This window comes from Hemitrygon akajei, unplaced genomic scaffold, assembly GCF_048418815.1.
Source record: "Hemitrygon akajei unplaced genomic scaffold, sHemAka1.3 Scf000087, whole genome shotgun sequence".
Lineage (NCBI taxonomy): Eukaryota > Metazoa > Chordata > Chondrichthyes > Myliobatiformes > Dasyatidae > Hemitrygon > Hemitrygon akajei.
Genome location: NW_027331973.1, coordinates 1,439,442 through 1,511,530, shown reverse-complemented (window position 1 = coordinate 1,511,530; position 72,089 = coordinate 1,439,442). Strand labels below are relative to the sequence as shown.

General features: G+C 45.6%; 2 protein-coding genes across 3 annotated transcripts; one reads left to right on the top strand and one right to left on the bottom strand.

The window, feature by feature from the left end:
- Positions 1-18,052: 18,052 nt before the first annotated feature.
- Positions 18,053-26,055, bottom strand: LOC140722740 (uncharacterized). Its single transcript, XM_073037438.1, has 3 exons — positions 25,923-26,055; positions 24,872-25,041; positions 18,053-19,069 (listed from the first exon to the last, which is right to left on the bottom strand). Exon 3 carries the CDS (start codon positions 18,744-18,746, stop codon positions 18,060-18,062), a length of 687 nt encoding a protein of 228 aa, XP_072893539.1. The 5' UTR covers positions 18,747-19,069; positions 24,872-25,041; positions 25,923-26,055; the 3' UTR covers positions 18,053-18,059.
- Positions 26,056-45,715: 19,660 nt separating this feature from the next.
- Positions 45,716-64,123, top strand: LOC140722738 (uncharacterized). Of its 2 annotated transcripts, XM_073037436.1 has the most exons (4): positions 45,718-45,750; positions 46,677-46,761; positions 50,922-51,089; positions 62,064-64,123. In XM_073037436.1, the coding sequence occupies exon 4, from the start codon at positions 62,470-62,472 to the stop codon at positions 63,691-63,693; it is 1,224 nt and encodes a 407-aa protein (XP_072893537.1). In that variant the 5' UTR covers positions 45,718-45,750; positions 46,677-46,761; positions 50,922-51,089; positions 62,064-62,469; the 3' UTR covers positions 63,694-64,123. The 2 variants fall into 2 exon arrangements, with proteins under 2 accessions (XP_072893538.1, XP_072893537.1); XM_073037437.1 differs by lacking the exon at positions 46,677-46,761 and having other exon boundaries at positions 45,716-45,750.
- The last annotated feature ends 7,966 nt before the right edge of the window (positions 64,124-72,089 follow it).

The window sequence follows — 72,089 nt, the reverse complement described above, 5'->3', positions numbered from 1 at the left end:
TCAGTTTAATGTCCTGGTGGATGAAGCTGTACCGGAGCCTATTGGTCCTGGCTGTTATGCTCCGGTACCGTTTCCTGGATGATTGTCAATTCTCTGTGATAATTTGGAATTTATTCATTTCATGATCACCAGGCATATGATTGTTTGAAATTATGATATATTTGCCAAACCAAGGTGACTTGTTAAAAACTGTTTTATGCTAAAATTCCACTGAACTGCATTTGGAGAAGGCGTTATCTACACAGATGCCCATACACACATACTTCATTCCATCCTTCAGCTCTTGTCTGAATTTCCTCTGTGTCAGTGTATAGATAAAAGTATTGGTGCACACACTGAGAGTTTGCAACATGAACCCAATCTGCTGTAGTATATATAGCGGGGAATTCAAATATCTGTCCTGGTAAAAGTAATTTACCGTTTGCCATTTCAGAGAATGAACTACATAAGGCATCCAAAGTAAAATGAAATTAGCAGAAATTGCAAACAATAAAATCATCGATTTTCTACGGTTTTCCACCTCGGTGTCTTTCTGTTTATCACTGTTCTTCCGAAGCCCTCTGCGGACTCTATTTGCCGCAATGATATGTCTTACTGTTAACCCATTGAAGACAAGAATTAGGCCGATTGGTAGCAACGGTGCTAAAATGCTATCGAGTAATTCGAATCCTTTCCACACAGATAAAGTAGCGTATTCATGTGAGAAGGCGCAACGCCACGGAACGTTGTCAATAATAGCGTAAGGTTCAATGGCAAAGTAAAACGGAACACATCTCCCACAGCTCACAATAGCCACGGTTACCATAACCGCTGTTGCTGTTCTTGCAGTGCTGTATCGTTCTGCGAGTTTTCGATAACATATGGCGATGAAGCGATCAAAGGTAAAACTGACCGTAAACCAAACAGATCAGTCCCTCGTCACAGCAAAAAAATGCAAGTGTTAGACCGCATGCAGGAGTGTTGTGCAGAGAGCTGGAATACATGTAGATATAGTTGGTCTTTTCCACTAAAGCATCAACGATAACCACCATCAGATCCGCTGTTGCCATTCCTACCAGGTAACGGGTGATGCATTTGGAGAGTCCGCATTTTCCACGAAATAGGATCACAATCGCCGTTAAATTTACTACAGGAAATTTAGAGAAAGAAAAAAAAACACAACACAGAATTATCGTTAAATGAATATGTCTGAAGTTCCTCCTTGTGTATGTTTATTTTGAAAGTGAAAAACAGATATTCAATCTGTGCGGACTCTGTCTGTGCCCACCGGCTGGACAATAATGGACAGAATTAACAGTAGACTGGCGACTTTCTGACAGGCTAAAGCCGGATATCTGTTTTCCACGACTCACGTGAAGGTTGACCGCTCCATAAGCCACACCATTTCCCTTATTTGGGGTGAAGTATTTGACTGTCTGGTCAGTTGAAACTGCTTCCGATCTGGAAAAGCAACCACTGTCGGTTCAGAAAGCCGAGCATGGTGAAACTATAGAACTATGGCAATATCGGCACCGACGCAATTGACAAAAGAAATAATTTTAAAAATCATCACATAGAAAAGATATGGATTCTGAATGAAAAATCTATAATCTTTTTGAATCAATTCTGGAAACAGATTTCAGACGAAGATAGCATCTGTGCTCAGTGGATGTCTGAACAGTGCAGCGGAGAAAAAGCAAGATGACGACAGCACCGTACATTCAGTGACCAGCTCCAGTATCTTACCAGGGATACCGATCGCTACAATTGCAGGATAGAAAACGGCCGCAATGTAATAAATCGCTGCATATCCCATAATCCGTTAGAGGCAGCGTTCAGTTGCATGGAATAATCCAACTGCTCTTCTGGACTGGTGACTGGTTTTACAGAGTTATATACAAGTGTGAGTAATTCCGCTGAGGCAATTAGTGTGGTTATCACATCAGACGCATTAGGGACAACCAGCTACACAAACACTTACATTAAAGTGTTTTTCTCACTCTATCACCGTGCCATGAAATAGCATCCCTAAGAGATATTACAAAATATTAACTTTTAAACAAAAGGTACTATGAACTGAACCAAAGTACTTTTCAAGACTTCTGACGTCAGTTGCTGAAATGGGACATTTTCTGATCAGTGTTGTTTCTAACATAGACAATTATCCTGAACAATTAATAGGGACAATGAACTTCAAACAGATTTATTTTGTCCCATTCAGCGGAGCACATTCGCTTCTGACATTGAGGGCGGGATATCAGCTCGGCAGGTGAAATAGAGTACACTTTATTGAGGGGGAAAATAGGTTCATTTTTTTTCTGTCGCTTGTCCTAGTCATTTCGAGTCATTTGGATGACGAATGTAACAGTATCACCTGAAGACATGTATCACAATAAAACACGTTATACGTATGTTCTGAGCATATAAAAGAGATCGAGAGCAGTATTCCAGGGAACTTTGATAATATAGAGTTCCGCACCCACACGAATTTAGATGTGGCTTGTCGACGGATTGGTGAACGTTCTTTTCTCTATTAGCAGAGAGCGGATGGTTGATTCTTTAACTCTAACAAGTTTACTGCAGAGATTGCTGTCAGGCCCATTGTTACTTATCACGTATGTTAATGACATAGATGTCGATGTAGAAAACTGAATCAGAAGAATTGCGTACAAATCCTAGGTTGGGAGCGCTGTTCCAGCCAGGAACTCTATCCAAGCTTGTAGCTTAATGTTGACTGGCTGGGAAATGGGTTGATAAGTGGCAGATGGAACAATGCAGACAAGCATGCGTTGTGAGGAATGATACAACAGGTGAAGTCGCACATATTGAATATGTGGACATTAGTGTGCAGTATTTAAAAAGAGACCTGGCGATACAAGTCGATAATTTCAGGAAATCGGCGTCACGGGCACAGTGGTCTTCTCAATCAGATCACGGAGTACACGAGTTGGGACGTTATGTTGAAACTGGTGAGCTCATAGACAGAAAATAGACATATTTACAGTTTTGAAATATCAATACCCTTCAAAGAGTGCAGCGATAATTTGAGAGAGAGAGTGCAGAGCAGTTTTACAAGGATGTTTACTGGATTGGAAACATACCTGCAGAGAACAGGTTGAGAGTATTGGCCTTTTTTCCCTGCAGTGATGGAGGATGAGAGATAATCTGATAGAGGTGTATAAGCTGATGAGAGCCATTGATCGCGTGGATAGTCAAAGGTTCTTTTATTCCCCCAGGGCTGAACTGGCTAACACAAACAGGTATAGTTTTAAGGTGTTTGGAACTAGGTACAGAGAGCATGCCAGCCCTAAGTTTTTTCACACACACAGTGGTGTGTGCAAGGAATGCACTGCCGGCTGCGGTGTTGAATGCGGACACAATAGAGTGTTTTAAGAGCCTTTTGAGCAGGTACATGGAGCTCAGAAAAATAGAGAGCTGTGCGCTCAGGAAAGACCCGGGAGTGTCTAGAGTAGGTTACATATTTGGAACGGCATTGTGGACCGAAAGGCGTTAATAAGCTGCAGATTTCTATGTTATATGTGCTAGGCTTTGAATGAATTTACCACTGGAGCTCATAGGCTTGGGGAGAAAGTTGAAAGATGCAAGAAGGGTATGCAGCATAATTTATTCACTTAGAAGGCCGAGCGAGTGTGAAAGGAACTGCAAGCGTAACTGGTAGATACGGATTCAATTCTATCATTTCAGTGGAGTTTGTGTAGGTACGTGGATGACAGAGGGACGGAGGGTGTAGATAATGGGGCGAGGCGGAACATCACAGAGCGATGACCTGTATGGACGGAAGAGCTTATTTCTCTGTAGTAATATTCTATGATTTCACGATTATCTCTGTCCCATTTCCCTATTCAGTGTCATCTCATTTTCCACTTCGTCACCAATCTAAGTGTAGGACTCTCAGTACAATTAACAGTGGTGTTAACTGTTCAGTCTGACAACATGGATTCTCTGTAATGTTACTTAATGTTGTAATGTGTTTCTGTCGCTGGAATGTTTGGATTATAACTGTAGATAAGTTGGGGGGGGGGAACTAACCAATATATAATTGTTATGCTATCTTCTATGTGTGAGCTGATCGGGAGTTCGCCGGTTTTTTTTGGAAGGCGAGCGATGAGGTCGGAAGTGTGAGGAGCGATCAGCGGTTCCAGGGCGGCGGATACTATACGTTGTCTGTACGGACGGTGGCCGAGGTCCCGGAAGGTCGTTGTGGATGGAACCGGAGGCGTGAGCTCCAACGTATTAAAATATTTTGTGCACAAACTGATGAACTTACTGATTTGGCGCCTATAGGTTATCTGTTTCTACTAATGCATCAGTAAGAAATAACTATAAAGTTGTAATTATTTACTCGCCTTTGTCTGATGTTTGTGTTGCGAGCGTGTACTGGGGGGTGGGCATTACACCCTATTTACACCAAAGTATAGCACTGTTGGCGGGGCGACGGCTGTGTAAACTAGGCGAACGGGGGTAGATCGGGAGCACAGACGCTACATAAGTATGTGCAGAACAGAGAGTGTGTTCAAACTCACTTTTCAATCTAACTTCCTTCTGCTTTTGTAGTACAAAGCACTCTGTGCCTATTGTGGAACTCGTACAGATGAGCGGCCTTCGGCTTATAGAGAAAACAATCTCTCACTGAAGGTGAATGAGCAAGTGCAGCAGGCAGTGAAGAAGGCTAATGGAATGTTGGCCTTTATTACAAAGGGAATTGAGTACAAGAGCAAGGAAATCCTCTTGCATTTGTGCAGAGCCTGGTGAGACCACACCTGGAGTATTGTGTACAGTTTTGCTCTCCAGGGTTAAGGAAGGACATCCTGGCTGTAGAGGAAGTGCAGCGTAGATTCACGAGGTTAATTCCTGGGATGTCTGGACTGTCTTACGCTGAGAGGTTAGAGAGACTGGGCTTGTACACGCTGGAATTAGGGATATTGAGAAGGGATCTGATTGTAACATATAAGATTATTAAGGGATTGGACAAGATAGAGGCAGAAAATATGTTCCAGATGCTGGGAGAGTCCAATACCAGAGGGCATGGTTTGAGAATAAGAGGTAGGTCATTTAGGACAGAGTTAAGGAAAAACTTCTTCTCCCAGAGAGTTGTGGGGGTCTGGAATGCACTGCCTCGGAAGGTAGTGGAGGCCAATTCTCTGGATGCTTTCAAGAAGGAGCTAGATAGGTATCTTATGGATAGGGGAATCAAGGGATATGGGGACAAGGCAGGAACCGGGTATTGATAGTAGATGATCAGCCATGATCTCAAAATGGCGGTGCAGGCTCGATGGGCCGAATGGTCTACTTCTGCACCTATTGTCTATTGTCTATATACTATTCGGCATCCAGTTTGGAATTTGTACCAATATGCAGCCAGGGGAGGAGGTACATGAATAGGGATGACCGGAAGAACTGGATCAGCCCATGATTGAATGGCGGGCAGACTCGCTGGGCCAAATGGTCTTATGCTCATACGTAATCAGCACAAGATTAAATTCCTCACGAGGTCGTTACGAGGAGCATAAAATCTTAGTGGTTACACATCCGGAAACGTGTTCCTTTAATTTCATGAGCCACAATGTACAAGAACAGAGATATGTTATTACAAATGTACTTGGCTCATTTCAGCTCTGACTGAAGAGCTAGTCACAGCTTTTGACAACGCACTATCGGGAGGAAGATCCCCTGCACAAATGTGCTGAAGACTCTCACCAGTATGTTCCTGGGATGGAAAGTTTCACAACAGGGACACACAGATACCCGGGATAAGAGCTGTTACGAACCCCGTAACTGGGTCACTTACCAGCAAAGATAGAGACGTCCGTTGAAGTCTGATGGTACTATTTTTAACAGTATTTATTAGTAAAAATACACAAAAATAATATCAATGCAAATATACAGATAATATACGTCGTCAATACTAAATCTAAAAATGCGGGTATAATAATAATCAATAAGAAATAAGCTCTATCGTTGACTAGGGGATAATGTATTGTCCGATGGAAATATAAAGTTCACTCAGTTCATGCAGGCTACAGCCATTGGGGACCGCTGTGCTGCAACTGTTGGAGAGAGAGAGAGAGATTTGGAGAAAAACTTGCCGGCTTTCCTTTATGATTTCGATCCGTCGGAGTCTCATTGGTGTGGCCGTTCACTTGTGGCCTCTCTTTTCGCTAAACCGTTCTTCCGTGATGAGCCCGCCACCCCGGCAAGGGAGGACGCACACGAGCTCTCACCGGCCTTCGCTATTAAACGCTGTCGCGGGATTTCCAGCGTTTCTCCTAGTGCGTTTCAAGGGGTTGTTCCCAGACCCCTCTTTTATCCTTACTCACGGGGTCTCAGATGTCAATCAGGTTGGGATGATGCAATCCCTCAACCATCCCACTCTGGTTGTCCCCTGAGGGGTTTCAATGAATAGTACAGTACTCAATACACAATTCCGTCTCCAAGAGACAATGGCCGTTATCAGTGGCTCCGGTTCCACTGAGGTCAGGACACATTCCAAACCTTGTGTATTCTGAGTGTCTCTCTCTCATTTCCTGGGTCCCAGACCCGAATTAATAGCGATCTTGCGATTCTCAAAAAGGAGGGGGGTACTTTGTACCCTTCGGCCTCTCAGAATTGCTTCACATTCATAACAGAGCTTATTCCTGGTTTTCATCAGTAGTGAATAACTCAGATAAAGATCACTGATGATTAGGCAATTTCATAAATGGTGAGGGAAAGGTGGTCAATGGGGCATCAAATACAAACACCACAGTACTTAAATTCCATTCAATATCAGCATTAGAATCCGGTTTATTAACACTGGCATCTGTCGTGAAATTTGTTAACTTAGCAGCAACAGTTCAATGCAAAGCATAATATAGAAAAAGTAAAAAAACAATAAATGAGTAATTCAATAATGGTATATCGGTATTGAACAGATAAAAAGTGCAGAAACAGAAATAATATACATTTAAAAAGTGAACACAAGTGAATCTGTAGATCCTGAAAATAAATAAAAACGCAAAATGCTGGCAGAACTCAGCAGGCCAGACAGCATCTATGGGAGGAGATAGTGACGACGTTTCGGGCCGAAACCCTTCATCAGGAGTGAAGTAACACGTCGTCACTACCTCCTCCCATAGATACTGTCTGGCCTGCTGAGTTCTGCCAGAATTTTGTGTTTTTATTAAAAAAGTGAGGTGGTTTCATGGGTTTAATGCCCATTTAGGAATTGGATGGTGGAGGGTAGACGTGTTCGTAATAGTGACCCATTGAAACTGGTGGGAGGAAAGGATTTTGGGAATGCCTAGGGTGGAGCACCGGGGGAGGAGTGTGAGACGGATGTCATAGAAGGAGAAACAGGGGCGGAGCATGAAGCGGTTACAGATACACCCAGACATGATTTTTGTTTTTGAGGAATAGAGAGCATGGCGGTAAGGGTAGTATTTCTCTCTGCGTGTCGGATGGGGGAATACTGGGAATCTTCCAGTCTCACAGATGGCCACATCTACGCCAGGTGCACCGAGAGTCTGTTAGGGATCTGGAGCTGCGGCTCCATGAACTACAGCTTATTAGGGAGAGTGAACAGGAGATAGAGAGGAGCTATTTGTCACCCTGAGGCTCCAGGAGTTAGATAATTGGGTGACCGTTAGGGGAGCGAGGGAAAGTGCTCAGATAGTAGAGAGCACCCCTGTGGCCACCCCCCTCAGTAATCGTTATCTTGTTTTGCATGCGGCTGGAGGAAGTGACCTGACAGAGGACGATCACAGCGATCTGGCACTGAGCGTGGTCCCGTGGTGCAGAAGGGAAAGAGGAATATGAGGAATGCGGCATTCACAGGGGATTCCATCGTGAGGGAACAGACAGGGGATTCTGTCAACCTGACAGAGACACCCGCATACTGTGTTGCCATCCAGGTCCCAGGGTACGGGTTGTCTTGGATCGGATGCAGGGTATTCTGAATGGAGAGGGTGAACAGCTAGAAGTCTTGGTACACGTTGGTACCAATGGCGTGGGTAGAAATAGGGAGGAGGTTCTGACGAAAGAATACATGGAGTTGGGTAGGAAGTTGGAAAGCAGGATCTGCAGCGTAGTATCCTCGAGATTGCTGCCTGTACCTCGTGCTAACGATTCGAGATAACACAATCAGGCATGTTAATGAGTAGCTGAGACTGGTGTACGGGGCAGGTTTTCCGGTTCCTGGATCATTGGGACATGTTCTGCGGGAGGTACAACCTGTACGAAAAGGACGGATTACACCCGAACCCAAACAGGTCCAATACCATCGCGGGAACACTTAATTGAGCTGTAAGTGGTGGGGGTGGGGGGGGGGGGGAGGGCGGGTGGATGGGAACCGGAGTGATAGGCGTCAGGAAGGGGAAAACAGAAATAAGTCACGGATAGCGTGCAACAGAGATGATAGAAAAGAAAGGCTGGAGATGAGGCATAATCACAGCCAGTGGGATGAGCTACAGGGCAATAGAGGCGTGGTGCAGTTAAATCAGAAAGCAACAAATACTGGAATGAAAGTGTTGCAGTAGAATGCACGCAACATAAGAAATAAAACGGACGATCTTTAAATTCAGCTACTGATTGGCAAGTATGAGGATGTGGCCATCTCTGAAACTTGGCTAAAAGATGGCTGCCATTGAGAGCTGAACGCCCAAGGATATATGGTGCATCGGAAAGATGCAAGGGGTGGGAGAGTGCTGGTGTAGCCCTATATATAAAAAATGATATTAAATCATTGGAAAGAGATGACATAGGGATTGGAATGTGTAGGATCTCTACGGGTTGAGATAAGAAATGGCAAAGGTAAATGAACCCTAATGGCAATTGTATACGGGCCTCTAAACAACACCCGGGATTTGGATTACAAATTACACCAGGAGATAGAAAAGGTGTGTCAAGAGGGCAATGTCATGATAATCGTTGGGGATTTTAGCATGAAATTCGATTGGGAAAGCCAGGCCAGTACTGGACCTCAAGTGAGAAAAACTGAAGAATATCCAAGCGAACAGCTTGTTGTTGAACCCAATACCGGGTTGGCTGTGCTGGATTGGATTTTGTGTAACGATCGGGGGTGATAAAAGAGATTAAGGTTAAGGAGCCCTTAGGGAAGTGTGATCACAATGTGATCGAGTTCACCTTGAAAATTGAGAAGGAGAAACTAAATGTCAATGTGTCGGTATTTCAGTGGAAAAAAAAGGAAATTTTAATGGCATGAGAGGTAAACGGGCTAAAGTTGACTGGAAAGAGACACTGGCAGGAAGGCCAGCAGAGCAGCAATGGCTGGAGTTTCTGCGAAAAATTAGGGAATTGTGAGACAAATATATTTCAAATAAGAAGACATTTTCGAATGGAAGATGGGCACTACCGTTACTGACAAGTAAATTCAGAGATAAAATAAAAGTAAAAAGGAGAGCATACAAGGAAGCCAGATCTAGTGGAAGGTAGATGATTGCGAAACTTTTAAAAACTTACAGAAGGAAACTAAGAAGGTCATTAGGAAGGAAAAGATTAATTATGAAAGGTAGCTGGCGACTAAAGAGAACAAGAGAATTGAGGGTAGATAGAGGACTAATAGAAAAAGACGCTGGAGATAATGTAATGAGAGATGCAGAGATGGCAGAAGAACCGAATGTGAATTTTGCATCAGTCTTCACAGTGGAAGACATCTGCAGTATACCGGACATTCAAGAGTGTCAGGGAAGTATGTGCAGTGAAAATTACGACTGTGAAGGTGCTCAGGGCGCATAATGGTCTGACAATTATGGACAAGATCAACAATAAGAATTTTCAGGATGGAGTAAAACGGGGGAAGATGCCAAAATAAGAAAATTGGGAGGAGCTGGTAGGAGCGCAAGCTGGAAGGTAGTAGATGAAACTGGATGCGTGGGATAGTGGGCGAAATGTAGCTTGGGTGATAATGGGAAAAGGCAAAGAGCTGGAGAAGAAGGAATCTGATAGGAGAGAGTGGATCATTGGAAAAAGGGAAGCAGAAGGGGACCGAAGTGAGGTGATCGGCAGGTGAAGAGAAGAGTAGAAGGCCAGAGTGGTGAAATGAAGAAGAGGGAAAAGGGAGGGAGAAAATACTGGAAAGCCGAGATATCTGTGTTCATGTCATAAAATTGGAGGTTCCATTGACAGAATTTAATTGCAGTTTACTCCTCCAACCTGAGGCTGCTCATGTGGCAGCAAAGGAGACGATGTGCGACATTTCTGACCAGGAATGGGGATTGGAATTGAAATGTTTGGCCACTGGGAAATTCTGCTTTTTGTTGTTGGAGCTGAGATGCTGGACTAAACGTTAATTAATCTGAAGAAGGCACGTCTGTATGAAACGTCGACAGTTTATTCATCTCCATAGAAGTTGCCTTATACGTTGAGTTCTTTCAGCATTTTGTATGTGTTCTAATTATTGTTGTTAACGGTTTTCATGTGTCCATTATCTTCGTAAGTCTGGTTGCGATATCAGGTTAAGGTTCTTCAATATATTACAGGAGCATACAAACAACATATATTTTTTTATATTTCTATTGAAAGATCGATAACTGAGACAATTTCCCAGAGCGGATCTATAATCGAGACAAAGACTATGGAGTCTGGGAATGGACAAGATCAACAATAAGAATCATGAAACCGAGAGGTGAGACTGAGAGACTTTCACGGCAGCATTCACTGAATTCTCGATTCACCATTTCTTCGTCTTTGGGAATTTGCAATTTCGTGTGAAGCTCTCCATACCTCATCATATTTGAGATTTTACCTGAATGAAATCATGCTTATTTTTACCCCAGCTGTTGGAAAACACGTCAGCCTTGTGCACGATTGAACACTCAGCGTGCTAGAGTGAGTATAAATGAATGACCATGGAGATTCATCAGCTCAGAGTTTCTTCAGCGAGACCGCGGGCAGCTCGAATACAGAGTGAATCACACACGGAATGCCTGAAACTATCTACAGTATGAGAAAGATATATTACCTGATCATTACCGTTATTGGTGTCCCTGGTAGGAACAGACGCGAACTAATCTTTGCAGTTCAATGTGCGCGGTTTTTGGACCCGTTCAGTCACCGACAGCCGTTGTGATGCCGGTGTATTAGTGAGTGTAGTGCAGTCATTGTGACAGAACTCTTGTGTTCCGTCAGAAGGTTCCTTGCAGTTTAATCAGTAGACAAGGCTGAAAAGAAGAAACAAAAAAACAAATATTAACTGAAACAGATGTAGAGTGGAAGATTGCGGGGAGATGGATATATTTTGTGGACATGACTGGCAGCTTTGATTTATCAAGGTAAAACCGCTATCAAAGTAAACTCCAATTCTCCAGCGTGCTCGGCAGCATCCAGGGCCACGGCGTTTTTTTTTCCCGCCCCAATAGTTCAAGATGCTTTAATTTCAAATTGAAAGCAATTGCGCTGTGTTTCAAAAAATGATACAAGGTTGAAGAGAACGCGGAAAGTGAAACCCTGGTGAGATTCACTTGTGTGTTCAATCTCGGACCATCTGGAGTTTTGAAAATTCAAATCGTGTCGCTGTGCGTTTTCGTTTACAAGAGTTTGAATCCACGCCTTATTATCGGTGAAGAGGGGTTTCGCCAACCAGAGGTGTCTGTTAGATGCCTGACTGGGTAATGTACATGCAATACTCTGGTCTGGAAATATAAACATCGAACCATTTGGAATAATGCTTCTGTAATTTGGAGCAGGTCAGGAAGAATGTGCTAAAAAAAATGAAAATGGGAACTTCCTGATCTGATCCGTTGTCATAGTTTGAAGGAACCGCATCCAAGTGTATTTGCAGAATTTAAAAGCAGCGAACCCAGCTGGGCCGGCGAGGGCAGGTGACAAACGGGAGTCGAAAAGGAGATGGACGCCTGCGAACAGAGGAAGTAAATGTGCTACGAACTTTGAACGTTGTAAATGGACAACCTCAGAGGCAGCGGGGCGTAGCGACATTCGATGAGCGCCAGGATATGAAGGAAGTGCCGAGGTATCCAAACTTTACACATCGGTCTTAAAGCTCCCTTGGCGATCAGTTGACAGTGCCTCATTCCCAAATCTTGCTCCTCTTGCAGTACCGAGTATGTAACCTTCCTCCCTGCTTGCGCACCATTGCGGAGTCTGCCAAGCACAATTTACGCCTTTTAAACCTCCAGTATTGAGCGCCCGCCAGGTTTGACTGTTCTCTCTTTACAGCTTATATCTGCACAGAGTCTCACAGAGCGTGAGACAGTAATTCATCGATTCCTTCTGCTGTCTCTCCCCCCCCCCCAAATGAATTTAGTGACGATTGTGATCCTGTTCCGGGGGAAGTGCGGCCTCTCCACCTGCACCACTCGCTACCTGGTGGCCGTGACAACGGTGGATCTACTGACCTTTGTCTTGGTGGTGATACTGTGGCCGCTCAGTTATTATTACTTCCCTGGGACTTACCTGGCCATCACCCCCGTGTGCAGTGTGATTGCTGCCCTGACAGAGACAGCCACAGACTCCTCTGTCTGGTCCACTGTCAGCTTTACCTTTGATCGGTTTGTCGTCATCTGTTGCCAGAGGTGGAGAGCAAAGTATTGCACCGGGAAAACTGCGTCTGTGGTTCTGATAACAACCAGTGTTCTGGTCTGTTTGAATCATTTGCCCTACTTCTTATATTGCAACCTGTGAAAGTGATTGACAATATACCCGGAGACTGCATTCCAAAGACGGGATACTATACGGATCCCGGGTGGGTGGGATATGACTGTCTTACTACTGTTCTAACGTCATTACTCCTGTTCTTGTTAAAAATACTCCTGAACAACCTGACAGTCAGACACATTTTGGTGACTAATCGCGTCCAAAAGGGTTGAAAGGTCAGAGCAAGGCGGAGAACCGCAGTGACCCGGAGATGGAGAGCAGGAGGAGGTCTGTGATCTTACTTCTCACCATCTCCAGAAGCTTCATCATCCTGTGGTCAGTGGATGTTGCCCAATTGTTTATGACACCATTGCTGGATTGGATCAGAATTATTAGAATGATTTGGAATACATTTCTTCAACACACAGGATACATACCAATGATATTAAGTTGCTGCACAGACGTGATTATTTATGGTAACTCAGTCCAAGTTCAGAGAGCAGTTCGTCAGCGCAGTGAAATATCCGCTCACGACAATTATTCAACTAATTAACAAACAAAATATCTAACCTCTTCTCAGAGGCGGTTGCCGTGATTTCCATCTGGACACTGCAGAATGGACGGTCACCGAAGAACATGACAGCGGGGAGAATAAAACTGGTTTAGAGCCCGAGAGAGGCACAACACAGGCAAACACACATTCACACCTTCAGCCCGCGACATCCACCTTCTATCTCACCTTACCTTTTCTGTTTATTTGCCCAGCATATTCCAGCCCTGTCACCGTCACAACCCTGTCATTAATGATAAAGCGGGAGAGCATCCAAGGGTATTTAAAACCTAATCAGCAAAATTGCATCTCATTTGTTACTTCAGTCTTTTGCGTCAGGATGAAATGAAAAAGAAAGTCACCAGTCTAAGCAGCTTACAGTAAACCTCACACTTGTCCTTGGTATCAGATAAAGCTGTTGTGGAGAAATGATTAACACTACAGAACTCCTGGATTTGGTTCATAATTGTGCACATTTCCATGGAACACCCAAATTCCTACTCCAAGGAGAAATGTCACCTCCCTTCCTGATTTATTAAAAATTTCCATCCGAGCAAACTGCACGTTGAATCTGCTCTGTATTTACTGCAGTACAATCGCATGTTTAATATTATTTTTAGTCTATTTTTCTCAGGTAAAACGTGACGCATGGACGTGTACAAAGAACCGATCTCTGAACTACGACGAATTGTCGGACTATACCAGTGATGTTCATTATTGTCCTGCAGGTCTAATTGTTCAATGTTAGTGTGGAGTCAGTTGGGATGATACCAGCCCTATATATTACAACTGGGACAATGTAAACCGTGTTCATCCATCGCAGACTTTCATTTTCCTCTTTCACGTCAGCATATTTCAGGTTTTTCCACTTATTGATTTCAGCCTGCTGTGTGAGTCGGAATGCCTGTATCTATTCAGTAAATCTAATTTGCATGTTTATCCTGTGATATTATATCCAGACGGGATCGTGTATCGTCCTATCTCTAATAACAGATCAGTAGCAATGCAATTGTTTGACTCCGACTCTAAAACTGGGTCAGGCTTGTATTTATAGTAATCTACAGTATCTTTCATCAGTATCATCTTAAAGCAGGATTTTGGTGAATGCTGCTTGCCACTTGATGGCGCTGTGTAAGCAATCAAACGGCATATTCTGCTTCAGAACCCGAGAGAGACACAACACTTCGTCCTGAGTTTGTTACTCTTTTAAACTGCATTTTTGTTATTTTTGTGTCAACCGCCTGGTCCTCTATTGACACAAGGAGTGTGATGCTTCTTCCTGTGTCCCAGCGCCATGATCTTTTTTGGAAGTGCCTGCTCTACTAATGGTTGGTCAGATCTGATGCCTTAAGTTAGAGGCAGCTTATCGCCCCACCAAGATTCTTTAATGTCCCCCTGGCGAGTGTTATTTGCTGCTAAAGCCATCTTAGGACATGTAATCACCCCAGAGGGTATAACTGTTCTATTGTGATCATTTCTTCATCTTTCTGGTCTGAGCTTTCATTTCAGTCTGTTTTCATTAATGAAAATACATCCTTAGAAGAGTTACAGTGAGTGGGACAGAGTGAATGGGACTCCCTCAACAGTGTGTGCAGCTCCCTCAACATCTTGCTCACTCCTCTCCATAGTGCAGTCACTTTATCTTCCACGCCCTTTCTCCCTACCCTTCACCCTCCTCTCAATTCTCAGCACACCTTCCTCTCTGCTTCTCCTCCATCTTCTCTCACTCTCCATTTCCTCCTCTCCCCTCTTATCCTAATACATCCTCTCCCACTTCCTCACCTCCCTCTCCTACTCCAGTCACCCCAACTTCCGCTCACTCTCACCTCTCTTCTCCCCTTTCTGTCTACAAACCACACACCCACCCCGACACTGAATCTCAGCCCGTGCTCACTGCAGGATAGCAACCCGTCCCTTTCAATGTGCGACAGTGACATCGACAAGATAAGTAGCCTTGGTGACATCGGAACATACTGGCGTTTGGAGTTGGATGAAGCAGAGGAGGGAGAGAAAGTGACAGAGAGATAGAGGAAGACAGAGAAAGAGAGAAGGGGAAGTGGCAGATAGAGAGAGAAAGAGGGGAGGGAGGGATGGAGGGAGGAGAGAACAGGCTGAGTGATGGTTGTGAAAAAGAGGGAGAGAGAATCGAGAGACTGTAGGAGTGTTAGTGAGACAGACTGAGGAGAGATTGGAGGGAAGTGTTGGAGGAGAGAAACAGAGGGGAGAGAGACGGTGGCAACAACCAGTGAGGGGAGAGAATGGCGGGAAGAGTGAGGTGGATGTGGGTGAGAAATAAATGGGGAGCGAGTGAGGGGGCAGAGAGAGGCATGGGAGAGAATGACGGAGGAGAGGGATTGGAGGGAATATGAGAGGGAAGAGAGATGGGGAGTTAAACTAGGATAGAAACCAGAGATTGAGACGGGGGAGATATACGAGGGAACGGGACTGGCCCTTTGATATCTCTGTTGATCAGTGAGAGAGAAACTGACAGGGATCGAAAAGGGCTACTCATTTTAAATGGAGACATATGCAAATTTCTAAAATTCTAAATCATCCATGTAAATTCCTTTAGGATCAGTGAAGTGTCTGTCTATCTGAGTGTAGGCGGCTGACTGGGTACATTTGAGCTGGAGATAGAGGGAGATGGGCACAGAAGCATAGATCACTCATGGCCATGTTGAATAAACATAATAAGACTTCCTCCTCATCTCTCTTATGAATTGATTTCCCTGTAGTCTGAGGGTTTACCCCTGGTCCTGGGCTACGCATTATGGGAAACATCCTCTTTATCTTGGCTTTACAGTATTTGAGAAACCCCCCCATAATTCTAAACAGCTGGAACAGCACAGAGACCATGAGCTGTGGTCTTGTTAAGCAGCTTCAGCTGCAGCACCTTGTTCAAAACAATCTGAAAATCCAAACACCACCCACCGCCTTTCTTATTTCACCAAAAAATTCCAAGAGATCTGTCTGGGAAGATTTCTCCTGAGGAAAACCATGCCGACTTTGGCCGTACAGGGGAGTATTTGAAAGGACTGTCATGGAACAGAATCACTGGCAGGGTCCAGCTGCCCAGAGTTGACTCTCTACTGTACACTAGTTGTGTTATAAATTCACTTAAGTACCAGAGACAGAGTTTAAAATAAACTGATTTATTTCTCTCAGATCCAGAATATTAAACTCCAGTCTCATTAAAGGTGAATGTGCAGCAGAAGAAACTCCTCCCATGCCCAGTTACCAGGGTGCAGAACTGGGTGTGGTGAGCAGCAGCAATAATTGCAGAGTTCAGCACCGACAGTCACTCTCGAAATTGCATTCAGCAACGGTGATGGACAAATATCCAGCATGCAGCTTATTGAAACTTTCTCCCCAGTGTGAACCCGGTAGTGTGTCACAAGTGTAACATGCTGCGAGGTTTCACTGCTCATGTAATGGCCTCTCTGCAATGTTTCACTGCTGATGTAATGGTTTCTCTGCAGCAGCAATGTTTAGGTTAAGACTAGATGTAAGAGGGATTTGGAGTGCGGGGCTATCCAACGGGAGAAATGTTTTTTCCTGTGAGTCTGGAAGAGGGAATTTGTGGTCTTTCGCTAGGGATAGATGAGAAGACGTGAATGGAGAGAGTGGGCCCTTTTTCTTTCTTTACTTTACTAACCCTATAGTCAAAGTAAGAATTATAAAGCTCAATCGTTTAATCACATATTGTGTACTGTTTGTAATTTCGGGGAACTGATTTGTAACAGGCCACATCACACAGCATCCACCCAAATGAGATTTCTCAAGTTTGGCCGGGCTGGGGTCTATCACCCCTACATTAAGCTGCTAGTCAAAGCAAGAGTTACATACACCTAGATGACTGCATGAATCACTTCCCACATTCACAGCAGGAGAACGGCCTCTCCCCATTTTGAACTCAATGATGCACATTTGGTTGATTTGGCTGAGAGAATCTCTTCCCAAAGTCTGAGCAGGTGATCGGCCTCTACTCAGTGTGAACTCGCTGGTGTCTCTGTAGTTGAGATGACCAAGTGAATCCCCTCCCGCAGTCCGAGCAGGTGAACAGCTGCTCCCTGGTGTGAACTCGCTGATGTACCTTCAGTTGGGATGACTGAGTGAATCCCTTCCCACAGTCTGAGCAGGTGAACGGCCTCTCCCCAGCGTGAACTCTCTGATGTACCTTCAGTTGGGATGAGTAAGTAAATCCCTTCCCGCAGTTTGAGCAGGTGAACGGCCTCTCTCCAGTGTGAACTCGCTGATGTACCTTCAGTTGGGATGACTGAGTGAATCCCTTCCCACAGTCTGAGCAGGTGAACGGCCTCTCCTTTGTGTGAACTGACTGGTGTCTCAGTAGGTGAGATGAGCAAGAGAATCCCTTCCCACCGTCTGAGCAGGTGAACGGCCTCTCTCCAGCGTGAACTCTCTGATGTACCTTCAGTTGGGATGAGTAAGTGAATCCCTTCCCGCAGTTTGAGCAGGTGAACGGCCTCTCTCCAGTGTGAACTTGCTGATGTACCTTCAGTTGGGATGACTGAGTGAATCCCTTCCCACAGTCTGAGCAGGTGAACGGCCTCTCCTTTGTGTGAACTGACTGGTGTCTCAGTAGGTGAGATGAGCAAGAGAATCCCTTCCCACAGTCTGAGCAGGTGAACGGCCAATCCCTTGTGTGAACTTGTTGGTGAGCCATTAGGTAAGACGACCGAATGAATCCCTTCCCACAGTCTGAGCAGGTGAATGGCCTCTCACCAGTGTGAACTTGCTGATGTGACTTCAGGATAGATGAGCAAATGAATCCCTTCCCACAGTCCGAGCAGGTGAACGGCCGCTCCCCGGTGTGAACACGCTGGTGTACCTTCAGTTGAGATGACTGAGTGAATCCCTTCCCACAGTCTGAGCAGGTGAACGGCCTCTCCCCAGTGTGAACTCACTGATGTACCTTCAGTTGAGATGACCGAGTGAATCCCTTCCCACAGTCCGAGCAGGTGAACAGCCTCTCCCCAGTGTGAACTCGCTGATGTACCATTAGGTCAGCTGACCGAGTGAATCCCTTTCCACAGTCCAAGCAGGAGAACGGCCTCTCCCCAGTGTGAACTCGCTGATGTATCATCAGTTGAGATGAGGAAGTGAATCCCTTCCTGCAGTCTGAGCAGGTGAATGGCCTCTCCCCAGTGTGAACTCGCTGATGTACCATTAGGTCAGCTGACCGAGTGAATCCCTTTCCACAGTCCAAGCAGGAGAACGGCCTCTCCCCAGTGTGAACTCGCTGATGTATCATCAGTTGAGATGAGGAAGTGAATCCCTTCCCGCAGTCTGAGCAGGTGAATGGCCTCTCCCCAGTGTGAACTCGCTGATGTACCATTAGGTCAGATGACCGAGTGAATCCCTTTCCACAGTCCAAGCAGGAGAATGGCCTCTCTCCAGTGTGAACTCGCTGATGTACCTTTAGGTCAGATGACCGAGTGAATCCCTTTCCACAGTCCAAGCAGGAGAACGGTCTCTCCCCAGTGTGAACTCGCTGATGTACCTTTAGGTCAGATGGCCAACTGAATCCCTTCCCACAGTCTGAGCAGGTGAACGGCCACTCCCCGGTGTGAACTCGCAGATGAGCCATTAGGTCAGATGAGCAAGTGAATTTTTCCCAACAAATTCAGCAGATGACCAGCCTCCGCCCAGTGTTAACTGACTGGTGTGCCCACAGCTGGAAAGACCGACTGGATCCCTTCTCACACACAGAACAGGTGAATGACCTTGCCCAGTGTGAACTTGCTGATGAATCTTCAGTTGAGATGACCGACTGAATCCATTCCCACTGTCTGAGCAGGAAGGAAGATGAAGTGAATCCCTTGCACCACTTCTTAAATATCTGGTCAGAGACAGCAAAGCTGGTGTGATCTGTTTGAGATTCCAGTGGACAAATTCCTCATCATTTTCAACCTGTAAAAAGATTTACAAAATCCATCAATGGGTGTAGGACAACATTTCAGATGAGATCACTGACTTCTCAAGGTGTGATATGGCTTCACACTGTTACAGTGAAGTTCAACCCAAGTTGGTGAGAGAAGTCATCTTCTAACTGGGCACAGTGCTGGTATCTGGAATGACCATCAAATTCTCTGATGCTCCTCCTGTCTCTATGAGAATGGGGCATTTCTGACATCCCCAATCTGTGACCTGGCTCAGTTTGACTCTCTCCATTGGTATTATTCCCTGTTCCCACTGAGCTGCATGGGTGCCTGGCCCCACAGTAACTGAAACACTCTCATGCAAATAGCCGGTACTGCATTCCACGCACCCACCACTCTCTGTGTAAAAAAACTAACCCCTGACATCCCCTCGGTATCTATTTCCAAGCACCTTAAAACTATGCCCCTCATGTTAGCCACTTTAGACCTGGGGGAAAAAGCCTCTGGCAATACACACGATGAATGCCCCTCATCATCTTTTCACCTAAAATATGCTCTAAACATAAACAAGGGAATCATACATTGCTTTGACGTTTTGTTAGAAGTATACAAAATTATTAAGGTGCAGATAGGGTAAATGCAAGCAGCATTTTCCACTGAGGTTGGGTGGGATGATAACCAGAGGATCATGGGTAAGTGGCGAAGGTGAAAATTTAACGGGAGCGTGTGGAAAAGCTCTTCACTGAAATAGTTGTGAGAGTGTGGAATGAGATGTCAGCATGAGTGATGAATATGAGCTCAGTTTCACCATTTTAAAGAAGTTTGGATGGGAACCTGGATGGTAGGGGTATGGAGGGCGATGGTCCCGGTGCAGGTAGTTGCATTAGACAGCTTAAATGCTTTTTCAGCATTGACTGTATGGGCCAAATAGCCTGTTTCCATACTGAACTTCTGTAGGTTTCTGTGACAGAGAAGCTGGACAAACTTGTTTGGAAGGGAAAAGGTAGAAGGGACAATGGAGCAGCAATGGCTGGAGTTTCTGGGAGCAATTCGGGAGCTGAGTGATCGATACATCCGAGGAAGTGAAAGCATTGGAAAGGCAGGAGGACACAACTGTGGCTAAAATGAGAAGCCAAAGCCAACATAAAAGCCAAAGAGAGGGCAAACAAAAGAGAAAAATTATTGGGAAGCTTTTGGAAACCAACAGAAGACAACTAAAAAAAGTCAGATGAGCTCAGTGCGTGGAATCATGATATTGTAGTCATTAATGAGTCTTGGCAGCACCCAACAGTCTGATGCATTTAGAGGAACAAAATATCCAGGGCCTCAATATCTCTTAAAAACCCAGGTTCCCTGCACCAGTTACCATGCAACCTTTATTTTGGCAGGCATGTACAAACTCTACACCCTCAAAATTTCACTTCTGAAGGCCTCTCACTTACCAAGTACTCCTTTTCCAGAAAACAGCCTGTCCCAAACCACACTTGTCAGATCCTTTCTGATACCACAGAATTGACCTTTCTCCAATTGAGAATCTCAACCCGTGATCCAGACCTCTCTTTTTCCATATTTTCTTTGAATCTCCTGGCATTATGATCACTAATTTCTGTCACCAGCCCTGGATCATTTCCTAACAGCTTCCTGCACACTTCTACGTCGGGAATCCTACCTACTGAGTAAGGGCACATTTGACAAACTCTACCCCATCTAGTCTTTTTACAGTATGGAAGTCACAGACAATATCTGGAAAGTTAAAATCACTTACTGAATCAACGTTTGTTTCTTGGCATGGTCTGCGATCTCTCTGGAAATTTGTTCCTATAAATCCCTCAGACTGTTGGGTGCAACCAAGTCCCAAGAATGGCTACAATATCATAATGCCCTGTCCTGAGCTCATCTGGCTTTCCTACGATGCTTCTTGCATTGTGATATACACAGCTCAGCACATTCATCGCACCATGCTCAACCATTTGATTGCTGACTCTATCTGAGGTCTGAACAACATCTGACTGGTCTGAACAAACTCTCCCTCTTTGGCACAAAAACAATGGAGCTGATTGTGGAGGACAGGAGGAATGGACACAGACTAACCCCTATTGACGTCAATGGACCTGGGGTTAAAATGGTGAACAGCTTTAAGTTCCTCAGCATAAACATCACCAAGGATCTCAAATGGTCTGTACATACCAGCTGTGTCTTTCACCTCAGATGGTTGAAGAAGTTTGATTTGGGCCCCAAATCCTAACAGATTTCTACAGGGAGACAATTGAGAGCATCTTGATTGGCTGCATCACTGCCTGGTACAGGAACTGTACTTCCCTCAATCGCAGGACCCTGTAGAAAGTGGCGTGGACAGCCCGGCACATCTGCAGATGTGAACTTCCCATGATTCATGGAAAAGAATAAAGTGAACTCGTGAAAAAAATAATGAACTGATTGTGGTGTGGTTATTGCTCCGGCGAATTGAAGTTTACACCATAAAAAGTTTCCCATCCGGATACGTCACACCTTTGTGTGGCTACTCTCTTCTGTTGACTTCAAGAAATAGCAGAGAACTGTGGACTTCACTGAGCACATCATGGAAACAAGCCTCCCCTCCATGGATTCTCTCTATACTTCCTGCTGCCTCAGTAAATCAGGCAACAGAATTAAAGATTCCCAGAACTCCAGACCAGACATTCTCAATTCTCAACCACCCATCGGGTCGAAGATAAATGAAAACACAAAAACAGAAAATGTACCACCAGGCCTAGGGACATTTTCCATTCTGCTGTTATAAGCAAACTGATTATTCCTCAGGAATTCCTCAGCTTCCTTCTTGCATTAATAGGGATATATACCTCAAAACATTGGCTGCACTTCGGCAAGTTTTAACAGTGGAATGGAGTGAATGAAAAAATGCCCGCCCACAATGAGAGGACGTGACACTGGATCTCACTCCCTTGTCTGAACGGAATAAAGATTAAACTGCACAACCACGAGAATAACCCACATATGTAAGGTACCACACACATGATGTTAGACCCCGGTGTAGCAAACCCATGCATGACATCAGGCATGTGGGGGGGGATAGGATTTTTGGTTCCATGGCTCTCTTCCAGGGAAGGTGGGACCTGTACAGAAGGGACCACAAGGAGAGAGAAGGTTCTTTGGAAACTGAAGATCTGAAGGCAGATAAGTCACCTGGACCAGATGGTTTACACACACAGTTCTGAAAGAGGTGGCGGGAGAGATTGTGGAGGCATTACTAATGATCCTTCAAGAATCACTAAATTCAGGAATGGTTCTGAAAGACTGGAACATTGCAAAAGCCACTCCACTCTTCAAGAAGGGAGAGAGGGAGAAGAAAGGAAACTATAGGCCACTTAGACTGACAGTGGTTTGAAAGATGTTGGAGTTGATTGTTAAGGATGTGAGTTTGGGGTACTTGGAGGCACAAGATAAAATAGGCCAGGGTCAGCATTGTTTCCGCAAGGGAAAATCTTGCCCGATGAATTTGGTGGAATGCTTTGAGAAATAATAAGCAGGGTAGACAAATGAGAGTTTGTTGATATTTTGCACTTGGATTTTCAGACCTTTTAACAGGGGTGCCAAACTCATTTTAGGTCACGGGCCGGATTGAGCAAAATGCAGCTTCATGCGGGCCGGATCAGTCGGTCGCGTGCGAATGCAGCTTTCGTTGCCTCCTTTTTTTCAGCCTGCTCTCATGTGTCTCAGTCTCTGCTATAACTACAAAGTGTTTCACTTCACCAATTCCGTTTCTTATGAAGAAGACTGCCGAATAAACACTAAAAACCCTGAAAACCTGGTACCTGAATAAACTCAGCATTAGCTATATCATACGCCATAGGCGCTTCGATTACTGGGGCCAGCTTTAATAGTAATTAGATATTATCTCGCGGGCCAAAGATAATTCCACTGCGGGCCGGATTTGGCCCGCGGGCCTTGAGTTTGACATATATGTTTTACAAGGTACCACACACGAGGCTCCTTAACGAGCTCTGAGCCTGGTTGGGCGGCGATGAGGAAGGGGCTGATCTCGGGTTTACATTGTTATGTGTGATGAGAAAACCATGGGGAGATGGGGTCCAGAGTTGGCCCCCCGTGAACTATGCTGCTAACGAGAAGGAGGGATAAAGATGGGGAGAGGCGCCATGCCGCACATGCTGATAATGAGGGAGACACAAGGATTTAAAATTATGGCTTCTTCGCTGATTGTTGACTTTACTCCCAAGGACTTTGCCTGCTTGTGTGAATCCTTGCTGACACAGCAGAGTGATGCCAGGTGCCTGCTGAGACAGGAGGGAGTGGCCAGTTTGATGGACATGATCAGCTGATGGATGGCTGGAACCCCGGCTGGGGAGATAAAAGACGAGTCTGCTGAGACACAGGCAGACACGCCACTGGACACTGAATGAGTGTTCTGCACCCACAGGAAGGTGGGGGCTTGGAGGATCGATTCGGGGGAATCGGTCCAAAGCTCACAGTGTGTGAAGGCAGGCCGGTAGGGGCTTGTGTGTGTGTCTGTCCTCGCCTGGGTGACAAGTCCAGCACTGAAGAACGGTCTAGCCGGGAACGGAAGGGTCATAATCGATGACCACAACAGGTCAAAGGAACAAGAAGACAACGGAAGGTTTGCCTGCTGATTCCGCTCATCTCTCGTTCGCTCTCTCTCTCTCTCCAACATCACAACAGCAACTACCTCAACCCAAACTGAACTGAACTCTGCATTATCTTAAGACTATTCATTTACCCCTTGACTACGATAGAGCTTGGTTTTGGTTCTTATTCCTACACTTCTGTATTTATCATTGCTAACCTGTTTTATATGTATATTTGCATTTTGGATACTGTATTACTTAGTTTATTAATAAACACCTTTAGTTACAGTACCACCAGACTCCAACGTATCATTCCATTTCTGCTGGTTTGGTTACCCGGTTACAGGTTACGTGACAACCTAAATCGAAGGTCGGTTGCAGGGGGGGAAAGGGTTGGGATGGAGACAGAAGGCTGGACAATCTGGGCCTGGAAAGTAGGATCAGTTAGTTGTGGTTCCCCAGCAGTGAGAGTGGATGTTGGTGACATGAATCTGTTTGTGTGTACGGGTGTGGGGTAAATGGTGGGAAAGTTGTGGGGCTACTGGCTGGTGGAGGGAGGTTGGGGATGTGGGTTATCGGACAAAGTGTGACCCGGGAGGATGGTTCCGAGGGCAGATTACATTGTGAGCAAACGAGGATCTGGTCCATTGCATCAGACAGCTTTCAAGAAGCAACAAATCTCTCTTTATGTTAATCACTGTCTAATTCTGCTGCTACCATTGTGTTTGTCACAGAGCCTAGAGTCTGGGAACAGCTCGATGGCAGGAAGCAGATGGTGATGATGGGAGGCTGTTTACTGGAGGCAAGGCCCGTGTCTCCTGGAGCTCCCCAGGGTAACACCCATTGCTACTTGTCATCTATGTAATTAATATTGTTGAGAATGTACAGGGTATGGGTAGTGAGTTTGCAGCAAGTAATTGCAAACAATTACTTCTTTTTGCAAGATAATAAATATAAACACCCCTCTTTCCCTCTCCACACTCAGAACCAACCAAAAGCTACTTCAGAAGATACAAGCTCTTCAAATGTGCAAACACTGAGGGAATGTGTGTGAGTTTAAAGAGCCGTGCTACTGACGGCACATTAGCAGATCTGGAGTGATTGCAACTGGGTCTGATAGAGGCATAACTGGTATTTCTGGGCACATTCAGTCTCACTCCAATTATTCCCTACCTTCCTTTGTACAGTTATGTGATGTCTAAAGGACCAGTATTTGAGTAAATGAGACTCACCAAACTTTCTCCTGACTGAATCAATGGAAACTCTGAGTCAGAAGGGTTTCTCTCCAGTTGGTTCTCTCAATCCTCGGGCTGGTTCACGTGTTGCTGTTCCCTCGTCTTCAGTTGTGGTTTGCTTCCAGTTGTGGGCTTTTCTTCCAATAAATCTCTCACCGCAGGTGTAACTTTAACATGAGAGATAACGAACCATGTTAACAATACAAAGGAGAACAAAATATTTCTGCTCCCTGAACTCTAAACATTGAAGACAAATATAACGATCTCAGTGAACAAATCTGTCCCTGACACGTCACAAAACCTGATATGAGATAGGAAGGAGTCATCATTCAGTCATTGTTAGACATAAGATGTAGGGACAGAATTAGGTGATTCGTTCCATCGAGTCTGCTCCACCACTCAACCATGGCTGAGATTTATTACAACACCATATTCCTGCCTTCCTGCTGTAACCGTGAAGCGACTTAGCAATCATGAGTATATTAATCTCTGTCATAAATATACCCAAATGGCAGCCTCAACCAACCTCTGTGGCAACAAATTCCACAAATCAGACATCTTTTGGCTGAAGAAATTTTTCTCATCTCAGTTTTAAAGGGAAGCATCTTTACTCTGACACTGTGCTGTCAATCGCAGACTTTCCATCGAATGGAAACATCCTCTCCTTGTCCACTGTATCCAGGCTTTTCAACATTCGGTAGGTTTACTTCACCATACATCCCTCCACTTCCCCCAGCATCCCGCATCACCATCCATCCGCGGACGGTGGGCACACACCACGTGATCGTCCGTCACAAAGGGAAAGGCGGAGCAGATCTGCGGCGCACAGCCTCACGTGACCTATTCGCGGGACGTCCGTTTCAATTCTGTGGAAATAGAAAGCCTGGGCTCCTGGTTTGGATCACTCAATGCAGATTCAGTGAAGCCGACACGTTTCTGATGAGCCCAGATAACTGGGTACTAAATGAGAAATTGGCCCTCGGTTCGGAGCTCATGGCCAACATCAGATCTCCCCCCCCCCCCCCCCCGGATTTGTCTCAATACTTACCGATGGGAAAGTGATATCTTCGGCCCGCAGACAGTGATCCCGACCCCCGGCTCCCCACCCAGGAGGTGGGAACCCTTTGCCGATCCCGGAGCTGATGTACTTCAGCACTGTGAAAGCGACAACACCGCCCGCCTGTAGACTGTGAGCGTGCGCAAAGTAATTATTGCATCATCCAGAGGGCGGAGCCTCGGACACAGACGCCCAGATACTGCCCATCTGCGGTTAAATGGCAGGGGCAAACGATATCACGTGACCCGTGGGGTCTCTCACCCCCAGAGAAAGATCCAGCTCCCCATCACTCTGTCAAGAAGCAAACTTGCCGTTCACATCGCCTCTCACCCTAAATGTGTCAGACAATTCAACCCGCAGGAAAATTATATCGTCTGTTCACTGTATCTACTCCTCTCGTAATCTTACAAATGTCCATCCAGTCTCACCCCAGCCTGCGCCGCTCTGGAGAAAACAACACAAGTTTGTCCAACCTCTCGTTATAGCTCATGCCTGCTAATCCAGCCAATATCCTGGAAACCCTCTTCCACACCCTCTCCAAAGCCCCGACATCCTTCCAAGAATGGGGGCGCCCAGAACTGTCAGAAAAACTCCAGATGTGGCCTAACTAGTTTTATAAAGCTGTGTTACGAACTGTAACGTTTGAGAAACGAATCAGCAGCAATAGAGTTCACACTGGAGTCTGGTTTTAATGTTAAACCATTTCTTTATTAGTATCTACTTACAGTAACTTAACGAAATAAAGGAAAGGTAACAGTGTTTTGTGTAAATATAACTCCCAATCTATCGAGCCTGAGGCAACAAAGCTCAGAGTCTTGTGATGGTAAAGTAGGAAAGTTCAGTAATCCACTGAATAAATGGTGGGAGAGAGATATTTGTGATCCAGTGTGAAACGTAGAGAAAAGGCCGTTACTTCAAAATAACCGTCGACGAAGATCTTATCCTTTGAATCCGTCCACTTACGAGTTATCAGCGAAAGTGACCTGTCACAGGAATACAGTCTACCCGGGGTTGCCACACAACATACCCAGGCAATGGTTATCACAAGCGGTCCGCCAAGATATTCCACAATCCATTCCAATGGATTATACTAAGTGACAGCCATACACATTCGTTGTTGTTCCGTGTACCGATGATCAACCCACTCTTGTGGGCAGAGGAGAGTTCCAAGCCTCAGCTGCGACAAACTGAAGCTATCAGCTTTTCCACTCTACTCTCTCTCTCTCTTTAGACTGACCGACAGCCTGTCTGCAGATCGCTCTCTCTCTCTCATGGTTAATCCACAGTTAGCGCCGTCAGCCTGTGACTGACGTCATAGTCCCGCCTCCTCACGCCGGCGCTCTTAAAGAAACAGTCACAGTACGACCGCAGGCTCGTAACAGCAGCAACATAACTTCCCGACTTTTAAACTCACTGCTTCAACTAATAAAGACAACCATGCCATTTTCCTTCTTAACCACCCGATCAATCTGTGCAGTCTCTTTCAGGGAGCGATGAACTTGGAGTCTAAGATGCTGAAGATGTTCTATAGGTCAGTTGTGGAGAGCGCCCTCTTCTTTGTGGTGGCGTGTTGGGGAGGAAGCATTAAGAAGAGGGACGCCTCACGTCTTAATAAGCTGGTAAGGAAGGCGGGCTCTGTCGTGGGCAAAGGACTGGAGAGTTTAACATCGGTAGCTGAGCGAAGGGCGCTGAGTAGGCTACGGTCAATTATGGATAACTCTGAACATCCTCTACATAGCACCATCCAGAGACAGAGAAGCAGTTTCAGCGACAGGTTACTATCGATGCAATGCTCCTCAGACAGGATGAAGAGGTCAATACTCCCCAATGCCATTAGGCTTTACAATTCTACCGCCAGGACTTAAGAACTTTTTAAAAGCTATTATTAATGCTTTTTGAGATAGTGATTTAGATGCATATCTTATTTTTTACTGAGTTAAGTATTGTATGTAATTAGTTTTGCTACAACAAGTGTATGGGACATTGGAAAAAAGTTGAATTTCCCCATGGGGATGAATAAAGTATCTATCTATCTATCTATCTATCTATCTATCTATCTATCTATCTATCTATCTATCTATCTATCTATCTATCTATCTATCTATCTTCAACACTGTTCAGGGTTTTGCAGTTAACAGTGTACTGTCTCATACATTCGACCTACCGAGCTGCCAAGATGATCATCACTGATCAAATCTCATTGAGATTTCTCAGGTCCTGTTGAATTTATTGCCAAGTGCGCAAGTACGGAAAGGTACAGGTACAGAGAAACACTGACTTGTGGCATCATCACAGGCAAGTACATTCAGATAACACACGGAACAAACAATTATATGATTCTCTGTCAGTAACAATCTATAATCTATAAATATGTCATTAACCGTATATAAAATACAGTGCATTCTGTCATGATCAATATTAAAATGTACAATAACAGACTTGAAAATGTTGAATTTGGTCACTGTTTCTATTCCTCCTGTAATCCACAACCAGCTCCTTTGTTTTTGACACAATGAGGGAGAGGATGTTTTCTTGACACCACTGTGTCGGGGTGATGACTTCTCTGTTTGCTGTCTCGTTATTATTTGGAATTAGACCAGTCAGTGTATTGTCATCGGCAAATTTAATTAGCAAATTGGAGCTGTGGTTGGCGACACAAGTATACAGAGAATGGCGATACAAGTATACACAAGTATACAGAGGGTGGCGATACAGAGAGTAAAGGAGGGGGCAAGGAAACACTGTTGTTAGCTATGAGTGCTGAGGGTCAGAGAGACAGAGGTGAGGGAGCCCACTCTTACCACCTGCCGGCGATCTGACAGGAAGTCCAGGATCCAGCTACACAAGGCAGGGTGAAGGCCGAGCCTTCGTATGGCTACTGCTCTGCTCGTGACTGCAAGGAACTGCAGAGAACTTTGGAGAACAGAGAACATGCGAGAAACAAGCCTCCCCTCCATGGACTCTTCCTACACTTCCCCTGCCTCGGAAAAGCAGGCCATGTACTCAAAGATCCTCACAACCTGGACATTCTTGCTGCAAACACGCTCCCCCATCGGGGAAGAAATACAAAGGCTTAAAGCGTGTACCACCACGCTCAAGGTCGGCTTCCTGTCTGCGGTTATAAGCCAAATAAATGATAAAATGTAATCGACTTCATAACGTAACTCGACGTGACCCTGCACCATATCTCTATCTGCACTGCACTTTCTCTGCAGCCATAATGCTTTGTTCCTGTGGTGAACTACATATACCTGTCTGGACGCGCCCCCCCCCCCCCCCGCCCGCTGACTGCTCCTGTGGCTCCTCCCACGGACCCCGGTATAAAGGCGATTGGAGACACCGCCCCGGCCTCAGTCTCCAGGATGCAGTGTGGTGGTCAATTGCTGCTTGTTCTTTCTTCCAGCCAATAAAAGCCTATATCTCGCCTCACGTCTCCGAGAGTTATGGATGGTGCATCAGTTACAGTTATTGTTTTGTCGTATATCAGCACAATGTACTGTTGTAATGTATTGATCTGTGTGGCTGGTACGTCAGGCAAGATTTTCACTGTCGCTCAGTACGTGATAAAAATAAACAAATTCCCCATTTTAATTGCGTGGAAATATTAGACAGACTGAGCTTCTGCTTTGGAACCTCAGAAGGAAACTGAACTGTTGTCATTTCTGAGGAATGCAAATAAATAGAAAAGGCTTCAATCTCACATTACGATCTGTGGTAACTGGGATCAGGTGATCGGTGGTGGGTCTCCCATATCAATATCAGAATCAGGTTTAATAGCACCGGCATATGTCATGAAATACGTTGTCTTTGCGGTAGCAGGAGAAACTAATTCATAACAAATATGAATTACAAAAATATACACATTAAATCGTTAAATTTATAAGTAGTGCAACAATAAAAATTATAAAAATGAAATATTTTTAATGTTTTAATTGTGTGGAAATTCTGGAGCAAAGCTTAACTGAACTGTCCACATTGATGAGAAGCTCAGAAAAATAGTAACGGCTAAATTCTCAGATGAATGGGCCATATGCCCAGAAATATTGGTTCATTTTGGCAGGTCGAAACAGTGGAAAAAACCATAAGATCATAAAATATTGGAGCAGAAGTCGGACATTCGGCCCATCGAGTCATCGAGTCCGCTCCGCCATTCAATAAGGGCTGATCCAATTCTTCCAGTCACCCCCACTCCCCTGTCTTCACCCCATACCCTTTGACGCGCTGGCTAATCAAGAACCTATCTATCTCTACCTTAAATACACCCAATGACTTGGCTCCACAGCCACTCATGACAACAAATTCCACAGATACACCACCGACTGACTTAAGTAATTTATCCGCATCTCTGTTCTAAATGGACGTCCTTTAATTCTGAAGTCATGCTCTATTCCTAGAATCCCCTACCAGGGGAAATTAACTTTGCATAGCTGATCTGTTCAGGACTTCTAACATTGAGAATGTTTCTAAGAGATCCCCATTACTCTCCTGAACTCCAGAAACAACAGCCCAAGAGATGCCAGACGTTCTTCATACGGTAAACCTTTCATTCCTGGAATCATTCTGGTGAATCTTCTCTGAACCGTCTCCAACGTCAGTACATCATTTCTAAAATAATGATCACAAAACTGCACGCAATAGTCTGTGTGATCTCACGAGGGCCTTATAGAGCCTCACCATCTCATCACTGCTCCTATATTTTATACCACTAGAAATGAATGCCAACATTGCATTTGCCTTCTTCACCACCGACTCATCCCGAAAATTAACATTTAGGGTACCCTGCACAAGAACTCCCAAACCATTTGCATTTCTGCATTTTGTATTTTCTCCCCATCTAAACAATAGTCCTCCCGTTTACTTCTTCCACCAAAGTGCATGACCATACACCTTACAACTTTGTATTTAATTTGCCACTCCTTTGCCCATTACCCTAAACCATCTAAGTCTCTCTGTAAGCTCTTTGTTTCCTCAACACTACCCGCTCCTGCACCTATCTTTGTACCATCGACAAATTTAGCCACAATCCTTTAATGCCGTCGTCCAAATCAATGACATACATCGTAAATTTCTTAATTCAACCCCTAAAGACTCTACACCTGCCAATCCTATGTCATCTCTTTCCAATGATTTAATATTATTTCTTGTACACAGGGCCACACCACTTCCTGTGCCCACTCACCTATCTTTCTGATACACCTTGTATCCTTGGACATTCAGCTTCCAATAGCAGCCATTCTTTAGCCAAGTTTCACAGATGGCCACAGCGTCATGTTTGCCAATCTGTAGCTGGATTTCAAGAGTGTCCATTTTATTCCTTATGCTGCGTGCATTCAAATACAACACTCTCAGTCCAGTATTTGTTGCTTTCTGTTTTAATTGCACCACGACTCTATTGCCCTGTAACTCGTGCCACTGGTTTTGATTAAGCTTTATCTCCTGCCTGTTCTTTCTCTAATCTCTGTTGCACGCTATCTTTGATTTATTTCTGTTTTCCGCTTCCTCTGCCCAATCACTCCGGTTACCATCCCTCTGCCAAATTCGTTTGAACCCTCACTAACAGATTTATTCAATATGGCTGCTAGGATATTGCGACCCTTTGTATTCAGGTGTAACCCGTCCTTTTTGTACCGGTCGTACCTCCCCCGGAAGAGGCTCCAGTGATCCAGGAATCTGAAGCCCTGCCCCCTACACAAGTCTCTCAGCCACACATTAATACGCCTGATCATGATATTCTTTCATCGCTAGCACGTGGCACAGGCAGCAATCCTGAGATTACTACCCCAGAGGTCCACAGGAGTCTGAGTTGGCAACGTTTCTGTTTACGTTCTATGTCAATGCATCGGATGAGAGTATTGATGGCCCTGTGGCCAACTTTACGCATGAAGTCGAAAATTGAAAGGACTGGATAGAGAGGTCGTGGAGGGCTATGGTATCTGGTTATCACAATGCCAGAAATACAATATAAATGTACAAACGGTAGGCTTGCTCCGCGGCTTGAGATTCTAAATTGGAGAATGGTGCTTTATTCACAAAATCCTCATAGCCCACAGTGACTGTGCACGGATCCCAGCAATGGAACCCGCCACTGCAGCCCCACAGTGCACTATGTACTGATTGCAAAGCTACGAAATTGCATGCGAATAGCCTCCCCTCCCCCAACTCCACTCTTTCTGCGTCACCAGCAGACTGGGACATCTCACATGTCGCTGCCTCCGCCAGGACATTAAACTGTGAACAACTGTGGTCAGGGACTGATCTCTGGGGAACTCCAAACGCTACCTCCTTCCAGTCTGAAAACGACCCACTCATCCAGCCACACACTACCGGCAGTTTATCGATCTCCAACGAAAAATCCTAATCACCTACTCCTGAGGATCAATACCATTGCTGACTCTGAGTTTACCACAGTCAAATGCCAGGAGGGACATAATAATCAGAAAGTCTCTAGTCGCAGCCGTGTAAATAAAATGTGATCTCAGTAGGTGTGTGGCGCATGCTCAGAATGCGAAGGAGGCAGACAAACTGAGCCAAGTCACAGACTGATGAAGGGGAGGAATGATCCATTTTGATACAGAGAGGGAAGCGGAGAGTTTGATATTGACCCTGATGCCGGAACTGTGGTCAGTTAGAAGATGAAGTTTTGTTCCTCCAAATTGTTTTCAGCTGTGACAGTGTTTTTACCAGATCGCACCATTGTGACTAAAATTATCTGAGTTGAAATGTTGTCCACCGACTGACGTGCTTTATAAACTTTTAACAGTGTGGAAATCTCTACGGAATTCTGTATGGGAATCACAAACACAACAGCACGTCAGTTCACCAGCACTTGAATGCCACCGATCCTTGAATGCGGAGGCGGAGATGTTGGAGAACAGCGTCCCGAAGGAGAGCCCGAACACGTGTCCATGTCCGTGATATGATCTGATACATTGCCATGGCGTTGATAGCAGTGAGAAGTCATTCGCTGGCTTTCATTTTGGAAGCGATTCAGTCGGCCATCTCAGATTCACTAACAGCCTCGCACTGGGAAGCGGCCGTTCACCTGCTCCGTGTGTGTGAAGAGACTCATTCAGTTAACCCACCTTGTGATGCTCCGGTGAGTTTACAATAAATAGAGGCCACATTTCTGTCCAGAGTGAGTAAAGAGTTTCACTCAATCATCCCAGCTGCCGTAACACCAGCAACTTCACATCAGGGAGGAAGTTCTAATCAGCTCCGTGTTAAATCTTTAACCATCACGGCGACTGAAGGCAGCTGCAGGTTCATGAGGAACTGTTACTGTCAGATTCTGCAGTTCTTGCGGCTGCTCATCGCACCCAGGACTGAACCCTGGTCACTGAGCATTGGAGGAGTCCGTTCTGCTGATGTTAGCCTTAAACTAGACTGGTGTGTAATATAGTGGATCTGTGAAAGATAAATCAGTTCTGTATCAAATCCCGTGTCTCAGGTACTTACTGTCTCTACCACAATCACAATGTACAGTAAAGACCACTCGATCCATCTGGTCCCTGCCCATGTTTCTGTTGCATATCAGTATTTTAAAATCTATCCCTGCCGCTCCCCTCTCACTCTCCCTGTGATGACAGGTTGCAACTAGTCAAAACTCCGTCAGAGAAGAGATTTCTCTTGAACTTCATAGAATCGTAAAAATCCAGAACCCTTCGACCCACAATGTTGTGCCACCTACTCTAGAAACTGCCTAGAAATTCCCTAATGCATAGCCCTCTGTTTTTCTAGGGTCCATGTAACAATCTAAGAATCTCTTAAAATACCCTATTGTATCCACCTTCACCGCCGTCAGCGGCAGTGCATTCCACACACACCATTCTTTTGTGTAAAAAAAACTTACCTCTGACATCTCCCTTGCAATTTCTCCCAAGCACCTTAAAACCATGCCCCCTCGTGTTAGCCACTTCGGTCCTGGGAAAAGCCTGTGGCTATCCACACGATGAATGTCTCTCATTATCTTATACACTCACTTGCGTTTCCTGCATGATTTTCTCCAGACTGAATAAGACGATGCGCTCACTGTGGTTTTGACGTTCTTCAGGGCGCAAGACTACGGTGGTTAAACTCCTCCTTCCCTGTTCTTTTCAACGTTCTGTGCCATTTTCACTCTTTTCAAAGGACTGTGCCTCAGATAGCTGGGTTATTGGAATGTGCTTCTAAAGTCTGACAGCAGACTAGCGAGTGAACCTTCGATGGAGCAGAGTCAGAAATCAACGAGTTGCCAGCCTGAGTCAGGGCTTTGGGGCTCCGGAGAGAGATGGGGTCCAGAGTTTACAAGGAGGAGGAAGACGAGGAATCAGACCAGCAGGATGTGGCTACAAATGAAAGATCAGAAACATTTTGAAACTGGTTGATCGAAAAAAAATGGATGGTTAATTTCTGAAAAATACTGGTGGAAATGACCACATCATGCGGAGAGGAATAAATAGACAACGTTTCGGGCGACCCCCTTCAGCATGCCTAGACTCCTCTGCTTCGCAGCTGCCTGAACTGCAGAGTTCCTCCTGCATTTTGTGTGTGTGCGTCTCTGTATTTCCAGCAATAGCAGAATCCCTTGTGTTTTCAATCTGCATTTGTAAGAAGGTTCTACTTTGGCATTAGAAACGCGGAACGTTTGCTGATGTTATGTGCATTGTTTATGGGAGCTGCTTTCTGCGTTAAAAGGGCTGGGGAGTTCTCCACACACATAAAAAACCTAGACGCACCTACGAGCCGGACGTCACACATGGACTCCCCACGCCAGGACCTGCCCTCACGTGCGCGCTGTCTTACGTCACCCACGCGCTGGAGAGCTCGAGCTTTATCGGTTTAACGGCTGAGCTACCCATCACGTAACCACCCCTCCCCCACGGCTGAAAACCAAAGCTTCAGGAGCTTCGCTATTCCCATTGATGCGAAGCGATGTCAATCACAGGTTACAACCAGTAACGGAGGTGGACGCCGAGAGGGCGTTACCCCGCTGAAACCGTTTCCCGTTCAAGTGTCGAACTCCGGTCAGGGCGGAACAAATCCCAAAGTAAATGGCCGCTTTCGGATTTATTTCCATTTCCCTCCGAGGGAAGTTGGGGAGTTTGTGAAGCGTCTCCTGAGGCCGCAGTCTGATGTATCACTGAGAGGTAGGAGGAGACCGCTCGGCCCATCGGCGATTCCGGGAGAGAGGGAGATGGGGATTTTATTGAAAGGATGAAGATGGTGTGACGGGGGCGGACAGGATGTTTGTCCCGGTGGGGACAGGAGGGGCTCATCTGTGGAAATGTCTGAGCCCACGGTGGTGGCGAGCAGAGGGATTCACCACATTGGGGGGCAAACACCGGCAGACTGTTGACCTGCAAGCGGGGCCAATGATCCGGGCAAAGTGACAATTATTTGGGTTTTGTTGAGACTGTCCCTGGAATATGGTGTAAAATCCCGCTCCCCATACTAACACGGGTTATACAGACCAAAGAACAAACTGCCGGAGGAACTCAGTGGGTCGGGCAGCATCTGTGGAGGGAAATGGACCGTCAACATTTTGGGCCGAGACCCTCCCTCTGGACTGAGAGTGGACGGGAAATAGTCAGAGAAAAGAGGTGAGGGGTGGGGATGGGGCAAGAGCTGGGGAGTGAGAGGTGGATCCAGGTGAGGGGGGAGGTGGGAAGGTGGAAATAGTGACGGGGGGAGGTGAGTGTTTGGGGCAACACCGGGCTGTAGAAAGTGGTAATTAATGCCACAGAGGATTAACAAAGAGGTTAGAGAGTATTTGTTATAGAGAGTGCAATGAAATGGAAGCTGCCAACTTGTTGATGGTTAGAGGGGCTGAATGGCCACAGATAGAAAAGATCAGAGAGATGGAATAGAACTGCGGGGTAAACTCAATTTGAAGCCATTCCGACACAGGGTGCTGGAGCTGAAACAATAACTTTTCTACAAGTCTGTGGTGGCCAGTGCTATCATGTTTGCTGTTGTGTGCTGGGGCAGCAGGCTGAGGGTAGCAGACACCAACAGAATCAACAAACTCATTCGTGAGGCCAGTGATGTTGTGGGGGTGAAACTGGACTCTCTGACGGTGGTGTCTGAAAAGAGGATGCTGTCCAAGTTGCATGCCATCTTGGACAATGTCTCCCATCCACTCCATAATGTACTGGTTAGGCACAGGAGTACATTCAGCCAGAGACTCATTCCACCGAGATGTAACACTGAGCGTCATAGGAAGTCATTCCTGCCTGTGGCCATCAAACTTTACAACTCCTCCCTCGGAGTGTCAGACACCCTGAGCCAATAGGCTGGTCCTGGACTTATCTCCACTTGGCATGATTAACTTATTATTATTTAATTATTCATGGTTTTCTATTGCTATATTTCTTCACTATTCTTAGTTGGCGCGGCTGTAACGAAACCCAGTTTCCCTCGGGATCAATAAAGTCTGTCTGTCTATCTGTCTTTGTTCCTCTCCACAGATATTCTTCATCCATTGAGTGTTACTTGTTTTTGCGGTTTTTTTAGAACATTTCGTTGGAACGATTTGAGTCTCCTGGGAAATTGGCTTGTGCAGGACGCACAATGTAATTCATTCTCTTACAGCACAGAAACAGGGGTTTCGGCCCATTTAGCCTGTGCCATTCTCTGCCTGGACCCAACCACGTGCACCAAAAGTCTAGATGTCAATACCTCTCTCATCCATGTACCCACACAAACTTCTCTTCAATGCTGCAATTGAACCTGCATCCACATTCGCATCACCTTCTAACTGAAGTAGAAATCACAACGAACAGGGTTGTCGGAACAGATCGGTTCAGAACACTCCTGGGTACCCACTTCCAGAGAGAATACGCTTCTCACTCTACCAGCACCCTCTGTCTCTGTGGTCAGGTCATTTCAGTATCCACAAAGCCAAGTTCCCCTGGATCTCTGCTTCCTGCCACCCTGACCTGGCCTAATTTGGGGACCATTATCAAAATTCTCACTAAAATCCAGTTGGCGCTTCTGCATGAATTTCAATAGACAATAGACAGTAGGTGCAGGAGTAGGCCATTCGGCCCTTCTAGCCAGCACCGCCATTCACTGTGATCATGGCTGATCATACACAATCAGTACCCCGTTCCTGCCCTCTCCCCATATCCCCTGACCCCGCTATCTATAAGAGCTAATATAATATATAATTTCAATAAATACTCCCGAGTACCTTAAGTGCAGTGAGCAGTGAACAGATAAGCGCAGAATACATGAAAAAGGCCGAAAAAAAATGTTCCATTGGGACAAAGAAATTGAAATTCCGTGAAATTGAAATTCTAGTCGTGTGTGTGTGTGTGTGTGTGTGTGTGTGTGTGTGTGTGTGTGTGTGTGTGTGTGTGTGTGTGTGTGTGTGTGTGTGTGTGTGTGCGCGCCTGTGTGTGTGTGTTCGATCCTGTGAACGTGTGTGTGTGTGTATTTTGTGAGGGAGAAATGAACAGAAACATAGATGGAAGATAGAAAAATAGTTAGATGGACAGAAGCACAGGTAGACAGAGATATTTCCCTATCACAGGAAAATTTATTGTTGAAACATGAGAGAATTAAAGAGATCGGCGTGGACAGAAACGCCGGCATGGACATCGTAGACCTCACTACACACATCGATGCTGTGAAACTCCATGGGCCAGGTGGAGCGAACTGCCGGCTTGCATGAGCAGAATATGTTGATTGCAGAGAGTCATTGTCTGGTAGGCAGTGAGCGTGGCTGGGCTGTATGCATTTTAAAAGGGATACTACAAACAAACATATCACTGCCTCCCATACCCATCACTCTGCAGGGATCGCTCCCTCCGTGATTCCTTTTTTCATCTGTCCCTCACCACTGATCTTCCTCCCGGTGCTTTTCCCTGCAAGTGGACAAAGTACTACACCTGTCCATTCAGCACTCGTCAGGGCCCCAGTCATTTCTCCCAGGTGAGGCACCACTTCAGCTGCCAAACTGTGTCTGTTGTGTTTCCTGCTCCCAATGCGGGCTTCTCTACGTATCGATGAGACCCGTGATGAACTGGGGTTGATTTCATTGAGCACCACCGCTCCATCGGTGACAAGCGGAGCTTTCCGGCATCCAAACATCTCAATTCTGATTTTCTTTCCCATTTTGGCTCCGTTGCTTCCTCTTCGGTCACGGTACAAGAGCAACAACTTACTTTCCGTCGAGCTTGCCTCCAACCTGATGTCATGAATGTCGGTAAAAAAAAAATCCCTCACCCCTCCCTTTCCCTTCTATTCACCTCTCTGGCCCCATGCCTATGTTCACCCGCCTATCACCTCACACGGCGTCTTGACCTGCTTCCGTTTTCCCTGTGCTCCACTGTCCCCTCTTGTCAGATTGCTTCCTCTCCAGCCCCTTACCTTTCATACTCACCGGGCTTCATCTGTCAACTTTCCCCTCCCCACGACATTTAGCCTGGCGTCTTCCTCCTAACTTTCCAGAACTGAAGAAAGGTCTCGGCCTGATACGTCGACTGTTGATTCATTTCATAAATGCTGCCCGACCTGCTGAGTTCCTCCAGCATTCTGTGTGTGGTGCTTTGGATTTCCAGCATCTGCAGAAATCCACGTGTTTGAGATATTGAAATGTACATACTTTTTGAAAATCTGAAATGGATGGAGACACACGGACGAGTAAATCCGTAAGACCATAAGATACAGGAACAGAGGTAGGCCATTCGTCCCATTGATTTTGCTCCGCCATTAAATCATGGGGTGATCCGATTCTTCTAGTCATCCCCACTCCCCTGGTTTCACAGGGGATGATGCCCTCTGACTGAAGTAATTTCTCCTCACCTCAGTTCTAAACAGATGTCCTTCAATTCTGAATGTTTCTATGAACTCCAGGGAATCAGCCCAAGAGCTGCTAGACGTTCCTCATACGGTAAATCTTTCATTCCTGGAATCATTCTCATGAATCTTCTCTGAACCGTCTCCAACGTCAGTATATCCTTTCTAAAATAAGCCCAAACTGCACACAATACTCCAAGTGTGATCCCCCGACAGCCTCACCATCGTGTCCCTGCTCTTGTATTCTATACCTCTAAAAATGAATGCCAACATTGCATTTGCCTTCTTCACCACCGACTCAACCTGGAAGTTAACCTTTCGGGTATCCTGCACAAGGTCTCCCAAGACCACTTGCATCTCTGCATTTTGAATTCTCTCCCCATATAAATAATAGTCTGTCCGTTTATTTCTTCCACCAAAGTGCATGACCATACACTTTCCAACTTGGTATTTCATTTGCCACCTCTTTGTCCATTCCACTAAACTATCTAAGTGTCTCTGTCGGGTCTCTGTTTCCTCAACACTACCCGCTCCTCCACCTATCTTTGTATCATCGGCAAACTTAGCCACAAACCCATTAATACCGTAGTCCATATCTTTGACATACATCGTAAAAAGCAGCGGTCCGTACACCGACTCCTGTGGAACTTCACTGGTAACCGGCAGCCAGCCAGAATAGGACCCCTTTATTCCCACTCTGCTTTCTGCTGACCAGCCAATGCTCCACCCATGCTAGTAACTTCCCTGTAATTTCATGGCCTATTATCCTGCTAAGCAGCATCATGTGCGGCACCTTGTCAAAGGCCTTCTGAAGATCCAAGTACACTATATCTACTGCATCTCCTTTGTGTACCCTGCTGATAATTTCCTCAAAGATTCGCAGTGGGTTTCTCAGGCAGGATTTTCCTTTCAGGAATCCATGCTGGCTTTGGCATCTCTTGTCATGTATCTCAGGTACTCCGGAATCTCATCCCTTCCAACAACTTCCCAAACCACTGATGTCAGGAATCCATGCTGGCTTTGGCATCTCTTGTCATGTGTCTCAGGTACTCCGTAATCTCATCCCTAACAATCGATTCCAACAACTTCCCAAACCACTGATGTCAGGCTAACACGTCTATAGTTTCCTTTCTGCTGTCGCCCACCCTTCTTAAATAGCGCGGTAACATTTCCAATTTTCCAGTCATCTGGTACAATGCCACAAATCTATCAATTCTTGAAAGATCATCGTTAATGCCTCTGCAATCTCTCCGGCTACTCCCTTCAGAACAGAAGGATGCATTCCATAAGGTCCATGAGATTTATCCAACCTCAGACCATTGAGCTTCCTGAGCACCTTCTCAGTCCTAATTTTCACTGCACAAACTTCACTTCCTTGACACTCTTGAATGTCCGATATACTGCAGACGCCTTCCACTCATTCAGTTCCACTGCCCTCTCTGCATCTCTCATTACAATATCTCCAGCATTATTTTGTATTGATTCTATATCTACACTTGACTCTATTTTACCCTTTATATTCTTAAAAAAAGCTTTTAATATCTTCTTTGATATTAGTTGCCAGCTTCCTCCCATAATTCCTCTTTTCCTTTTCATCTGTGCCCGCGAGGATATTGGACCCTTTTGGGTTCAGGTGTAACCTGTCCTTTTCGTACTGGTCGTACCTCCCACGGAAGAGGCCCCAATGATCCAGGAATCTGAAGCCCTGCCCCCTACACAAGTCTCTCAGCCATACATTAATACGCCTGATCATGATATTCTTTCATCGCTAGCAGGGGCATAGGCAGCAATCCTGAGATTACTACCCCAGAGGTCCATAGGGGTCTGGTTAGCAACGTTTCTTTTTACGTTCCATGTCAATGAATTGGATGACAGTATTGATGGCCCTGTGGCCAAATTTACGGACGAAGTCGGATATTGAAAGGGCTGGATGGAGAGGTCGTGGAGGGCTATAGTATCTGGTTATCACAGTGCTCTGGCGACCCACTTCCTAGCGCACTCGAACCGGCTCACAAATAGCCAGTGCTCCGGCATAAAGGCTAGTCCCAAAAGGGCGCCAGGTCTGCTTCACCAACAAAGGGAAAAGCTGGCGCGGGACTGTGAACACGTGCCTCCTACAGCATCCGCGCCCGGGGAGGGCGGGATCAGGGAGGCTTTAAAGCGAAGCCGCGAAGTTCGAATAAAATCTTCTTTAACTGCAGTTTACCGACTCCGTGTCGTTATTGTAGCGCTGCGTGTAGCACACCGCTACAATTGGTGTCCTCGATGGTCCAAACGATATTTGGACCGGAGATGAACGACGCCGCATCTGCTCATGCAGTTTCGTTGAAACTGCCAAGCTTCTGGACGCTGCGACCTCACCTATGGTTCCTGCAAGCAGAAACCCAATTCCTCGTTCGGCAGATAACCTCAGAGGACACACGTTACTACTACGTGGTGAGCTCCCTCGACCAGGACACAGCGGCCCAGGTTGAGGAGTTCGTACAGTCTCCCCCGGCGGACGGCAAGTACACGGAATTCAAAGCCCTGCTCATAAGGACTTTCGGACTCTAACGGCGCGAGCGGGCTGCCCGCTTACTGCACCTGGATGGCTTGGGAGACAGACCGCCATCAGGACTACCGTCCGGATGGTCTCCAGCAGGTTCGTTTGTCACGGTCTCCGCAAGCAGGTTCGTGACTGGGCCAAAACGTGCCTGCACTGCCAGACGGCCAAGGTGCAGCGACACACCAAGGCCCCGCCGCAGCAGTTCCACCCCACCCACCGGCGTTTCGACCACATTCATGTGGATATCATGGGCCTCCTGCCAGTGTCGCGAGGAGCACGGCACCTCCTCACTATCGTGGACCGGTTCACCAGATGGCCAGAGGCGATCCCGCTCACCGACACCACCTCCGAATCTTGCGCCCGGGCACTGATTGCCACCTGGGTATCCCACTTTGGTGTACCGGCCCACATTACCTCCGAGAGCGCCCAGTTCACCTCCAGCCTGTGGTCAGCTATGGCCAGCCTTTTGGGGACACAGCTGCACCACACCACTGCCTACCACCCACAGTCGAACGGACTGGTGGAGCGTTTCCACCGTCACCTAAAGTCAGCTCTCATGGCCCGCCTGCGAGGAGCTAACTGGGTGGACGAGCTTCCCTGGGTCCTACTTGGCATCCGCACGGCACCCAAAGAGGATCTGCACACCTCGTCGGCCGAGTTGGTGTACTGTGCACCCCTGGTCGTCCCCGGGGAGTTCATACCAGCCCCAAGGGGGCACGAGGAAGATCCCGCAGCAGTCCTGGGCAGACTACACGAGAGGCTCGGCAACCTGGCCCCCATACCCACTTCGCAGCATGGGCAGAACCCGACCTGCGTACCCAAAGACCTGCGAAACTGTAAGTTTGTGTTTGTACGAAGGGGCGGGCATCGGCCACCGCTGCAACGGCCCTACGAGGGGCCATTTACGGTGCTCAGGAACAACGGGTCCACGTTCGTGGGGGGAGAGAGGATGTTTTCACGGTGGACCGCCTCAAACTGGCCCATGTGGACGTGGCGCAACCGGTCGAGTTTCCGGCACCGCGGCGCAGAGGCCGACCTCCCAAACAGGGTCCGGCCCAGACTGTGGACATTGGGGGGTGTATCGCCGGTTCTGGAGGGGGGGGGGTGTTATGTGGCGACCCACTTCCTAGCGCACTCGAACCGGCTCACAAATAGCCAGCGCGCCGGCATAAAGGCCAGTCCCAACAGGGCACTAGGTCTGCTTCACTAACAAAGGGAAAAGCTGGCGCGGGACTGTGAACACGTGCCTCCTACAGCATCCGCGCCCGGGGAGGGAGGGATCAGGGAGGCTTTGAAGCGAAGCCGCGAAGTTCGAATAAAATCTTCTTTAACTGCAGTTTACCGACTCCGTGTCGTTATTTTAGCGCTGCGTGTAGCACACCGCTACAATGCCATAAATACAACATAAGTATATAAACGGTAGGCTTGTTCCACGGCTTGAGATTCTAAATTGGAATCAATTTTATTCACAAAATCCTCATAGCCCACAGTGACTGTGCACTGATCCCAGCAATGGAACCCGCCGCTGCAGCCCCACAGTGCACTATGTACTGATTGCAAAGCTACGAAATTGCATGTAAATAGCCTCCCCTACCCCAACTCCAGTCTTTCTGAGTCATCAGGAGGCTGGGACATCTCACATCTCTCTGCATCTGCCTGGCCATTAAACTGTGAACAACTGTGGTCAGGGACTGATCTCTGGGGAAATCCAAACGCTACCTCCTTCCAGTCTGAAAACGACCCACTCATCCAGACACACACTACCGGCAGTTTATCGATCTCCAATGAAAAAGCCTAATCACCTACTCCTGAGGATCAATATCATTGCTGACTCTGAGTTTACCACAGTCAGATGCCAGGAGGGACATAATAATCAGAAAGTCTCTAGTCGCATCCGTGTAAATAAAATGTGATCATAGTAGGTGCTCAGAATGCGAAGGAGACAGACAAACTGAGCCAAGTCGCAGACTGATGAAGGGGAGGAATGATCCATTTTGATACAGAGAGGGAAGCAGAGAGTTTGATATTGACCCTGGTGCCGGAACTGTAGTCAGTTAGAAGATGAAGTCTTGTTCCTCCAAATTGTTTTGAGCTGTGACAGTGTTTTTTTTTTTTCTGAAGACTAAACTGCAACAAAGAGAGTGAGAGGTAAACGGCAGAGATAAATTTTAAAATACTGATATGGAACAGAAACATGGTCAGGGACCAGATGGGCCGAGTGGCCTGTCTAGCGTATATTGTGAGTGTGGTAGAGACACACTCTCTTTGTTAGTCATGGAGACTAAAATTATCTGAGTTGAAATGTTGTCCTTCGCCCACTGACGTGGTCTGTCAACTTTTAACAGTGTAGAAATGTCAAAAGATCTGTGTGTGGGAATCACAAACACAACAGAACGATATCTCCGCTGTATCTGTCAGTTCACCAGCGCTTGAATGCCACCGATCCTTAAATGTAGAGGCCGAGATGCTGGAGAAGACAGCGCCCCACTCACTACCAGGAGAGCCCGATCACGTGTCCATGTACGGGATCTGATTGGATACAATGCCATGACGTTGACAGCAGTGTGACGTCATTCACTAACTCTCATTTTGGAAGGGATTCAGTCGGCCATCGCAGTTACACCAGCAGCTTCGCACTGGGAAGCGGCCGTTCACCTGCTCCGGGTGTGTGAAGAGACTCATTCAGTTAACCCATATTGTGATGCTCCGGTGAGTTCACAATAAATAGAGGCCACATTTCTGTCCGGAGTGAGCAAAGAGTTTTACTCAATCATCCCAGCTGCTGCAACACCAGCAACTTCACATCAGGGTGGAAGTTCAAATCAGCTCTGTGTTAAATGTTTAACCATCACGGTGACTGAAGGCAGCTGCAGGTTCATGAGGGACTGTTACTGTCAGATTCTGCAGTTCTTGCGGCTGCTCATCGCACCCAGGACTGAACCCTGGTCACTGAGCATTGGAGGAGTCTGTTCTGCTGATGTTAGCCTTAAACTAGACTGATGTTTAATACTGCGGATCCGTGAAAGATAAATCAGTTCTGTATCAAATCCTGTGTCTCTACCACACTCACAATATACACTAGACTGGCCACTCGGCCCGTCTGGTCCCTGCCCATGGTTCTGTTCCATATCAGTATTTTAAAATTTATCTCTGCCGTTTACCTCTCACTCTCTTTGTTGCAATTTGTCACCACTCGGTGGGAGAAGAGATTTCCTGTGAATTTCGTAGAATCATAGAAATCTGCAGCAAAATACCGTTCATTATACATTGTTCCGACCATGTAACCTACTCTAGTAACTGCCTAGAAGTACCCTACCACATAGTCCTCTATTTTCCTAAGCTCCATATACCTACGATTCTCTTAAAAGACCCTATTGTACCCGTCTCTACCACCGTCGCTGGCAGTGCATTCCACACACCCACCACTCTCTGTGTATAAAAATATACCTCTGACATCTCCCTTGAACTACTTCCAAGCACATTAAGCTATGCCCCCTCGTGTTAGCCATCTCAGCCCTGGGAAAAAGCCTCTGAATATTCATACGATCAATGCCTCTCATCGTCTTGTACACCTGCATGAATTTCCTACATGATTTTCCCCAGGCTAAGTAACACGATGAGCTCGCTGAGTATTTGACCTTCCCCAGTGCTCTGGACTAAGGTGGTTAAACTCTTCCCTATTTTTTTTTTCAAATTTTGGGTCATTTTCACTAATTTCAAAGGACTGTACCTCAGACAGCCGGGTTGTTGCAATGTGCCTCTAAAGCCTGACAGCAGACTAGCGAGTGAATTTTCGGTGGAGCAAAATCAGAATCCAAAGAGTTGCCAGCACTAATCAGGGCTCTATGTCTCCGGAAAGAGATGGGGTCTGGAGGTTACAAGGAGGAGGAGGAAGAGGAACCAGACCAGCAGGGTGTGGCTATGAATGGAAGATGAGAAACATTTGGAAACTGGTCAATTGAAAAACAAAATGGTTAATGTCATTGCAGGTAATCAGCAGATCAGGCAGCAAATGTGGAGAGGAATAAATGGACAGCATTTGGGCCGAGCCCCTTCAGCATGTCTGGACTGTGTACTCCTCTGCTTAGTTGCTGCCTGAACTGCAGAGCTCCTTCAGCATTGTGTGTGTGTGCGTCGCTGTTTTCCAGCAACTGCAGAATCTCTTGAGTTTCATATCTGCATTTGTAAGAGGATTGTACTTTGGCATTAAATAAACGAAATGCCTGTTGATATTGAGTGTATCGCTTATGGGAGCCGCTTTCTGAGTTAAAAAAAAAGCTGTTGATTTTTCTACACACAAAACAAACTGAGGTATGAGCATGAAACCAGTGCTTGCAGAAACTTTTAATGGCACCGTGATTACCCATAAAGGCCTGCGTTTAAAATTTCGCTGTCGCTTGAAGCACTGATCAAATGCGCAGGCGTCAAGCTTGCCGCTGTCTTGGATAACTCCGCATGCGTGTAGTACACAAAATGTCGGGAGGACCGTAGGAGGTAAGAGCGGGTGCTGGGTGGGTTTTAATTGAGTGACAATTGCTGTGAACACCGTGACCCACAAACTCGGCACAGGCCAGGTCTTTTTCCTCTCTCTCAGCCCCACGATCCGTGCACGGGCCCCGGGGAGCTTTCGGCTAATCAGGGAATGCGAGCAAATAGATCTCACAGACAGAGCTGAGCTCCAGAAAACTAAATGCAGGGATCAGGAACTCGTAGAAAGGGAACAAAATCTTTTTCTCAGCAGTTGAGACAATCACCTTTGTTCTGCTTCCAACCGCAGCTGCCGGCAATCCAAACAACACACGCAAAATGCCGGAGGAACTCAGCTTTAGTACTCTTTTCTATCGATGCTGCCTGGCCTGCTGAGTTCCTCCAGCATTTTGTGTGTGTTGCTTGTTCTGCCTGCTCTTGTTCTGGCGTTTTCTACCGGTGAGGACATGCTTTGACCCATTCTGTCTGGGTATATACTGATACCAAACACCTTTGCCCTGGGCAACAAATAGCTTTCACATCACAAATGTGCCAGACTCCAATGAGACAGACTACTGCCCTTCCCTTCATATTCTTTGGCATTGCCATCACCGAGTTCACCACTGTCAGCCACCTGGAGTGGGGGTTCAGGGGAAATATTTATGTACAATACAGAAACTGGTGTTACCTGTGTGTATTGTGGCGATGCAAAGTTGCTGGATAATTTGCAAGTGGGGAGTGATATTTGGAAAACTGCCTTTTTAAAGTATCATTTAGCAAGAAAATCACTTACAGTGACATGCAAAAGTTTGAGCACCTCTGGTCAAAATTTCTGTTGCTGTGAATAGCTAAGCGAGTAAAAGATGACCTGATTTCCAAAAGGCAGAAAGTTAAAGATGACACATTCTTTATTTTTTTAAGCTAGATTACTTTTTCTTTTCCATCTCTTACAGTTTCAAAATAATAAAAAAAGGGGAAAGGGCCCGAAGCAAAGGTTTGGGCACCCTGCATGGTCAGTACTTAGTAACAACACCTTTGGTAAGTATCACAGCTTGTAAACACTTTCTGTAGCCAGCTAAGAGCCTTTCAATTCTTGTTTGGGGATTGTTGCCCATTCTTCCTTGCAAAAGGCTTCTAGTTCTGTGAGATTCTTGGGCTGTCTTGCATGCACTGCTCTTTTAGATAGATAGATAGATAGATAGATACTTTATTCATCCCCATGGGGAAATTCAACATTTTTTTCCAATGTCCCATACACTTGTTATAGCAAAAAAAACTCATTACATACAATACTTAACTCAGTAATAATATGATATGCATCTAAATCACTAACTCAAAAAGCATTAATAATAGCTTTAAAAAAAGTTCTTAAGTCCTGGCAGTTGAATTGTAAAGCCTAATGGCATTGGGGAGTATTGACCTCTTCATCCTGTCTGAGGAGCATTGCATCGACAGTAACCTGTCACTGAAACTGCTTCTCTGTCTCTGGATGGTGCTATGTAGAGGATGTTCAGGGTTTTCCATAATTGACCGTAGCCTACTCAGCGCCCTTCGCTCAGCTACCGATGTTAAACTCTCCAGTCCTTTGCCCATGACAGAGCCCGCCCTCCTTACCAGCTTATTAAGACGTGAGGCGTCCTTCTTCTTAATGCTTCCTCCCCAACACGCCACCACAAAGAAGAGGGCGCTCTCCACAACTGACCTATAGAACATCTTCAGCATCTCACTGCAGACATTGAGGTCTATCCACAGATTTTCGATGATGTTTAGGTCAGGGGAATATGAGGGCCATAGCAAAACCTTCAGCTTGTGCCTCTTGAGGTAGTCCATTGTGAATTTTGAGGTGTGTTTAGGATCATTATCCTGTTGTTGAAACCATTCTGTTTTCATCTTTAGCTTTTTTTTTACAAATGGTGTGATGTTTATTTCCAGAATTTGCGGTATTTAATTGAATTCATTCTTCCCTCTACCAGTGAAATGTTTCCAGTGCCACTGTCTGCAACACAAGCCCAAAGCATGATTGATCCATCCCTGTTCTTAACAGTTGGAGATGTGTTCTTTTCGTGAAATTCTGCACCCTTTTTTCTCCAAACATACCTTTGCTCCTTGCGGCCAAAAAGTTCTATTTTAACTTCCTCAGTCCACAGGACTTGTTTCCAAAATGAATCAGGCTTGTTTAGATGTTCCTTTGCAAACTTCTGATGCTGAATTTTGTGGTGAGGATGCAGGAAAGGTTTTCTTCCGATGACTCTTCCATGAAGGTCATATTTGTGCAGGTGTCGCTGCACAGTAGAACAGTTCACCACCACTTCGGAGTCCGCTAAATTTTCCTGAAGGTCTTTTGCAGTCAAACGGGGGTTTTGATTTGCCTTTCTAGCAATCCTATGAGCAATTCCCTGGGAAAAGTTTCTCGGTCTTCCAGACCTCAACTTGACCACCACCTTTCCCGTTAACTGCCATTTCTTAATTACATTACGAACTGAGGAAACGGCTACCCGAAAACGCTTTGCAATCTTCTTATAGCCTTGTCCTGCTTTGTGGCCATCATTTATTTTAATTTTCAGAGTGCTGGGCAGCTGCTTAGAGGAGCCCATGGCTGATGATTGTTGTGACAAGGTTTGAGGAGTCAGGGTATTTATAAAGTTTCGAAATTTGCATCACCTGGCTTTTTCTAACAAAGATTATTAATAAGCCATAGCCCTAACAAGCTAATTAATGTCTGGGACCTTGGTAAAAGTTATCTGAGAGCTCAAATCTCTTGGGGTGCCCAAACTTTTGCATGGTGTTCCTTTATTTTTTTTCACTCTAAAATTGTACAAAACAAAAATAATACACTAATCTTGCTTAAAATGTTGAAAAGAATGTTGAATCTTTAACTTTATGACTTTTGGAGATCAGTTCATCTTTTACTCACTTAACTATTCACAGTAACAGAAATTTTGACCAGGGGTGCCCAACCTTTTCCTGTGTGACTCATTGAGGTTGGGTCCTGGGATATCACAGTTCTTGATACAGGTAAAATGGACCCGGGGATCGAGCAACTTGGGCTTATGAGGTGTTGAGCGAGTATTTCTGGTCTGGGATCAGATGCTTGTTTCTGGAGTTCCTTTGGAAGCAATGAGTGCTAATCTGAGGAGAGGATGAGTTCCGATTCCAGCCTCACAGGGACAGGCTGTGAGTAAATGGGCTGTACCATGTTTACAACAGTAGAAATAGACCCTTGAGTTTGGTGTTGAAACTGTGTTTGGAAATCACTCCCCCCCCCCCCCCCCCCCACTGTCACCTGTCTGTCACCCGGCGGAAATCAAGCATAATCTCAAGTTGCTGGAGATCTGCACTAAAAACTGAAAATGTTTGAAGTCATTCTTTTCTTTTTGCAATATTTTTATTCAGAAGAAAAAAAAGATTTACAGAGTGCAACACATAGATACATCTCAACATAACTTGTGTACATTCATATATTGTAATAAAATTGATTAAAATGTTATAGCATCAGACATAAAGGTATACCACTCTGTAATCAAAAATTTAAAGATAGGTCATACATCATAAAATATTTTTTTTATATATTAAAAAAGTCAACCCTCTACCAACTACCAAAGAAAAAAGCTGATGGATGACAATGGATAATTAGAAAAAAAAACATATTCACTTAAGAAGAGAAGATAAAAATATACATAAAAGTCTGTGCACTGTTAAACTTTATAAATTGGAAAAGTAATTTAGGAAAGGTCCTCAAATACCATAAAAAGATTGTTTCGAATTTAAGACTGAGCAGCGGATCTTTTCTAAATTTAAATACGACATAATATCACATAGCCATTGAAGATGTGTAGGAGGGGTAGACTCCTTCCATTTAAGCAAGATTGCTCTTCTTGCTAAAAGAGAGGTAAAAACTAAAACCTGTAGGTTAGGAGTATTTAAAGTTATATCTTCATTTGCAATAATACCAAACAAGGCAGTAAGGGGATTTGGGTCAAATTGGACCCTAAAAAGTTGAGAGAAGGTATGAAATACTTCCCACCAAAACTTTTCAATTGTAGAGCAAAACCAAAACATATGAATTAAAGAGGCATCAGCAGAGTTGCATTTATTACAAAGTGGAGAAACATTCGGGTAAAAACTGGAGAGCTTCTGTTTAGAAATGTAAGCTCTATGAACCAGTTTAAATTGTAGAAGAGAATGACGAGCACAGAAAGATGGTTTATTAACCCGTTTAAGAATTTTATTACATCTATCATCAGAAGTCATTCTGACAAAATGTTATTAACCTGAATTGTAAAGTTTGTTCCTCTCCCCACAGCTGTTCCTTACCTGCTGAGTGTTTCTGGTAATTCCAGTTTCTTTTTATTACATTCACCCCAGAATGGTTTATATTTCCTGAAATGGACCTGTTTTAACCTGGAAATGGAAATGGCTCATTCTGTGATAGTAGAGCAGTAAAGAAAGCACAACTTTTCTCTGTAAATTATCCTGGTACCAGTTTGTGTTCAGTACAGTTGTTGCTAACAAGATTTACAAGAATAATCTCAGGAATGATTGGCTTTATGTCTGAGGAGCATTTGATGGTTCTGGACCTGTACTCAATGGAGTTCAGAAGGACGGTGGGGGTGGTGGGGGGGATGTATGGTTAAGTAAACCTACCGAATGTTGAAAAGCCTGGATACAGTGGACATGGAAAGGATGTTTCCATTAGACGGAGAATCTGTGATTTGACAGCACAGGCTCAGAATAAAGATGCTTCCCTTTAAAACTGAGATGAGAAAAATTTTTGGGCAAATTATGTCTGATCTGTGGAATTTGCTGTCACAGAGGTTGGTTGAGGCTGCCATTTGGGTATATTTATGACAGAGATTAATATACTCATGATTGCTAAGTAGCTTCGGGGTTACAGGAGGAAGGCAGGAATATGGTGTTGGAATAAAAATCAGCCATGGTTGAGTGGTGGGGCAGACCAGATGGATCGAATCACCTAATTCAGTTCCGGTGTCTTATGTCTTACCATGACTGAATGATGGCTCCTTCTTATCCCATATCGTTTTGTGACGTGTGAGGGGCAATAAAAGATTGTTCACTGAGATCATTATATCTGCCTTCAATGTTTGAGTTTCAGTGAGTTTTGTTCTTGGTAACATTTAGCAGAAATGTTTGGTTCTCCTTTTTATTGTTAATGTGCTTCATTATCTTTCATGTTAAAGTTGGACCTGTGGTGAGAGATTTATTGGAAGAAAAACCCCAAATGGAAGCAAACCACGACTGAAGACAGTGGAACATCAACAAGTGAACCAGCCCGAGGATTGAGAGCATCAACTGGAGAGAACCCATCTAACTCAGAGATTCCAGTGATTCATTCAGGAGAAAGTTTGGTGAGTCTCATTTACTCAAACACTGGTCCTTTAGACATTACATACCTGTACAAGGGAAGGTAGGAAATAGTTGGAAGTGAGACTGAATGTGCCCAGAGGAACCAGTTATGCCTCTGTCAGACCCAGTTACAATCACTCCAGGTCTGGTAATGTGCTTCCAGCAGCCCAGTCCTTTAAAACCACTCCCATTCTGTGGAAGTCGAATCCGGATAAAGTCACTCAGAGACCGTATAAATACAAACTCTTTACTCCAAGCACCCAGGCCTTACTCAGTTAGTCGCTCAAACAGGAACAGTCTATGACTGTTACCGCTCAATCCACTAACTGACTAACAATTCCCCTTACACCACAGATATATCTGTCCAGATACCTACCACACAAGGCAGGCTGGTGCCAAAGTTATTTACTATATTACAGCCCCTTAAGACAAATGACAAAATAGTCATAATGGCTTCCACACACAGAACAGACTGAAGCTGTTCTATCTCTACCCACGAGTGCACAAGGAGATAAACATCCAGAAACCCTAGCTAGCTTACCTCAAGAAGAGATATGGCTCAGATGGCTTAGCAGATCTGTTGATCATCAGCAGTTTCTTTCAGAAAAATCGGCTGCTATTGTTTAACAAAGTGTTAACCCTTTTTCATACTTTATCATTTCCTCCTTTTGATCATGGATAACATTACGGCATATCAGTGGGTAAAAACAGCATACAACAGTAATTATAACAATGATATGTCCAACTATTAGGCCATAATGCAATACCATGCCCCACATATTACCGAGCAGGCCTTTAAAGACCACCATTTCGTCCCTTTGGTGAACCAATGTAAATCCTGCCCTACTCTCTTGATGCTGTCAATCTCCTTGGCAGTGTGCTTGGAGAGGGATGTAATGTTAGACTCATCAGGGATATAGGTGCAGCATTCTGTGTCAATAATAACACAGGTTCCCCCTTTCTCAGCAAAGATAAACTCTAAAGCCATACGATTCTGTAGGACTGTTTGCCGGATTGCAATCATTTCAGTGGATATTTCTGTTACTTGGGCCTGTGTTTCTGTCAGGGCCCCTGCAGTATTGTGGCCAGCTCCTCAAGTGCTGTAGCCAAATTGATTATCTTTGGTGGATTCCTGGCTACTCCATAGGAGAGAAAAGTGATCATTCAAAATCGCTCAGTCTCAGTTGTTCCTCTCCGCTGCTGGGCACCTGCAAGTATGGCCAGGATGCATGTTTCTCAGTATAGGAAGTTGTGTTTGGTGGGAGCCTGATATACCATCCCTCAAAACACTGACAGCCACAGTCATCTCTGACTGGACCCCAGTTTCTCACCTCTCTTCCCCGGGTGTCATTTGTGAAAGCCCAGGCTGAGAGTTCCTCACTCTGGTTGAGCGGGATTACTGACATTGGAATCATAGTTTTACTATGCTGCGGAATTTCAGCACAAACCCAGCAGGACCCTAAACAGGATACCTGTTTGGCATCGGTGTGACAGAGAGACAGAAAGGTGTTAACGTGGGGGCCCCCGGATGCTGGGGTGAGTCCTCTCAAAGACATAAACCCCAACACCACTATCAACCAACCTATTTTCCTTTAGTTCGAGACAGTTCTTCTACTCAGACAGACAGACAGACGTACTTTATTGATCCCGAGGGAAATTGGGTAACATGTTCAGCACGTTTGGCGCCTAATCGATCTATCCACCGAGATTGCCCCTTCAGTTTCACAGCCGTGGGAGTGGTCATTAACACCTGATATGGTCCTCTCCACCGAGGTCCAACTTTCCCTCAATCTCAGTTCTTGATCAGGACAAAATTCCCAGGTTCTATGGTGGGCTAGTCACTCCTCTCTGTGGATTAGTTCCATTCCTTGTAAGCCTGTCAAACCTGTGAATGTAGTGCTTGGAAAATGTTGGTCTCTTCCCTGAGGGGATGCATATCCAGTTATGCTGGTAGACTTTGTGGGAACAATGGTACACAAGGTCTTTGTCCCCAGGGTGTCCTCATGGGCCGTCCATGAATGATTTCAGCTGGTGACAACACTGTTTTCCCCTGTGGGGTAACCCTCATGTGGAATAGGTCCAACGGTAGGTCCTTCAACCAAGTGAGTCCAGTCTCTGCTGTTAGTTTGGCTAATTTACTCTTCAGAGTGCCATTGACTCTTTCCACTAAGCCAGCGGCCCGTGAGTGGTGTACACAGTGGAATTGTTGCCTGATAGCTAGTTTGTTACATACCTCTTTGTTCACTGTCACCACAATGTGTGGGCCATTGTCAGAGCTCAGCATCTCCAGCAGGCTTTACCTTGGAATTATTTCCCATAATAATAACTTCATAACAGTCATAGCATTCTTATTGGTAGTTGGAATAGCTTCAATCTATCTACTAAACACATGTATAATAATTAAGCAGTATCTATAGCAATGTACTCTAGGCAATTCAATAAAATCAACTTGTAGACAGGAAAAAGGTCCACCTGTTAAGGGAGTCGTACCCGGTGGGCAGGTTACCAACCATTCACTCCTTTTCCAGGTGTGTACAATTCTGTATATAATCGACCAATATTGGTAAGAACTGTGTAGGAACACAAACCTGTCCCGCTGGGGTGATCCAGAAACCTCGGTCGGGGTCTTTCTGGCACCCCACCTGGAACTACAGCTTGCTCTCCTCCTCAGAGGCGTCCCCCTGAAAAGTACGTACCTCCCACATGTCTGGCAAACTCGTTCTGCTTGAGTCATGGAGGATTGCTTGATGGGAACCCGAGGAGACTACAACTATCGAGGATTGTGCAGCACTTTTCGCTGTCTAATCTGCTGAAGCATTGAGTTTAGAGACCTGGTTGGACATGCGGGTGTGGGCCGCACATTTAATAATAGTCAAAACTCGAGGTAGCTGTAGAGCGGTGAGTAAGTTGTTTACAAAGGAGGCATTACTCATGGGGTGGCCAGAGCAAATCAGGAATCCCCATGTTCCCAGAGAGCCCGGTAGTCATGTACAACTCCAAATGCATAACGGGAGTCCGTGTAATTGTTCGCACTTTTATCTGTTGCTAGGATACAGGCACAAGTCAGAGCAAACGGCTCAGCCTTCTGGACGAGACAGCTGCTTCAAAAGAGGCCTGCTCAATTACTTCACTGTCCGTTACTATCGCATCACCAGAATATTGTTTCTCTGCTGGATCCACAAAACAGCCTCCATCCTTATATGGAGTTGCGTTGGGCTTGAGGGGGTATTGCGGAATGGATGGGAGAGTCTGTCCTTCTTCCACAGTGATCCGGATTGGGGCAGTTGGTGTGGCCGATCTCGTGGCCTGAAATTGCCCAGAGATGGGGTACAACATCTCGGTCAATATTAAAAGGTTGTCTTACCAGATGTGCCATCTTCAACTCAAAGTCCTTCCAGTATTGGAGTTGTCTCGCGACCAAATTTTGCCAGTCTCCCTCGTTGCTAGAGGCTTGTTTCATCAGGGTGTAGGCAAAGAACCCTAGGGTCTTTGGTTTGAACCCGGGGCAAACCCTGACGGTAGTATGGGGAACAACCAGTCCTGTCTGTCGCCAAAGGAAATCTGCAACTTTGGCCAGAAATGCACTGCCCTCTTTTCCTTTAACCTCTCCAATCACCGTTACTGGGAAATTCTGTCCCTCGAGGGGGACATAATACTGGTTTTCCTCAGTTGACCACCCCGGAGGGTCATAGCACAGAGTCACATGAGGGTCGGCCGCTGGCAGAAGGTGTTCAAATGCAGTGGAGTCCAGATTAAGTGCCCACCACTGGGGGGGGTGTCAGTAACTGGGGAAGATGTCAGTTGTTCACTAGTCCCAGGGTGACACCCTTGTCCACGCAGAGAATCTCGACTTCCAACGGACAGAGCAAGTCTCTCTCTGCTAGATTACACCCCCGACTGGTGGTGACTGTAAATGAAACCTCACACTGGGTCCCCTGGAATTCCACCTGCAGTGGCTGGGTATGTGAATACGTACATTCCGTTCATTCAAACCCAAACAGAGTGATTGTCGCGTCTGATAGCTGTTTTCCCTTTTCCGATACTATTTCCTGATCGACAGTGGTTGTGGTTGTCCCCATATCAATCATAAACGGAACAGGAATTCCAGCAACTTGCAATATTACATTGGGCTCTTCCTGAGGGGTGGTACTCACGGTAGGAAGCATCCTTGATTGTCAATTTCTAAACAGGTTGTTGTCCCCACCCTGTCCCTTGGTAGGTTTTTGTTCCAATTTCGGATCCCCAGATATAGCCCGCTCGCGTCTTTCTTTGCCGCTGAACATATTCACCTTTAATGTTAGTTCCCTTTGGGTTTGATCGGGATTCGAAAGTCGGGTCCCAATAATATGTCAAAGCTTGTCGCATTCGATTTCGGTCATTGTCTGGCCAATCCATATTATTTGTTTTAATCATGTTGGATAACTTAGTTGGTAAGTATTGGAGCGGTAAGGCTTTAAACTGGGGGTGGGGGGGGGGTGGATTCCCAGTGCCGTAGCAGGCCACAAACTGCTCCCGATAGTCTGGTCCAGATTCCGCAGGCTTAGGTTTGCATTCAAGAACTTCAGTGATGTTTACAGGTTGCTGGAGAGCCCTTTCCAAGGCTTGAATAATCTGGTCTGTCTGTTCATTCTCATTATGGTTTCCTGCCTGTAACTCCTGATAGGTTTGGTATCTCAATTCTGCCTTCCATTTCCACCCCTCATCAGCTGAGAGAATCTTGCAGCAGAGACCGAATACATCTTGCAGGGTCGCATTAAACATTTGTATAGTACTGCGGACACACTGAGCAAACTGTGCTGGTTTTTCTCTTCTACCTGGGACCTGATTCATGATCATTATCATTTCTTGAGGCTTCCAGGGTGCATACACAGGAATCACTGAGGACTGGTGGACTGGGCAGCATTCGGGTGGGCAATTGCCTTCAGAACCATAGAACATTACAGCACAGAAACAGGCCTTTTGGCCCTTCTTGGCTGTGCTGAACCATTTTTCTGCCTAGTCCCACTGACCTGCACCTGGGCCATATCCCTCCAAACCCCTCTCATCCATATACCTGACCAAGTTTTTCTTAAATGTCAAAAGTGAGTCCACTTTCACCACTTCATCTGGCAGCTCATTCCACACTCCCACCACTCTGCCTGAAGAAGCCCCCCCATGTTCCCTTTAAACTTTTCCCCTTTCACCCTTAACCCATGACCTCTAGTTTTTTTTTTGTCTTCTTGCCTCAGTGGAAAAAGCCTGATAGCATTCACTCTGTCTATACCTATCATAATTTTATACACCCCTATCAAATCTCCCCTCATTCTTCTACGCTCCAAGGAATAAAGTCCTAACCTATTCAACCTTTCTCTGTAACTCAGTTTCTCAAGTCCCGGTAACATCCTTATAAACGTTCTCTGCACTCTTTCAACCTTATTAATATCCTTCCTGTAATTAGGTGACCAAACCTGCACACAGTACTCCAAATTCGATCTCACTAATGTCTTGTACAACCTCACCATTACATTCCAACTCTGATACTCAGTACTTTGATTTATAAATGCTAATGTACCAAAAGCTCTCCTTACAACCCTATCTACTTGTGACGCCATTTTTAGGGAATGATGTATCTGTACTCCCAGAGCCCTCTGTTCTACCGCACTCCTCAGTGTCCTACCATTTACCTTGTATGTTCTACCTTGGTTTGACATTCCGGTGCAATACCTCACACTTGTCCGCATTAAACTCCATCTGCCATTTTTCAGTCTGTTCCTCCGACTGGTCCAAATCCCTCTGCAAGCTTTGAAAACCTTCCTCACTGTCCACTACACCTCCAATCTTTGTATCATCAGCAAATTTGCTGATCCAATTTGCCACATTATCATCCAGATCATTGATATAGATGACAAATAACAATGGACCCAGCACTGATCCCTGTGGCACACCACTAGTCACAGGCCTCCACTCAGAGTAGCAATCCTCCACGACCACTCTCTGGCTGCTTCCATTGAGCCAATGTCTTTGTGGAGCCATTAACTCTGGGGTTCTATTGGATCCTTCCCTCCCTGTCTCGGTATTCTCTTAATGAATCTCAGGGTTTACGGACCTCCCCTTCCCTGCCGCCACTGTTTTACCTGAGCGGGCACTGTATCTGAGTACTGGGAGGATTGGGGTTTGGGAGCACTGGGTGCACTTGGCTCCTGGTAAGTTGGGTGGGGGGTGCTACGGTGGGTGCCCACTGCTCATCACAGTCACTGTCCTCAAACAGGGTTGGTATGCCAGACATGGGTTCGGGATCCCTTGTTTCCCTATCACTTCGAACTTCAGACTGATGTTCCTGCCCTGCTCTCCTATCTAGGCCAGCCTTGGTTTGCTTACGTTGTTTTCCCTGCTCTTGCTTGCTGCATCTATCCACCCATTCACGCTCCACTTTTAGCATCTCCCAACCTTTGGTGTTCTTCCTGCAGTACATACCTCTCTCCCTTTGTCACATGCATTATTCCTCCAACTTGCTAATAATGTACTGTTCCACTTTCCATCTGCCTTTTCCTTCCATTCCCTTTTCAACAATTTCCACTTCTTTCCACAGTTTTTTTCCCATATCAAATTTACTGCTTGTTCTCATGAGGTAATATCCCTGGTTCCTCCCCAGTGGCCACATTTTGTTCCCCAATTTCTTATTCAGCGCTGTACTCAACATGCGCAAATCTTTTTCCTTGTCTGGAAAACTCTTGCACGTTGTGTAGGGCTGCTCCTGGCCCACTCGTATCGGTCGACTGCAATTGACCCATGTGCACCAAATAATATACCCGGCACAAAGCATCCCACTCAATTAACAATCAGATAAATTTACCCGGATGGCACCTCCTGCCTCCTGTCCACTTAGTGAAATTTACCTGGAACTGCCTCCTGCCCACTTAGTAAAATATTGTCTACCTTATACGAGTCCCCCAACAGATTCTTTCCCGATCCCGTCAAGGTATGCGATCAGGGTTGGACGAGGGACCATACATCGAAAGGAACTAACGGAGAGCGACAAATGTAAAATAGCTATTGGGTGCCCGGTCAGTCTCCGCAGTCCCCAGAGTGGTCCAGCCGCTTACTCAGCCCGTCTGCTTGGCACTCCCTATATTGGGATCCTGTTCGTGACGCTAAATTTGAAAGTTGAATCTGAATAAAACCCGGGAGACCAGCTTCTTATCGTCACCACAGTTTATTGCGCATTCTCCTGTAGGAGTTTGAGATCCAGTTGTCAAAGGGAAGGCACGTAAGCACTGCCACCATCTGACAAGTGGACTGACTCAGTCAGGTTACAGTCGTGTATTTATACATGAACCCAGACATTTATACAAAGTAAGCCCCAGACATTACTATTGCAAGATGTTATTAGAACTGGTATGCCCACCAAATCTGTTGGTGCAAAACTAAATTACGTAGATAAGAGAGTTCGCTAAATGAAGGTTCTAATTACAGATGGATGTACTGTTCAGTCCTTATCAGTTATTCCCTTTGCAAGGCTCTGACTTAATTACAGACAGATATTCATTCCTGTCCTTATCAGCGAGTCCTCCTCCCTTCACTCAAACGAGGGTACAATGTATAATGTTATCAGCTAATGAGGGTACAATGTATAATGTTATCAGCTCTCAGTGTGTCTCTCTGCAAGCCACAGAGAACTGGTAATGAGCCTGTCTTAGCAAACCACTGAAGACAGAGTTTACTTCAGTTCAAAAATTCCTATTCAATCCCAAATGTTCTTTTAGCCAGAGATTACATAGGATCAAAATGTTTTGTTTTATATATCCTTAATTCCTCAGGAGGGTTGACGGGAAATACTTATGTCCATTATAGAAACTGGTGTTACCTGTGTGTATTGTGGTGATGCAAAACTTGCTGGAGAATTTAGAAGTGGGAAGAAGTGGAGTGATATTTGGAACTGACTTTTTAAAGCGTAATTTAGCAAACAAACCACTTATGGACAATATGCAAGAGCTTTGGTGAGAAAATCCTTCATTACCCGTTACAGGCCTGCTATATAGTTTGTGTGAGAGAGCAGATGAACTTGATCAAACCCAGAGGAGATCAAAGTTGTTATCGACAGTGATTTGCTAGCTGTTAAAATGAATACCTCTATATAAAATTCACTCTGCACATGTTGTCACTTGGAAAAATATGTACAGTACATGATTTATGTGCCCACTGGTCATTACAAGTTAGAGGGGACATTGGTGGGAAGGTGGGGAGACCTCCAGTGTCCCTGATGCCCTCACCTACAAGATGTGCATCCAGCTGCAGCTTGTAACCCTGCACTTAAGGAGTTGGATCTTGAAATGGTTGAATTCTGGATCAGCTCGGAGTCCTTCATATACATGACGAGTAGAAATCTTTACGTTACATCTCCGTCTAAATGTGCAATGTGTAAGTTATAGTAATTTCTAATAAATAGTTTGTACATAGGACAGTCAATAAAGCAAAAATGCAATTCTATCAGCATTAATACTTTTGCTGTGGTACTGTTTCCTGGATGGTAGCAGCAGGAACAGTTTGTGGTTGTGATGAATTGGGTCCCCAATATCCTTTGTGCTCCTTTTAAACACCTCTGTCTGTAAATGCCCTTAATCATGGGAAGTTCACATCTACAGATGTGCGGGGCTGTCTGCACCACTCCCTGCAGGTTCCTGAGATTCAGGGAAGTACAGTTCACATACCAGGCAGTGATGCAGCCAGTCAGGATGCTCTCAATTGTCTCCCTCTGGAATGCTCTTAGGATTTGGGGCCCCGTAACAAACTTCTTCAACCATCTGAGGTTTAAAAGGGGCTCCTGTGCTCTTTTCACAATACAGCCGGTATGTACAGACCATGTGAGATCCTTGTTGATGTTTGTGCTGAGGATCTTAAAGCTGTTCACCCTCTCGACCCCAGATCCATTGATGTCAATAGGGGCTAGCCTTTCTCCATTCCTCCTGTCGTCCACAATCAGCTCCTTTGTTTTTGTGACAATCAGGGAAAGGTTGTTTTCTTGACACCAGTCAGATGTTGTTCAGACCTCAGATAAGAGTCAGCAATCAAATGGTCAAGCATGGTATGAATGTGCTGAGCTGCGTTTATCACAAGCATCGTAGGAAAGCCAGATAAGCTGAGGACAGGGAATTATGATATTCTAGCCATTATTGGGACTTGGTTGCACCCAACAGTCTGAGGGATTTAGAGGAACAAATTTCCAGAGAGATCGCAGACCATGACAAGAAACAAAGGTTGATTCAGTAAGTGCTTTTAACTTTCCAGATATTGTCTGTGACTCCCATACTATAAAAGGACTAGATGGGGTAGAGTTTGTCAAATGTGCCCTTAATCAGTACGTAGGATTTCCGACGTAGAAGTGTGCAATAAGCTGTTAGGAAATGATCCAGGGCTGGTGATAGCAATTAGGGATCATAATGCCATGAGATTCAAAGTAAATATGCAAAAAGAGAGATCTGGATCATGGGTTGAGATTCTAAATTGGAGAAAGGTAAATTTTGTGGTATCTGAAAGGATCTGGCAAGTGTGGTTTGGGACAGGCTGTTTTCTGGCAAAGGAGTACTTGGTAAGTGGGAGGCCTTCAGAAGTGAAATTTTGAGGGTGTAGAGTTTGTATGTGCCTGACAAAATAAAGGTTGAAAGGTAACTGGTGCAGGGAACCTGGGTTTTTAAGAGATATTGAGGCCCTGGATCTTTTGTTCCTCTGAATGCCTCAGACTGTTGGGTGCTACCAAGACTCATTAATGACTACAATATCATGATTCCACGCACTGAGCTCATCTGACTTTTTTTACTCATCTTCTGTTGGTTTCCAAAAGCTTCCCAATAGTTATTGCTCCTTGTTTGCCCTCTCTTGGGCTTTTATGTTGCCTTTGGCTTCTCATTTTAGCCACAGTTGTGTCCTCCTGCCTTTCCAATGCTTCCACTTCTTTGGGATGTATCGATCACTCAGCTCCCGAATTGCTCCCAGAAATTCCAGTCATTGCTGCTCCGTTGTCACTCCTACCTTTTCCCTTCCAAACAAGTTTGTCCAGCTTCTCTGACATAGAAACATGGAGAAGTTCAGTATGGAAACAGGCTACTTGGCCCAGCTAGTCAATGCTGAAAAAACATTTAAGCTGTCAAATGCAACTATCTGCACGGGGAACATCGCTCTCCATAACCCTACCATCCAGGCTCCCATCCAAACTTCTTTTAAATGCTGAAACCGAGCTCATATTCACCATTTATGCTGACATCTCATTCCACACTCACACAACCATTTCAGTGAAGACTTTTTCCACACGCTCCTGTTAAATTTTCACCTTCACCACTTACCCATGACCTCTGGTTATCACCGCACCCAACCTCAGTGGAAAATGCTGCTTGCATTTACCCTATCTGTACCCAAATAACTTTGTATACCTCTAACAAAACCTCAAAGCAATGTATGGTTCCCTTGTTTATGTTCAGAGCATATTTTAGGTGAAAAGATGATGAGGGGCATTGATCGCGTGGATAGCCGGAGGCTTTTTCCCAGGTCTAAAATAGCTATCATGAGGGGCATAGTTTTAAGGTGCTTGGAAATAGATACTGCGGGGATGTCAGGTGTTAGTTTTTTTACACAGAGAGTGGTGGGTGTGTGGAATGCACTGCCAGCTGTTTGTGTGAGTGTTTCAGTTACTGTGGGGTCAGGCACCCATGCAGCTCAGTGGAAACAGGGAATAATACCAATGGGGAGAGTCAAACTGAGCCAGGTCACAGATTGGAGATGGCAGATATGCCCCATTCTTGTAGAGACAGGAAAAGCATCAGAGAATTTGCTGATCATTCCAGATACCAGCAAGAAGATGCCCAGTTAGAAGATGACTTCTCTCTCCAACTTGGGTTGAACTTCACTGTAACAGTGTGATGCCAGATCACACCTTGACAACTCAAGTGATCTCATCTGAAATGTTGTACTTCACCCATTGATGGATTTTGTAAATCTTTTTACAGGTTAAAAATGACAAGGAATTTGTCTACGGGAATCTCAAACAGATTACGTCAGTTTTGCTGTCTCTATCCAGATATTTAAGACGAGGAGCAAGGGATTCATTCAACCATCCTTCCTGCTCAGACTGTGGGGAGGGATTCATTTGCTCATCTGACCGACTGGCACGCCCATCATTTTACACAGGAGAGAGTCCGTTCATCTGCTCAGACTGTGGGAAGGGATTCACTCGGTCGTCTCAACTGAAGGAACATCAGCGAGTTCACACTGGCCAAGGCCATTCATCTGTTTTGTGTGTGAGAAGGGATTCAGTCGGTCTTCCCAGCTGTGGACACATCAGTCAGTTCACACTGGGCAGAGGCTGGTCATCTGCTGAATTTGTGGAGAAGGATTCACTCGATCATCTGACTAATGGCTCACCAGCGAGTTCACACTGGGGAGCGGCCGTTCACCTGCTCGGACTGTGGGAAGGGATTCACATATTCATCTAAACTGAAGGAACATCAGCGAGTACACACTGGAGAGAAGCCATTCACCTGCTCAGACTGCAGGAAGAGATTCACTCGGTCATCCACCCTAATGGCACACCGGCGAGTTCACACCGGGGATCGGCCGTTCACCTGCTCAGACTGTGGGAAGGGATTCACTTGCTCATCTAAACTGAAGGAACATCAGCGAGTACACACTGGAGAGAGGCCGTTCACCTGTTCAGACTGTGGGAAGGGATTCACTCGGTCATCCGACCTATTGGCACACAGGTCAGTTCACACTGGGGAGAGGCCGTTCACCTGCTCGGACTGTGGGAAGGGATTCACTTGGTCATCCGACCTACTGGTACACCAGCGAGTTCACACTGGGGAGAGGCCATTCACCTGCTCAGACTGTGGGAAGGGATTCACTTGCTCATCCCAACTGAAGGTACATCAGCGAGTTCACACTGGGGAGAGGCCTTTCACCTGCTCAGACTGTGGGAAGAGATTCACTCGGTCATCTGAACTACTGGTACACAAGTCAGTTCACACTGGGGAGAGGCTGTTCACCTGCTCGGACTGCGGGAAGGGATTCACTCGTTCATCCACCCTAATGGCACACCAGCGATTTCACACCGGGGAGCGGCCATTCACGTGCTCAGACTGTGGGAAGGGATTCCCTTGCTCATCTAACCTGAAGGAACATCAGCGAATTCACACTGGAGAGAGGCCGTTCACTTGCTCTGACTGTGGGAAGGCATTCATTTCGTCATCTAAACTGAAGGTACATCAGCGAATTCACACTGGGGAGAGGCCATTCACCTGCTCTGACTGCGGAAAGGGATTCACTCAGTCATCTGACCTACTGATACACCAGTCAGTTCACACTGGAGAGAGTCCGTTCACCTGCTCAGACTGTGGGAAGGGATTCACTCGGTCATCCAAACTACTGGTACACCAGCGAATTCACACTGGGGAGAAGCCGTTCAACTGTTCAGTCTGTGGGATGAGATTCAGTCAGTCATCCACCCTACAGAGACATCAGCGTGTTCACACTGGGGAGAAGCCGTTCACCTGCTCAGTCTGTGGGATGAGATTCACTCGGTCATCCCACCTACTAAGTCATCAGCGAGTTCACACGGGAGAGGCCGTTCACCTGCAGTGAATGTGGGGAAATGATTCATGTGGTCATCTCGTCTACAGAGACACCAGCAAGTTCACACCAGCGGCAGAGTCTGTTCACCTGCTCAGTCACTGGGAGCAGTTTCTCTCAGCCTTCTCAATCAAATGTGCATGATTGAGTTCACGCTGGGTAGAGGCCATTCACCTCCTGTGAATGTGAGAAGGAATTCACTCAGTAACCTAACCTTGTGACACGCTACTGGGTTCACACTGGGGAGAAAGTTTCAATGAGCTGCATACTAGATATTTGTCCATCACCATTGCTGAATGCAATTTCGACAGTGACTGTCGGTGCTGAACTCTGCAATTATTGCTGCTGCTCACCACACCCAGTTCTGCACCCTGGTCACTGGGCATGGGAGGACTTTCTTCTGTATATTCACCTTTAATGGGACTAGAGTTTATATTCTGGATCTGGGAAAAATAAATCAGTTCAATTGTAAACTCTGTCTCCAGTACTTAGTGAATGTATAACACACCTATTCTACAGTAGACAAGTTATAACAGTGTACAGTGTACAGTAGAGAGTCAACTCTGGCCAGCTGGACCCTGCCAGTGATTCTGTTCCATGACAGTTCATTTCAATCCTCCCCTGTTGTTCATCTCTCACTCTCCCTGTGGTGATGGGTTCCAAACAGTCACCACTTGGTGGGTGAAGATGTTCCCCTTGAATTCTCTGTAGACTGAAGAAGTCGAGCTGACTGCAGTTCTATCTGACATGTTCTTCATCCCTCAAATCTCTGGGCTGAGGAAGAATGACATTGGTAGTTAACCTCCTTATTCATGGCTCATTTCCACATTATGGGTCATTTTCCCTGCTTCTAAAGGGTTAAGATAGAAACATAGAAAACTTACAGCACAATACAAGCCCTTTGACCCACAAAGTTGTGCTGAACATGTTCCTACCCTAGAAATTACTCGGGTTACCCATGGCCCTCTATTTTTCCAAGCTCCATTTACCTATCCAGGAGTCTCTTAAAAGACCCTATTATATCCGCCTCCACCACCGTTGCCAGCATGCACTCTCCACTCACTGTGTTTAAAAAAAAAATTACCCCTGACATCTCCTCTGTACCTAATCCCAAGCATCTTAAACCTGTGCCATCTTGTGGCAGCCATTTCAGCCCAGGGAAAATGCCTCTGATTATCTACATGATCAATGCCTCTCATCATCTTATACACCTCCATCAGGTTACCTCTCATCCTCCGTCTCTCCAATGAGAAAAGGCTGAGTTCACTCAACCTGTTTTCATAAGGCATGCTCCCCAATCCAGGCAACATCCTTGTAAATCCCCTTGGCACTTTCTATGGTTTCCACATCCTCCCTGTAGTGAGGCAACCATAACTGAGCACAGTACTCGTGGGGTCTGAACAGGGTCCTATATAGCTGCAACATTACCTCTCGGCTCTTAAATTCAATTTCACAATTGAAGGAGGCCAATACACTGTATGCCTTCTTAACCACAGAGTCAACCTGCACAGCTGCTTTGAGCGTCCTATGGACTTGGACCCCAGGATCCCTCTGATCCTCCACACTGCCAAGAGTCTTACGATTAGTACTATATTCTGTCATCATATTTGTCCTACCAAAATGAACCACCACCCTTCACACTTCACCACTCCGTCTGCCACTTCTCAGCCCAGTTTTGCATCCTATCAATGTCCCGCAGCCCTCTGCGCTATGCACAACACCCCCAACCTTTGTCATCAGAAAACTTACTACCTATCCCTCCACTTCCCCATATGGATAATTTCTAAAAATCACCAAGAGTAAGGTTCTGAACAGATACCTGAGTCACTCCACTGGTCAAAGACCTCCTGGTTGTGTCCAGCTGGGCATCAGCATTTCTGGATTTGGTATTGTGCAATGAACCGAATTACAGCACTTAAGGTAAAAGAACCCTGAGGGACAAGTGATCTTAATATAATGGAATTCACCCTGAAATTTGAGAAGGAGAAGTTAAAGTGAGATTTATCAGTATAACCGTGGAATAAGGACAATTGCAGAGGCATGAGAGAGGAACTGGCCAAATTTGATGGGGAAAAAAACACTGGCAGGGATGACGACAAAGCATCAATAGCTGTAATTACGGGAAGCAATTCGGAAGACACAGGCTATATACATTCCAAAAAGGAAGAGCTATTCGAGCGACAACATCATACAACCACAGCTAGTGAGAAGGCCATGCCAACAATAAAGCCAAAGGGAGAGCAGATAACAGAGCAAAAATTGGTGGGAAGTTAGATTATTGAGAAGCTTTTCTAAACAATCAAGAGGCAACTAAAAAACTAATTAAGAAAGAAAAGATGGAATATGAAGCTAGCTAATTACATTAAAGATGGCACCAAATGTTTCTTCAGATTCATAAAGTGTTAAAGAGAGGCAAGAGTGGACATCAGACCAGAGGAAAACGATGGTAGTGGAGGGTGGGGTGGGTAATAATAGCGAACAAGGAGATAGCGGGTGAACTGAATAAGTATTTCATATGTCTTCATTGTGGAAACAACCAGCGGGATGGTGGAAGTCCAGATGTCAGTGGTCAGAATGTGTGTGAAGTTGCCGTTACTCGAGAGAAGGATCCTGGGAAACAGAATGGTGTGAAGGTAAATAGATCACCTGGACCAGATGGTGTACATCCCAGAGTTCTGGACGAGGTGGCTGAACAGATTGTGGAGGTATTAGTAATGATATTTTAAGAATCAGTGAAGTCTCGTATGGTTGCAGAAGACTGCACATTTGGAAATGCCACTATGCTATTCAAAAAGGGAGAGAGAAGAATGGAAATTTTAGGACAGTTAGTCTGACCTCACTGGTTGTGTAGATATTGGAGTCGGTTGTTGCGGATGTGTTTTTCAGGGCACTTGGAGGCACATGATTAAATCGGCCTTAAGAACGTTTGCCTCAAGGGAAAATATTGCCTGAGAAAGTGTGTTGAAATTCCTTCAATTCATTGGAGTGGTAATAAGCAGGATAGACAAAGGAGAATCGGTTGATCATGTGCACCTGGACTTTCAGAAGATCTTTGACAACGTGCCAGTCATGAGGCTGGTTAACAAGTTATGAGCCCATGATATTACAGGAAAGATTATTGCATGGATAAAACAGCGGCTGATTGGCAGGACGCAAATGACAGTAATAACGGGGGTGTTTTCTGGTTGGCTGCCGGTGACTAGTGATGTTCCACAGGACTTGGATGACAGAATTGATAGCTCTATTGCAAAGTTTGCCGATGATCTCAAGTTAGCTGGAGGGCTAGGTAGTTTTGAGGAAGCAGAGAGGCTATGAAAGGACTTTGGTGATTAGAGGTTTGGGTGTAAATGAAGCAGATGGAATACCGTGTAGGGAAGTGTGTAGCCTTGCATATTGAGAAAAAAAATACCCTGGATACACTATTTTCCAAATAGTCTAAACTTGGGAGCACTTGTGCAAGATTCCTTAAAGGATAATTTGTAGGTTGGGTTGGCGGTGAGGAAAGCAAATACAATTTCAGCATTCATTTCAAGAGGACGAGAATATAAAAGCAGGAATTTAATGTTGAGGCTTTATAAAGCATTGGTGAGGCCTCCGTCAGAATATTGAAAACAGTTCTTGGTCCCTTAGAAAGGATGGGCTGACAATGTGGTGAGTTTACGAAAATCAGTCCAGGATTGAATGTCTTGTCATTTGAGGAGCGTTTGATGATTGGTCCTGTGTCATTGGAATTCAAAAAAATGAAGGGTGATATAATTGAAACCTATTGAATGTTGAAATACCTCGATAGACTGATATGTCCCATGGTGGGAGAGTCCAGGACCAGAGGAAACAGCTTCAGAACAGAGGGGCGTCCTTTTGGAACGAGGGTGAGAATAGACGGAGGGTGGTGAATCTGTGGAATTCGTTCACACGGGCAGCTCTGAAGGCCAAGACTTTACGTCGAGTGATCATCCGTCTATAGAGAGTTTGTCAACCTATTATAATCATTGCTTCTCAGCTCCAGCTACTAAAGCTTGAAGTGCAGGCATCACAAGGCATAATCATATCTAATGAAAACAGGATTCAACATGGCGCGAGCATGTGCTATTCTGAACTGAAATGAAAGATCAACCCAGAAATGATCACAATAGAACAGTTATTCCCTTTGGAATGGTTACGAGTCCTAAGATGGCTTTAGAAGCAAATAACACTCGCCTAGGGGGGCGTTAATGATTCTTGGTGGGGGAGTAAACTGCCTCAAACTTGCGGCATCAAATCTGACCAACCGTCAGCAGAGCAGGCACTTCCAAAAAACGATGTGGCACTGGGACACAGGAAGAAGCACAGCACTGCAGGCCTTGAGCATTTGTCGTCACAACGCGTCTGACACTCGGCAATCTCGTCCGACCGAACCAACCTAACAGACATTATTGGGTTACATAGAGTAGCAACCAGGGTGCTCGACAGTTTGCCTTGACTCGCGACACCAAAAGGGCTAAAATAGTTTGTAAAACTCTGCTGTAGAAGAAAGAGTTAACCACCGGATGAGCATAATTGTCCATGGATGGGATCCACCATCTGAGCAGACGAGGTGTCAACTTGAAGCGTTTGACGCCACTAAAACTTGGAGATCTCTTCCCAGAAACTGTGTGGTTCCTTGTGACAATATAGGACCAGGTGGTGGTCACAAAAATAACAGAAATGCACATTAAAAAAACTAACAAATTCAAAACCGTATATTTTCCTGTGTTGTGTCTCTCTCGTGCTCTAAAGCAGAATATGCCATTTTGAAATTATCCAACACGTTACAGGATCCAACACCAGTTTACTTCAATCTTGTTACATACACAGGCGCCATCTAGTGGCAAGCATCATTCACCAAAATCTTGCTTGAAGATGCAAAGACTTGAAAGATACTATAGGTTACTATAAGTATACGCCTGATCCAGTTTTAGAGTCTGAGTCTGACAATTATATTCCGACGGATCCATTAGTACAGCTAGGGTGATAACGTGATCCCCGTTCGGATATAATATCACAGGATAAACATGAAACACGGATTTACTTAGTAGATATAGCCATTCCGAGACATTCGAGGGGTGATTGATACGTTCGTGGCCTAAGGTAGAAGGAGTCAATTATGGAAAGCCGAGCACATTTATTTTTCAACATAGTCCCCTGCTACATTTACACTCTTAGTCCAGCGGTCGTGGAGCATAGGGATCCCTTCTTGTAGAAGTCCGTATCTTGGACCTCCAGAAGTGGTCGACAGCTGGGGTCATTGATAAGTTCGTGGCCTAAGGTAGAAGGAGATGAGCTACGAACTTCAAACTTTCTGCATAATCACTAAAAACTTGCACTGCAGATGCATGTAACGAGAGTTGTATATCTCTCCTGCTTTGCCATTACCGAAAGCGTTGTGGCGGTGACAGGAGCAGGAATATGGTGGGGAGATAAAAATAAAAGTTAGGGTGAGTTTAATAATTGGTAGGAGGCGGACGTCACGGGCTGAGGGTGGCGTTGTGTATTTTCCTCTCGGGATCTAAACTGGTTTAATTCTCCCTGCCGCCACGTTCTCTGATGACTGGCAGTTCTGTGATATCAAGCTGGAATTCACAACATCTGATGCCAGCGGATATTTTGCTGCGCTGCTGAACTGCTCTCTGAACTTGGACTGAGTTACGCCGTAAATAAACGTGTTTGTGCAGCAACTTAACATCACCAGCGTGTGTCCGGTGTGTTGAAAAATGTATTCCGAATCGTTGTAGTTATTTTGATCCAATTGGGCAATTGTGTTATAAAGGAATTCAGAAACTTTCATGGACCACAGGATGATGAAGTTTCCGGAGACGGTGAGAAGTAAGATCACAGACCTCCTCCTGTTCTCCATCTCCGGGTCACTGCGGTTCTCCGCCTTGCTCTGACCCCTCAGCCCCTTACGGACTCAGCTCGTCACCGAAATGCGTCTGACCGTCAGAGCGTTGATCAGTAGTTTTAACACGAACGGGAGTAATGGCGTTAGAACAGTAGTAAGACAATCATATCCCACCCACCCGGGGTCCATATAATAGCTTGGCATTTGCAAACAGTCCCAGGGTATATTGTCAATCACTTTCACAGGTTACAATATAAAGAACTATGGCACAGTATTCAAGCAGAACAGAACGCCGGTTGTCGTCAGAAACACAGACGCAGTTTTCCCGGTGCAATACGTAGCTCTCTATTTCTGGCAACAAATGGTGACAAACGTGTCAAACGTAAAGCTGACAGTGAACCAGACAGAACAGTCAGTGGCTGCCTCTCCCAGGGCAGAGATCGCACTGCACACGGTGATGCCGAGGGAGGTAATAATAACGGACCCGCCATTGCCATGGCCACCAGGCTGCGAGTGGTGCAGGTGGAGAGGCCGCACTTTCCCTTGGACAGGATCAGGATCACAATGCCACTAAATTCACCGGGGGGGGGGGGGGGAGAGACAACAGAAAGAAAGAGTGAATTACTGTCTCGCCGCTCTATGGGTCTCTGTGCAGAGAGAGAGGCTGTAAAGAGGGAACCATGAAACTCTGCGGGCAGCTCATTTCTGAAGGTTTAAAAGGTGTAACTCGGGGTTCGCAGACGCCTCAAATGCGGGCAAGCAGGGAGAAAGGTTACTGCACTCGGTACCGAAAGAGGAGCGGGATTTGGGAAGGAGGCATCGTCAACTGATCGCCAAGGGCGCTTTTCGGCAGTTTTGTACAAGCCGGATACCTCGGTAACTTTCACAGCGATGGTGGTTCCAGCGATCCTGTCATCTATGCTCTGTCACTCCTCGCATGTCACTACGCCCCGCTGCCTCTGACTTCGTCCATTTACAATGTTCAAAGTTCGCAGCAGATTTACTTCCCTGTTCCAAGCATTCATCTCCTTCTCCACCCCCGTTCGTCACCCACCCACGCTGCTTTAAAATTCTGCATCTACACTCGGCTGCTGTTCCTTCACACTATGTAACCAGTTAACAGTTCGACTATGGCGAACTATGCCAATCCCCAGAGCCATAATACAGCCCGTATCCCTCGCTACCTTCGTTAACCAAGGGTTATCCAGACACTTTTCCATTACTTTGTTATCACCTCCATCCAGCACGTCTGCTGTAGACGTCACCACGCACACGGGGCGAAAAGAGAATGTCTTCAGATCTGTGTATGCATGTGCCTGTAGTTTCAGCCGCTGCTGACGTAGGAAAAGACAAAGCTGTTGGCTATCTGTACAATATACACCTCCTCCTAATTGAAAAACTTCTACAAGGAATCTTCACTTCATTTTCTATTTGGAACAATCAAACTTCTCCTTATTGTTTATCCCCTTCCCCATAGTCCAAGAAACAATTTGGTGAATTTTGATCTACCATCGCTCAGTTCTTACAAAATCCTTCACATGGCGTGGGAATCAGAATTGCACCCGTTGCTGTCAATCTGCTCTGACCAGTGCTCCGTACAGCTGTAAGACCGAGTCGGAATTCTTCCACTCAAAGCCTCGGTGAACAATGCATGTAGAACAAAAACCCCTTGTGCTATCCACTTGTCCCACTGCATTCAGAGAGGTATGACCTAGCATTGCAAGGTTACAACTAAAAGCGACCCTACAAAGGTCTATATGTCCTCCCAGAGTTTTATTTCACAAAGTACATTAAGTCACATTTTGTTTCACATAATGTTTTGCAATCTATAAAGGACCCAGCAGCAAATCTACACTCGCCGCTTATTGCTGGCGTCCGGGAAGAGAGAGACACACGCACACTATCATTTGCATCCATTTACCGAGCTAATATTGTGACTAGTTTGCCAACTCATCTCGGCGTCATTGTATCTGCCATGGGAGCCTTCTTAGAAACATTACTGAAGTCCATCCAAACTCCCTTTACCTTCCTGCTTCGTTAAATCGTCCAGATTATTCCTTTAAAATCACAGTCATATTCGTGAGACATGACGTTCCCGTCACAAGACCACACTGACTCTTTATTCGCTGAGATGAACTACCTTCCAGGCTGTATATACATCAATTTTATTAACCGGAATTTTCCCCCAATGCATTCCCACACCGATATAAAGAGAACTGATCTCAATATTCAAGAAATTAAGTGATAAGGGGAGCGATGTGGAATCGGTGAAGAAGGGAGAAAAATGCTTTTATGGAGCCACGAGTTTGGGGAATAAATTGAAAACTGATGTTTACACGTCCAACCGCACAGCTGAATCGAGAACGCTGGGTATATAATTTATGCACTTGTATGGAAATCACTCCAAAGTCCCTTCCAAATCAGTCCCATGATCCCAGAGTTCAGCGCTCTTTCAGTCATTCCCGCATGGCCCTCCCACCACCGCGGCCATCAATCCTTCAGCTATCTGAGGTGAAAACTCCGCAGTAACATCCGCCCGCTCAGTAGCCTG

Coding starts and splice junctions, on each gene's coding strand:
- LOC140722738 (XM_073037437.1), top strand. CDS start 62,470: ATGGCTCACCAGCGAGTTCACACTGGGGAGCGGCCGTTCACCTGCTCG.
- LOC140722740 (XM_073037438.1), bottom strand. CDS start 18,746: ATGGCTCATCTGCGAGTTCACACCGGGGAGTGGCCGTTCACCTGCTCA.